This window comes from Aquarana catesbeiana, linkage group LG01 (assembly GCF_042186555.1).
Source record: "Aquarana catesbeiana isolate 2022-GZ linkage group LG01, ASM4218655v1, whole genome shotgun sequence".
Classification (NCBI taxonomy): Eukaryota; Metazoa; Chordata; class Amphibia; order Anura; family Ranidae; genus Aquarana; species Aquarana catesbeiana.
This window is the reverse complement of record NC_133324.1, coordinates 989513081-989585169: the sequence shown is the minus strand read 5'-3', so window position 1 is coordinate 989585169 and position 72089 is coordinate 989513081. Positions and strand designations below refer to the sequence as shown.

The 72089-nt window shown below is 46.0% G+C and overlaps 1 protein-coding gene across 1 annotated transcript; it reads left to right on the top strand.

The window, feature by feature from the left end:
- The first annotated feature begins 38063 nt into the window (after positions 1-38063).
- LOC141129269 (uncharacterized) lies at positions 38064-67836 on the top strand. The gene is given in 5 exon segments (XM_073617198.1): positions 38064-39920; positions 61626-61846; positions 65549-66321; positions 66324-67475; positions 67478-67836. Coding segments are annotated over 5 exon segments (4035 nt in total). The 5' UTR covers positions 38064-38087; the 3' UTR covers positions 67534-67836.
- The last annotated feature ends 4253 nt before the right edge of the window (positions 67837-72089 follow it).

The following is a 72089-nucleotide window of genomic DNA, read 5'->3' as shown; positions in this document are numbered from 1 at the left end:
TCAATGCAAAAAAAAGTTTTAAAAACGGCCGTTTTTTCAGGAGCAGTGATTTTAATAATGCTTAAAGTCAAACAATAAAAGTGTAATATCCCTTTAAATTTCGTAGCTGGGGGGTGTCTATAGTATGCCTGTAAAGGGGCGCATGTTTCCTGTGTTTAGAACAGTCTGACAGCAAAATGACATTTCAAAGGAAAAATTCCATTTAACCACTTGACAACTGGGCACTTAAACCCCCTTCCTAACCAGACCAATTTTCAGCTTTTGGTGCTCTCACATTTTGAATGACAATTACTCAGTCATGCAACACTGTATCTTTATGAAATTTTTGTCCTTTTTTTCACACAAATAGAGCTTTCTTTTGGTGGTATTTAATCACTGCTGGTTTCTTTATTTTTTGCGCCGTAAAAGAAAAAAGACCGAAAAATCTGTAAAAAAATACATTTTTCTTCATTTCTGTTATAATATTTTGCAAATTAGTAATTTTTCTTCATATATTTTGGCCAAAATTTATACCGCTACATATCTTTGGTAAAAATAACCCAAATCGGTGGATATTATTTGGTCTTTTTGAAAGTTATAGAGTCCAAAAGCTATGGTGCGAATATCTGAAAATTGATCACACCTGAAGTACTGACGGCCTATCTCATTTCTTGAGACCCTAACATTCCAGAAAAGTACAAATACCCCCCAAATGACCCCTTTTTGGAAAGAAGACATTCCAAGGTATTTAGAAAGATGCATGGTGAGTTTTTTGAAGTTGTCATTTTTTCCCACAATTCTTTGCAAAATCAAGGTTTTTTTTTTACTTTTTTTTTTTTCCACAAAATTGTCATATTAGCAGGGTATTTCTCACAGACCGCATATGCATACCACAAATTACACCCCAAAACACATTCTGCTATTACTCCCGAGTACGGTGATACCACATGTGTGAGACTTTTACACAGCGTGGCCACATACAGAGGCCCAACATGCAGGGGAGCACCTTCAGGCGTTCTGGAGCACCCAGGCCAATTCTGACATTTCTCTCCTACATGTAAAAATCATCATTTATTAGTTAGAAAATTACATAGAACCCCAAAACATTATATATGTTTTTTTAGCAAAGACCCTAGAGAATACAATGGCGGTCGTTGCAACTTTTTATTTCGCACAGTATTTGCGCAGCAATTTTTTTAACGCGTTTTTTTTGGAAAAAAAACTGTTTTGTGCTTTACAAAAACCAAAATAATAGTTAGCCCAATGTTTTTGCATAATGTGAAAGATGAAGTTATGCCGAGTAAATAGATACCCAACATGTCACCTTTCAAAATTGCACGCGCTTGTGGAATGGCGCCAAACTTTGCTACTCAAAAATCCCCATAGGCGACGCTTTAAAATTTTTTACTGGTTACATGTTTTGAGTTACAGAGGAGGTCTAGGGCCAAAATTATTGCTCTCGCTCTACCGATCGCAGCGATACCTCACATGTGTGGTTTGAACACCGTTTTCATATGTGGGCGGGACTTACGTATGCGTTCGCTTCTGCATGCGAGCACACAGGGACAGGGGCGCTTTAAAAATTTTTTTTTTTTTTTTATTGTTCATTTTACTTTATTTATTTTAGTTTGATGCTTTTTTCCAAAAAAAAAAAATTTTTGACCACTTTTATTTCTATTACAAGGAATATAAACATCCTTGTAATAGGAATATGGCATGACAGGTCCTCTTTACAGTGAGATATGGGGTCAATAAGACCTCACATCTCACCTCTAGGCTGGGAAGCCTGAAATTAAAAAAAAAAAAAAAAAAAGATCCTGGCTTCGATCGTAGCGGTGAGTCGTTAGAAGCACCGCAAGGCGGCGGGAAGGGGGGACATCCCCTCTCGCCTCCCGTAAGAACGATCAAGCAGTGGAACAGCTGCTATGATCATTCTTATGGTGTAGGGAATCGCCGGCTGAAAAAGCTGATATCTGAATGATGCCTGTAGCTGCAACCATCATTCAGATATCTCCGCACAAAGTCAAGGACGTTGTATGACGGCGGGCGGGCAGGAAGTGGTTAAAACGCTTTTTTTTTTTTTTAACACAAAGTTGTCCATTTATACAATATTTCTACCACATAACATGTACATACCAAAAATGACACTCCAAAATAGATTCTCCTGCTCCTCCTGAGTACGGCGATACCCCATGTGTGAGACTTCCACAGCCTGGCCACATACAGAGGGCGAGTACAGCTGAGCATGGCTCAGCATGGCAGGGTATGGTGGGGTATTGCGGAGTATGGCGGGGTATTGCGGAGTATGGCGGGGTATGGCGGAGTATGGCGGGGTATGGCGGGGTATGGCGGAGTATGGCGGGGTATGGCAGGGTATTGTGGAGTATGGCGGGGTATGGCGGAGTATGGCGGGGTATGGCGGGGTATGGCGGAGTATGGCGGGGGGCATGGCAGAGTATGGCGGGGGGCATGGCAGAGTATGGCGGGGGGCATGGCAGAGTATTGTGGGGGCATTGCAGAGTATTGCACAGCATTGCAGAGTATTGTGGGGGCATTGCAGAGTAGTGCACAGCATTGCAGAGTATTGTGGGGGCATTGCAGAGTATTGCACAGCATTGCAGAGTATTGTGGGGGCATTGCAGAGTATTGCAGAGTATTGTGGGGGTATTGCAGAGTATTGCAGAGTATTGTGGGGGTATTGCAGAGTATTGTGGGGGTAATGCAGAGTATTGCACAGCATTGCAGTAGTGGGGATGGCTGAGCATGGATGGATGGATGGATGGATGTCTCTGTGCAGCGCTGTGGGCACTACACATACAGCCCACAGCGCTGCAGACATCCATCCGTCCCCCTCCCCGCTCACAGTGTACCGATCGGTACACAGGAGGGGAGGAGAGGAACCGGCGTCATGAGATGACGCCGGTCTGTTTACATGTGATCCCGCCGTCATTTGACGGCTCGATCACATGGTAAACGGCCGCGATCAGCGGCCATTTACCGGGATCCGTGATGCGCCGGGTCCAGGATGTGTTCGGGTGCGCGCCCCAGGGGGCGCGCAAGAGGGGAATTCTGGGAGGACGTCATAGTACGTCCACCCAGAGTTATCCAACCGCCCTGCAGCCGTCATTCGGCTATGGGCCGGTTGGTAAGTGGTTAAAACTACCCGCGGCTATTGCAATGCCGACAATACACATAAAAGTTCATTGATAAAAACGGCATGGGAATTCCCCACAGGGAAACCCCGAACCAAAATTTTTTTTAAAAATGACGTGGGAGTCCCCCTAAATTCCATACCAGGCCCTTCAGGTCTGGTATGGATATTAAGGGGAACCCCGGCCAAAATTTTTTAAAAAAATGACGTGGGGTTCCCCCTAAATTCCATACCAGACCTTTCAGGTCTGGTATGGATTTTAAGGGGAACCCCGCGCCAAAAAAAAAAAAAAACGGCGTGGGGTCCCCCCAAAAATCCATACCAGACCCTTATCTGAGCACGCAACCTGGCAGGCCGCAGGAAAAGAGGGGGGGCGAGGGTGCGGCCCCCCTCCTGAACCGTACCAGGCCACATGCCCTCAACATTGGGAGGGTGCTTTGGGGTAGCCCCCCAAAACACCTTGTCCCCATGTTGATGAGGACAAGGGCCTCATCCCCACAACCCTGGCCGGTGGTTGTGGGGGTCTGCGGGTGGGGGGCTTATCGGAATCTGGAAGCCCCTTTAACAAGGGAACCCCCAGACCCTGGCCCCCCCCCGTGTGAAATAGTAAGGGGGTACTTACCCCTACCATTTCACTAAAAAACTGTCAAAAATGTCAAAAAATGACAAGAGACAGTTTTTGACAATTCCTTTATTTAAATGCTTCTTCTTTCTTCTATCTTCCTTCATCTTCTTCTTCTTCTTCTTCTGGCTCTTCTGGTTCTTCCTCCGGTGTTCTCGTCCAGCATCTCCTCCGCGGCGTCTTCTATCTTCTTCTCCTCGGGCCGCTCCGCACCCATGGCATGGGGGGGGGAGGCTCCCGCTCTTCTCTTCATCTTCTTCTTCATCCTCTTCTCTTCTTCCTTCTTCTCTTCTTCATTTTCTTCTCCGGGCCGCTCCGCATCCATGCTGGCATGGTGGGATGCTCCCGCTGTGTGACGGCGTCTCCTCGTCTGACGGTTCTTAAATAACGGGGGGCGGGGCCACCCGGTGACCCCGCCCCCTCTGATGCACGGGACATGACGGGACTTCCCTGTGGCATTCCCCGTGACGTCACAGGGAAGTCCCGTCAAGTCACCGTGCGTCAGAGGGGGGCAGAGATGAAGAGAAGAGCGGGAGCCTCCCCCCATGCCATGGGTGCCGAGTGGCCCGAGGAGAAGAAGATAGAAGACGCCGCGGAGGAGGTGCTGGACGAGAACGCCGGAGGAAGAACCAGAAGAGCCAGAAGAACCAGAAGATGAAGGAAGATAGAAGAAAGAAGAAGCATTTAAATAAAGGAATTGTCAAAAACTGTCTCTTGTCATTTTTAACATTTTTGACAGTTTTTTAGTGAAATGGTAGGGGTAAGTACCCCCTTACCATTACACACAGGGGGGGGCCGGGATCTGGGGGTCCCCTTGTTAAAGGGGGCTTCCAGATTCCAATAAGCCCCCCGCCCGCAGACCCCCACAACCCCCGGCCAGGGTTGTGGGGATGTGGCCCTTGTCCTCATCAACATGGGGACAAGGTGTTTTGGGGGGCTACCCCAAAGCACCCTCCCAATGTTGAGGGCATGTGGCCTGGTACGGTTCAGGAGGGGGGGCGCACTCTCACCCCCCCTCTTTTCTTGCGGCCTGCCAGGTTGCATGCTCGGATAAGGGTCTGGTATGGATTTTTGGGGGGACCCCACGCCGTTTTTTTTTTTTTTGCCGCGGGGTTCCCCTTAAAATCCATACCAGACCTGAAGGGCCTGGTATGGAATTTAGGGGGAACCCCACGTCATTTTTTTTTTAAATTTTGGCCGGGGTTCCCCTTAATATTCATACCAGACCTGAAGGGTCTGGTATGGAATTTAGGGGGACTCCCACGTCATTTTTTTTTTAAATTTTGGTTCGGGGTTCCCCTGTGGGGAATTCCCATGTCGTTTTTATCAATGAACTTCTATGTGTATTGTCCGCAATGCAATAGCCGCGAGTAGTTTTAAATGGAATTTTTCCTTCGAAAAGTCATTTTGCTGTCAGACTGTTCTAAACACAGGAAACATGCGCCCCTTTACAGGCATACTATAGACAACCCCCAGGTACGAAATTTAAAGGGATATTACACTTTTATTGTTTGACTTTAAGCATTATTAAAATCACTGCTCCTGAAAAAACGGCCATTTTTAAAACTTTTTTTTGGATTGATCCATGTCCCCTGGGGCAGGACCCGGGTCCCCAAACACTCCTCCGGGGCAGGACCCGGGTCCCCAAACACTTTTTATGACAATAACTTGCATATTAGCCTTTAAAATTAGCACTTTTGATTATTCATGTTCGTGTCCCATAGACTTTAACGGTGTTCGCGTGTTCGAACAAACTTTTTTCCTGTTCGCATGTTCTGGTGCGAACCGAACAGGGGGGTGTTCGGCTCATCCCTATTTACAAGTTAAAAACAGTTTTTTTTGCTAGAAAATTACTTAGAGCCCCCAAACATTATACTTTTTTTCTAACACCCTAAAGAATAAAATGGCGGTCCTTGCAATACTTTCTGTCACACCGTATTTGCGCAATGGTCTTACAAGCGCACTTTTTTTTAGAAAAAACAAACTTTTTTGAATTAAAAATAAGACAACAGTAAAGTAACCCCTTTTTTTATATTGTGAAAGATAATGTTACGCCGAGCAAATTGATACCCAACATGTCACGCTTCAAAATTGTGCCCTCTTGTGGAATGGCGACAAACTTTTACCCTTAAAAATCTCCCTAGTCGACATTTAAAAAATTCTACAGGTTGCATGTTTTAATTTACAGAGGAGATCTAGGGCTAGAATTATTGCTCTCGCTCTACCAATCACAGCGATACCTCATATGTGTGGTTTGAAGACCGTTTTCATATGCGGGCGCTACTCACATATGCGTTCACTTCTGCACGTGAGCTCGGCGGGAAGGGGGCGCGTTTTACTTTTTTTTTTTTTGTTTCTTATTTATTTTACCTTTTTTTATTTTTACACTGTTTTTAAAAAAAATTGTGTCACTTTTATTTCTATTAAACATCCCTTGTAATAGAAAAAAGCATGACAGGACCTCTTAACCACATGCCGACCAGCCGCCACAGTTGTACTGCGGCAGAATGGCATGGCTGGGCGAAATTATGTCATGTAACATCGCTTCGCCCTGTGGCCACTAGGGGGCGCGTGCGCACCCCGCTCGCCCTCCGAGCTGATGCAAGTGCCCGGCGTCTCGATCACCGCCGAGCTCCCGTGATCACTCAGGGCACACGGAGAACCAAGATCTGTGTGTGTAAACACACAGTTTCCAGTTCTCTGAGGGGAGAACTGACAGATCCTCTGTTCATACAGAGTATGAACAGCAATCTGTCATCTCCCCTACAGAGTCCCCTCCCCCCTTCAGTTAGAACACTCCCTAGGACACACATTAACCCCTTCACTGCCAGTGTCATTTTTACAGTAATTAATGCATTTTTAATCGCACTGATCGCTGTAAAAATGCCAATGGTCCCAAAAATGTGCCAAAATTGTCTGACCTGTCCACCATAATGTCGCAGACATGATAAAAATCGCAGATTGCCGCCATTACTAGTAAAAAAAAAATAATTAATAAAAATGCCATAAAACTATCTCCTACTTGTAGACGCTATAACTTTTGCGCAAACAAATCAATATACGCTTATTGTAATTTTTTTTTACCAAAAATATGTAGAAGAATACGTATCAGCCTAAACTGAGGAAAAAAAAAATTATATATTTTTGGGGATATTTATTATAGCAAAAAGTAAAAAATAATGCATTTTTTTCAAAATTGTCGCTCTTTTTTTGTTTATAGCGCAAAAAATAAAAACCGCAGAGGTGATCAAATACCTCCAAAAGAAAGCTCTATTTGTGGGGAAAAAAGGACAGCAATTTTGTTTGGGAACAGCGTCGCACAACCGCGCAATTGTCAGTTAAAGCGACGCAGTGCCGAATCGCAAAAAGTTCTCTGGTCTTTGGCCAGCCAAATGGTCCGGGGCTGAAGCGGTTAAATATGAGATCTGGGGACAAAAAGACCTCAGATCTCATATTTACACTTAAATGCAATAAAGAAAATAAAAATTGTCATTTAAAAAAATAATTTTAAAAAATGGCCCTTTAACCACTTCAGCCCCGGAAGGTTTTACCCCCTTCCTGACCAGAGCACTTTTTACAATTTGGCACTGCGTCGCTTTAACTGCTAATTGCGCGGTCATGCAATGCTGTACCCAAACGAAATTTGCGTCCTTTTCTTCCCACAAATAGAGCTTTCTTTTGATAGTATTTGATCACCTCTGCCGTTTTTATTTTTTGCGCTATACACGGAAAAAGACCGAAAATTTTGAAAAAAAATGATATTTTCTACTTTTTGTTCTAAAAAAAATCCAATAAACTCAATTTTAGTCATACATTTAGGCCAAAATGTATTCGGCCACATGTCTTTGGTTAAAAAAATGTCAATAAGTGTATATTTATTGGTTTGCGCAAAAGTTATAGCGTCTACAAACTAGGGTACATTTTCTGGAATTTACACAGCCTTTAATTTATGACTGCCTATGTCGTTTCTTGAGGTGCTAAAATGGCAGGGCAGTACAAAACCCCCACAAATGACCCCATTTTGGAAAGTAGACACCCCAAGGAAATTGCTGAGAGGCATGTTGAGCCCATTGAATATTCATTTTTTTTGTCCCAAGTGATTGAATAATGACAAAAAAAAAAAAAAATTACAAAAAGTTGTCACTAAATGATATATTGCTCACACAGGCCATGGGTATATGTGAAATTACACCCCAAAATACATTCTGTTGCTTCTCCTGAGTACGGGGATACCACATGTGTGGGACTTTTTGGGAGCCTAGCCGCATACGGGGCCCCGAAAACCAATCACTGCCTTCAGGATTTCTAAGGGCGTACATTTTTGATTTTACTCCTCACTACCTATCACAGTTTCGGAGGCCATGGAATGCCCAGGTGGCACAAACCCTCCCAAATGACCCCATTTTGGAAAGTAGACACCCCAAGCTATTTGCTGAGAGGCATGGTGAGTATTTTGCAGCTCTCATTTGTTTTTGAAAATAAAGAAAGACGAGAAAAAACTTTTTTTTTTTCTTTTTTCAATTTTCAAAACTTTGTGACAAAAAGTGAGGTCTGCAAAATACTCACTATACCACTCAGCAAATAGCTTGGGGTGTCTACTTTCCAAAATGGGGTCATTTGGGGGGGGTTTTGCCACCTGGGCATTCCATGGCCTCCGAAACTGTGATAGGCAGTGAAGAGTGAAATCAAAAATTTACACCCTTAGAAAGCCTGAAGGCGGTGCTTGGTTTTCGGGGTCCCGTACGCGGCTAGGCTCCCAAAAAGTCTCACACATGTGGTATCCCCATACTCAGGAGAAGCAACAGAATGTATTTTGGGGTGTAATTTCACATATTCCCATGGCATGTTTGAGCAATATATCATTTAGTGACAACTTTGCGCAAAAAAAAATAAAAAAAAATAAAAAATTGTCTCTTTCCCGCAACTTGTGTCACAATATAAAATATTCCATGGACTCGACATGCCTCTCAGCAAATAGCTTGGGGTGTCTACTTTCCAAAATGGGGTCATTTGGGGGGGTTTTGAACTGTCCTGGCATTTTATGCACAACATTTAGAAGCTTATGTCACACATCACCCACTCTTCTAACCACTTGAAGACAAAGCCCTTTCTGACACTTTTTGATTACATAAAAAAATAATTTTTTTTTGCAAGAAAATTACTTTGAACCCCCAAACATTATATATTTTTTTAAAGCAAATGCCCTACAGATTAAAATGGTGGGTGTTTCATTTTTTTTTTAACACAGTATTTGCGCAGCGATTTTTCAAACGCATTTTTTGGGGAAAAAACACACTTTTTAAAATTTGAATGCACTAAAACACACTATATTGCCCAAATGTTTGATGAAATAAAAAAGATGATCTTAGGCCGAGTACATGGATACCAAACATGACATGCTTTAAAATTGCGCACAAACGTGCAGTGGCGACAAACTAAATACATTTTTAAAAGCCCTTAAAAGCCTTTACAGGTTACCACTTTAGATTTACAGAGGAGGTCTACTGCTAAACTTACTGCCCTCGATCTGACGTTCGCGGTGATACCTCACATGCATGGTGTAATTGCTGTTTACATTTGACGCCAGACCGATGCTTGCGTTCGCCTTAGCGCGAGAGCAGGGGGGACAGGGGTGCTTTTTTTTTTTCTTTATTATTATTTTTTTTTATCTTATTTTTAAACTGTTCCTTTCATTTTTTTTTTTTTTTAAATCATTTTTATTGTTATCTCAGGGAATGTAAATATCCCCTATCATAGAAATAGGTAGTGACAGGTACTCTTTCTTTTAAAAATTGGGGTCTATTAGACCCTAGATCTCTCCTCTGCCCTCAAAGCATCTGACCACACCAAGATCGGTGTGATAAAATACTTTCCCAATTCCCAATGGTGCTGTTTACATCCGGCAAAATCTAAGTCATGAAATGCTCATAGCTTCCGGTTTCTTAGGCCATAGAGATGTTTGGAGCCACTCTGGTCTCTGATCAGCTCTATGGTCAGCTGGCTGAATCACCGGCTGCATTTTCAGGTTCCCTGTTGAGACAGGAGAGCCAGAGAAAAACACGGAAGACGTTGGGGGGGGGCATTCCCTCCCACTGCTTGTAAAAGCAGTCTAGAGGCTAATTAGCCGCTAGGATTGCTTTTACATGAATGCCGACCGCTGGCTGAAAAGAATGATACCAAGATGATACCTAAACCTGCAGGCATCATTCTGGTATAACCACTCAAAGTCGTGAATGGCGTACCTGAAGACAAAAAAATGGTTAACAATAAAGCACAGTAAACGGTAAAGTATAAAAAATTGCATACCTGAAAAACAAACATGATAAAACATAATAACAATAAAACATTGCAGAATAGAATACAGTAAAAAAGAGCAGAACAATAGAGAGAATAGAGAGAGAGAGAACAATAAAACGACAACTATTTTTTTTTATTTTATATATTTTTTTTTTTTTTTACACTTTTTTTGTAACTAACTTTTATAACTGTAACCGGTTCCAGGTTCGGGTCTCTCAGAATGCGATGGCATCTTGGGAGACCCTGTGAAAGTGTGCCTAGTCTGTGCAATGCTGTACCCTACGCTAATACTCAACTAGTGAATGGTAGCGTTCAAAACATTCACCAATGCAAAGACCAGGATTGTCAGGACAGGAGGGACAATAATAGCGGGTGTCACGCCTATATTCGCGCTTGCTGCAGACACGACATCTTTTTTGGGGGGGTTCGTTGGGTAGGGGTACTCGGGAGGACATAAAGAAAATGCCTCTCATGCAGCCGACTGCATTTGGTTGGGGATGTGAATGGGGAAGTACGGGCGCTGCAGAAGTGGTGGGTTCCCAATTAGGATTAGCGAATGCAGCAGGAAGGGCACTATGGGCACGACGGGCCTGTGTTTGTCTTTTTGGTGGCAGCGGGACACTACTTGTGCTTGCCACCTCACCAGCTTGAACTGCACTTATGGGACTCGCCACATCACCAAGTGTTACTGCAGTGCTGGTTTGACTACGACCGGGGTGTACTAGGCCGCTGGCGCTTGCCAGTTCACCAAAACGCTACCAAAAAAACTGTTAACGATCGCAGGGATCAGGCCTGACTCTGCGAACGCTGCAGTTATGCATTTAGTGTTTTGTAAGTGTCAGTGATCGATCGATACTGCACTTGGGTGGGCTGGGCTGGGCCGGGCGGAGGGGCAAAACGCAGGTGGTAGCAGGTATCTGGGCTGATCCCGCTAACACTGCGTTTGTGGGAACCCTAAACTGCTGGGCACACTAGTATAGATCTGATCGGATCAGATATTGATCTGTACAGATACTATACCACTAAGGGAGGTGTATGCTGCGTGCGTGGGTGTTAGCGGTACTGGCGCTAATCTGACGCTGCCTGGGGCGACGCATATCACCGCCAGGCGATCAGGGGGCTAAACCTTTATTCGGTAATAAACGGCGGGTGCCCTGACACTATAAAAAATAAACAAACTAACCATCGTCAACCGTAACAGTTATACGGTGATCAGTGGTGAAAGGGTTAACTAGGGGGCAATCAAGGGGTTAAAACATTTATTAGATAGTATATGGGGGTCCCTGACACTATAAAATGCTGACGGCGAACCTAAATATTTATCTCCCTAACTAGCGTCACCAGCGACACTAATACAGCGATCAAAAAAATGATCGCTTAGTGACACTGGTGACAGGGGGTGATCAAGGGGTTAAAACTTTATTAGGGGGGGTTAGGGGGGTACCCTAGACCTACAGGGGGGTAATACTAACTGCCCTAACACACTAACTGTCACAAACTGACACCAATCAGTAATCAAAAAAAAAAAAAAAAAATACTGTTTGGTGTCAGTTTGTGACAGGGGGGGGTGATTGGGGGGGGATCGGGGGGCGATCGGGGGGGGTCGGGGGTGTTTTATGTGCCTGGCATGTTCTACTGTGTGTGTTTGTGTTGTGTGCACTTACATGTCTTCTCTCCTCGGCGCTGGAACGGAAACTGCCGAGCCGAGGAGAGATGACATCACATCCTCTGCCTGTGTGAAACTACACACAGGCAGGGGAGGATTCCGATTCGCTGGGAGCGATCGCGAGAGGGGGCCACGATGGTCTCCCCCTCGCCTCCCAATGCTCCCAGTGAAATGCCGACCACTGCTGGCACCGGGGGGGTCCGATCGGACCCCCGCCTGCGGGAGGCAGATCATGTATGGGTACGTGATTCTGCCTGCCCGTGCCATTCTGCCGCAGTATATCTGCGTTAGGCGGTCGGCAAGTGGTTAAGAGCTGTGAGCAGAAGTGATGTTTTGACGTTGCTTCCGCCCTGCATCGTTATGGAGACGGGTGAGGGCCATCTTCCCCTCACTTGTCTCCATGCCCAGCAAGGGTGAAGATCCAATTGCCTCTGCCGTTGCCAACGGATCCGGTAAGCGGCGGAGGGCGCCGGCCCCCCTCCCACCGGTGATAAAATTGATCTTTCAGCGAATGCGCCACGGAGACCACTCTTATCAGAAACCGGACCGCCGGCCGAACACGAAGATACCGGGGTTATGACAGCTAGCTGCTGCCATAACAACGATATCCCCCGTCAAAGTTAGGACGTATATCGGCGTGCGGTTAGTGGTTAAGGATGTTTGTTTATGCCTCACCAAGGGACTGGCCACTTCATGGCGACCACATCTAAACTCCTAAGTAGGGATGGGCTGTCTGTGTGGGTCAAACATTGGCTGTTCGCCCGTTCGCCGAATAGCGAACAATTTGGGATGTTCGCAGCAAATTCGAAAGACACGGAACAACCTATGAAAGTCTATGGGAGAAATCAAAAGTGCTAATTTTAAAGGCTTATATGCAAGTTATTGTCATAAAAAGTGTTTGGGGACCCGGGTCCTGCCCCAGGGGACATGGATCAATGCAAAAAAAAAGTTTTAAAAACGGCCGTTTTTTCGGGAGCAGTGATTTTAATAATGCTTAAAGTGAAACAATAAAAGTGAAATATTCCTTTAAATTTCGTACCTGCCGTGCTGATTTTCCTTCCTATCGAGAGGAGATGACATCTGTCCAGACAAGCTACCTGGACCTGTTGGTCATCAAGCTTTTTTGACCTGTATGGCGTATGCCATTTCAGGCCATTAAACTCTGGTAAGCCTCCATACTCTCCTGGTGATGATCCTGGCACTGATTTCAACTTTTCGTGCACCTTCGGTTATTCCACGGTCCACTTACTTGCCAGATTGGGCTTAATCATCCCCCTGTGTGTTTGGGAGGCATTCGCCTATCATCGTTTATGCACTACCACCACAGACTTTTTTTGACTCTTTTCACCTATTTGATATGGACTATTATATCTTTTGAAATTGTTTGAGGTGTTATATGCACATAAGTGTTATTGCTTTTTATATATACCAGTCACTGTTATATTTGTTTATTTGGTGCACTACAGTCTCACTTAGCAGTTGTAATAACTGTATTAGGTTATTCATTTCTTACACCATTTTGATATACTGATTTACTGTACACATTTATTGAGCTTATAGCGCTATACTCTTAATCTTTTGTTGCTTTTTTCACCCTGAGTCTACGGGTGTGTTGGCTGCTGCTCTGGTGCTCTCCTTTCTTTAGCGCAGCGCTGTACTTATCCCTTCCATCAGCTTTTGTCCCCATCAACATGGGAACATCCTCCCCATGTTGAGGGTATGTGGCCTGGTACAGATCAGGAGGGGGTGCTCTCTCGTCCCCCCCTCTTTCCCTGCGGCCTGCCAGGTTGCATGCTCGGATAAGGGTCTGGTATGGAGTTTTAGGGGGATCCCCACGCCATTTTTTTTTAATTTTTGGCGTGGGGTTCCCCTTAATATTCATACCAGAAATGAAGGGTCTGGTATGGAATTTGGGGGGACACCCACGCATTTTTTTTTTATTTTGGTTCGGGGTTCCCCTTAATATTCATACCAGACCCAAAGGGCCCGGTAATGCACTGTGGGGGGAATCCCAGGCCATTTTTTTAATGGCTTTTATGTGTATTGCAGAGACCTGACAATTCATTAATAGCCGAGAGTACTTTTAAATGACTTTTTTCCTTTAGAAATGTCATTTTGCTCTCAGACTGTTCTAAACACGGGAAACATGCGCCCCTTTACAGGCATACTATAGACACCCCCCAGGTACGAAATTTAAAGGAATATTTCACTTTTATTGTTTCACTTTAAGCATTATTAAAATCACTGCTCCCGAAAAAACGGCCGTTTTTAAAACTTTTTTTTTGCATTGATCCATGTCCCCTGGGGCAGGACCCGGGTCCCCAAACACTTTTTAGGACAATAACTTGCATATAAGCCTTTAAAATGAGCACTTTTAATTATTTATGTTCGTGTCCTATAGACGCGTACGCGTGTTTGAACAAATTTTCTGCCTGTTCGCATGTTCTGCTGCGTACCAGGGGGGTGTTCGGCCCATCCCTACTCCTAAGTAAGCAGATCTGCATACATGGGAACAATAGCATAACCATACAAAATTATGGCCCACTGATCCATGATAGAGTACGGCTCGTGTCATTGGTAACAGTGGGAATGTGCACACGATCGTGTTCAGAGCCATGTAAGCCATGTAGCACAAGACGCTTGCCGCATGGCTCTGCTCATGACCATCCGCACATGTCACTACTGTATTTCTATTTGAATATATACGTGCATTGCATGTGATTGGTTCTTTTGAAAGAATACAAGTGTCTGATTGGCTGATTCTGGAGCCGCCACCTTCCTTTGTTTTTTCATGTTGACAGTAGGGATGAGCTTTGAGTTCGAGTCGAACTCATGTTCGACTCGAACAACGGCTGTTCGCCAGAACAGCGAACGATTTGGGGTGTTCGCGGCAAATTCGAAAGCCGCGGAACAACCTTTAAAAGTCTATGGGAGAAATCAAAAGTGCTAATTTTAAAAGCTTATATGCAAGTTATTGTCATAAAAAGTGTTTGGGGACCCGGGTCCTGCCCCAGGGGACATGGATCAATGCAAAAAGAAGTTTTAAAAACGGCCGTTTTTTCGGGAGCAGTGATTTTAATAATGCTTAAAGTCAAACAATAAAAGTGTAATATTCCTTTAAATTTTGTATCTGTGGGGTGTCTATAGTATGCCTGTAAAGGGGCGCATGTTTCCTGTGTTTAGAACAGTCTGACAGCAAAATGACATTTCAAAGGAAAAAAAGTCATTTAAAACTACCCGCGGCTATTAATGAATTGCGACAATACACATAAAAGTTCATTGATAAACACAGCATGGGAATTATCCACAGGGGAATCCCAAACCAAAATTAAAAAAAAACTGGCGTGAGGGTCCCCCTAAATTCCATACCAGGCCCTTCAGGTCTGGTATGGATATTAAGGGGAACCCTGCACCAAAATTAAATAAAAAATGACATAGGGGTCCCTCTCAAAATTCATACCAGACCTTTCAGGGGGTCCCTTTAACAAGGGGACCCCCAGATCCCGCCCCCCCTGTGTGAAATGGTAAGGGGGTACAAAAGTACCCCTACCATTTCACAAAAAAACTGTCAAAAATGTTAAAAATGACAAGAGACAGTTCTTGACAATTCCTTTATTTAAAGTCTTCTTTTTTCCATCTTCTTTCTTCTATCTTCCTTCGGTTTCTTCCTCCATCTTCTTCTTCCTCCGATCCTCTGCATCTTTTTCCGGTGTTCTCGTCCGGCATCTTCCTCCGCGGCATCTCCTTCTCTTCATCTTCTTTTCGGGCCGATCTGCATCCATGATTGGATTGGAGGTTCCCGCTGTGTGACTCTTCTCGTCTTCTGACGGTTCTTCCCTCCGACACACGGGAACTTGACGGGAAATTCCCTGTGGCATTCCCTGTGATGTCAGAGTATGGGCCACCCTGGACCAATCGTTAATTTGAGTGGGCAGGGGCTATCAGGCTTATATAAACTGGAGGTCACATGCTCCTGCGCGCTTCCTGGGGAGGGGGGCTCCCGTCCTTCTTGCTGGGGTTCTCCCAGGGAGAGAAAGTGGAGTGAAGCAGCAGAAATGTGACCCACAGGGGTCCAGGCTTGAAGGCCTGGGGGTGTAATGCTCTCAGCGCCGGATAGCAGAAATCCTGAACCGGAAGGTACTGAGGGTTCAGAGACCTCAGTGTTGGATGGTTCATCACCCAAAAGTCATTTAAAGAAACTCCAGGAGCAATGGGCCAGACATTACCGTATGGGATAGATCTGGACATTCGGAGCGGAATGTAGCTGCTAATAGGATGTAGGGTGACCACATTTCCAAACTGCCATTCAGGGACACCCCCCCCCTGCCACCTTCCCAAGAAAAGATGGGGGTTTGGGGGAATGTAGTCTCGGGGTTGACGGGGAATTCGGTGGCAGGGGTGATTTGTCGGGCGAATGGCTGGTGTTGTACTACATTGTAATATATAATGAAATTGTTCGACTCACCATGCAGAATCAGTGGGGACCCTGAGCTTGTCACTTACCACCAGATGCAGCGTGTCACTTGCCACCCATTGCCTGCCACCAGATGCAGCGTTTCACTTGCCACCGTTGCCCGATGCCAGATGCAGTGTGCCACTTTTCACCCATAGCCTGCCACCAGATGCAGTGTGCCACTTTCCACCCAGGTGCGGAGCAGGAAGTTAAATCTTCCCCGCTGTGAATGCTGGGGCTCTGCCTCTTTCCTCCTTATGATGTCACTGGTTGCTAGATGCGAGGCGGAGCGGCAGCTAGCAACCATTTGGGCACTGAGCCAACGGCTCATGTAAAAGGGGTCTCACCAGCCAGGGGTCCACCACAGGCTGTCAGTGAGTGACAGCAGCGATGTGAGGGATATTTTAGAGGGCATCAGATCGGGTCAGGGCCAGGGGGCAATTCCGGGACACTGTATTGTCCCGGAATGAGGGTGCCCGGGACCCGGGACAGACTTGTTAATTGCGGGATTGTCCCGGGCAATCCGGGACACGTGGGCACCCTAACAGGATGAAGTAGATCGGGATGCGTCCTGGACTTTTCCTGAACTAACTTGGGAGGACCGCAGGAGTTGGGATGGGCAGGTGAGACCTGGTGTGTCCAGCATCCAACACCAAAGTGTGTTTCAGGGGGGCACTGTCAGTTCATTAAGGGAAAAGGTTATAACTACCATTAAAGGAACCAAGATGTTAAGAGGCAGCTCCTACTTCCTGAAGACACAGACTGTAAATACTGCATATTCTTTTCTATCATGCTGCAAGAAGAGAAGAAAGTTTAATGTTCAAATGTTTCTGGACTGTCTGCTGATGTTATTCATGCAGGGGAGGAAGAACTCCAAAGACATGCTGATAGGTTAATTGGATCCTGTCTAAATTGTCCCTAGTATGTATGAATGTGAGTTAGGGGACTTTAGATTGTAAGCTCCTTGAGGGTAGGGACTGATGTGAATGTACAATGTATATGTAAAGCGCTGCGTAAATTGACGGCGCTATATAAGTACCTGAAATAAATAAAATAATAAATAAATAAGAACGGATCCACACTAAAAGAAAGGTATGAACTACACCCAGCAGCTCCTACAGGAGTAGTGCGCTACACATATTTACAACTCTTTACATATTTGTTTCTTGACAACTTAAACTGAACTAGTTTTGCACATCGCATTTTGTGGTTTACTAAATATATTGTGAGCTTCCGCTATCCAAGCGGTCCCCACTAAGTTTCACAATTACTATGGGCAGCTAACTTCCTCTTATCTGTCTGACAACCAGCTATTCATGACGTTTACAGGAAAAGAGGGGGGAGGGGATGATTTAGGTGTTATCTGAAGTTCTCTACTCCATGCAGAAAAACATTTAAACTGAAACAACCATTTTGTTACCTTCTCCATCACATTCAAGTTCAGCCATATCACTTAAACTGGGCTCCTATCACAATTCTAGGCAATGACTTGGTTTTGTGCTTATTTTATTATTGGCATTTCTTTTGAAATTTTATGTGTTTACATTTTAAGTGGCTGCTGTGATATTACCAATATACACGGATTACATTTACTGTCACAACTATGGAAGCTCTATATGTTTTATGAAATTTGATACATCTATAGCACTGAGAAAGTGGAAGGAGGCCTAGAATTCACTGTAGATTTTCAGATATAATGAATGCAGAGTCCTGGGAGACCAGATATAGTGACTGCAAGCTCCTGGGGAGAGCAGATATAGTGAGTGCAGGCTCCTGGGGAGATCAGATATAGTGAGTGCAGGCTCCTGGGGAGATCAGATATAGTGACTGCAGGCTCCTGGGGAGATCAGATATAGTGAATGCAGGCTCCTGGGGAGATCAGATATAGTGACTGCAGGCTCCTGGGGAGACCAGATATAGTGACTGCAGGCTCCTGGGGAGAGCAGATATAGTGACTGCAGGCTCCTGGGGAGACCAGATATAGTGACTGCAGGCTCCTGGGGAGAGCAGATATAGTGACTGCAGGCTCCTGGGGAGATCAGATATAGTGAGTGCAGGCTCCTGGGGAGATCAGATATAGTGAGTGCAGGCTCCTGGGGAGAGCAGATATAGAGACAGCAGGCTCCTGGGGAGACCAGATATAGTGACTGCAGGCTCCTGGAGAGATCAGATATAGTGACTGCAGGCTCCTGGAGAGATCAGATATAGTGAATGCAGGCTCCTGGAGAGATCAGATATAGTGAATACAGAGTCCTGGGGAGAGCAGATATAGTGACTGCAGGCTCCTGGGGAGATCAGATAAAGTGAATGCAGAGTCCTGGGGACATCAGATATAGTGACTGCAGAGTCCTAGGGACATCAGATATAGTGAATGCAGAGTCCTGGGGACATCAGATATAGTGACTGCAGGCTGCTGGGGACATCAGATATAGTGACTGCAGGCTCCTGGGGAGACCAGATATAGTGAGTGCAGGCTCCTGGAGAGATCAGATATAGTGACTGCAGGCTCCTGGAGAGATCAGATATAGTGAATACAGAGTCCTGGGGAAATCAGATATAGTGACTGCAGAGTCCTAGGGAGAGCAGATATAGTGAATGCAGGCTCCTGGGGAGATCAGATATAGTGAATACAGAGTCCTGGGGAAATCAGATATAGTGACTGCAGGCTCCTGGGGAGACCAGACATAGTGACTGCAGGCTCCTGGGGAGATCAGATATAGTGAATGCAGGCTCCTGGGGAGATCAGATAAAGTGAATGCAGAGTCCTGGGGACATCAGATATAGTGAGTGCAGGCTCCTGGGGAGATCAGATATAGTGACTTCAGGCTCCTGGAGAGAGCAGATATAGTGACTGCAGGCTCCTGGGGAGATCAGATATAGTGAATGCAGGGCAGGGTCTTGGGGAGAGCAGATATAGTGAATGCAGGCTCCTGGGGAGAGCAGATATAGTGACTGCAGGCTCCTGGGGAGATCAGATATAGTGAGTGCAGGCTCCTGGGGAGATCAGATATAGTGAGTGCAGGCTCCTGGGGAGATCAGATATACTGAGTGCAGGCTCCTGGGGAGAGCAGATATAGAGACAGCAGGCTCCTGGGGAGACCAGATATAGTGACTGCAGGCTCCTGGAGAGATCAGATATAGTGACTGCAGGCTCCTGGAGAGATCAGATATAGTGAATGCAGGCTCCTGGAGAGATCAGATATAGTGAATACAGAGTCCTGGGGAGAGCAGATATAGTGACTGCAGGCTCCTGGGGAGATCAGATAAAGTGAATGCAGAGTCCTGGGGACATCAGATATAGTGACTGCAGAGTCCTAGGGACATCAGATATAGTGAATGCAGAGTCCTGGGGACATCAGATATAGTGACTGCAGGCTGCTGGGGACATCAGATATAGTGACTGCAGGCTCCTGGGGAGACCAGATATAGTGAGTGCAGGCTCCTGGAGAGATCAGATATAGTGACTGCAGGCTCCTGGAGAGATCAGATATAGTGAATACAGAGTCCTGGGGAAATCAGATATAGTGACTGCAGGCTCCTGGGGAGACCAGACATAGTGACTGCAGGCTCCTGGGGAGATCAGATATAGTGAATACAGAGTCCTGGGGAAATCAGATATAGTGACTGCAGGCTCCTGGGGAGACCAGACATAGTGACTGCAGGCTCCTGGGGAGATCAGATATAGTGAATGCAGGCTCCTGGGGAGATCAGATAAAGTGAATGCAGAGTCCTGGGGACATCAGATATAGTGAGTGCAGGCTCCTGGGGAGATCAGATATAGTGACTTCAGGCTCCTGGAGAGAGCAGATATAGTGACTGCAGGCTCCTGGGGAGATCAGATATAGTGAATGCAGGGCAGGGTCTTGGGGAGAGCAGATATAGTGAATGCAGGCTCCTGGGGAGAGCAGATATAGTGACTGCAGGCTCCTGGGGAGATCAGATATAGTGAGTGCAGGCTCCTGGGGAGATCAGATATAGTGAGTGCAGGCTCCTGGGGAGAGCAGATATAGTGACAGCAGGCTCCTGGGGAGACCAGATATAGTGACTGCAGGCTCCTGGAGAGATCAGATATAGTGACTGCAGGCTCCTGGAGAGATCAGATATAGTGAATGCAGGCTCCTGGAGAGATCAGATATAGTGAATACAGAGTCCTGGGGAGAGCAGATATAGTGACTGCAGGCTCCTGGGGAGATCAGATAAAGTGAATGCAGAGTCCTGGGGACATCAGATATAGTGACTGCAGAGTCCTAGGGACATCAGATATAGTGACTGCAGAGTCCTGGGGACAGCAGATATAGTGAATGCAGGCTCCTGGGGAGACCAGATATAGTGACTGCAGGCTCCTGGGGAAAGCAGATATAGTGACTGCAGGCTCCCGAGGAGATCAGATAAAGTGAATGCAGAGTCCTGGGGACATCAGATATAGTGACTGCAGGCTGCTGGGGACATCAGATATAGTGACTGCAGGCTCCTGGGGAGACCAGATATAGTGAGTGCAGGCTCCTGGAGAGATCAGATATAGTGACTGCAGGCTCCTGGAGAGATCAGATATAGTGAATACAGAGTCCTGGGGAAATCAGATATAGTGACTGCAGAGTCCTGGGGAGAGCAGATATAGTGAATGCAGGCTCCTGGGGAGATCAGATATAGTGAATACAGAGTCCTGGGGAAATCAGATATAGTGACTGCAGGCTCCTGGGGAGACCAGACATAGTGACTGCAGGCTCCTGGGGAGATCAGATATAGTGAATGCAGGCTCCTGGGGAGATCAGATAAAGTGAATGCAGAGTCCTGGGGACATCAGATATAGTGAGTGCAGGCTCCTGGGGAGATCAGATATAGTGACTTCAGGCTCCTGGAGAGAGCAGATATAGTGACTGCAGGCTCCTGGGGAGATCAGATATAGTGAATGCAGGGCAGGGTCTTGGGGAGAGCAGATATAGTGAATGCAGGCTCCTGGGGAGAGCAGATATAGTGAATGCAGGCTCCTGGGGAGAGCAGATATAGTGAATGCAGGCTCCTGGGGAGAGCAGATATAGTGAATGCAGAGTCCTGGGGAGATCAGATATAGTGACTGTAGGCTCTTGGGGAGAACAGATATAGTGAGTGCATACTCCTGGGGAGAGTATATATAGTGACTGCAGGCTCCTGGGGAGATCAGATATAGTGACTGCAGGCTCCTGGGGATTGTATATATAGTGAATACAGGCTCCTGGGGAGACCAGATATTGTGACTGCAGGGTCCTGGGGAGATCAGATATAGTGACTGCAGGCTCCTGGGGAGACCAGATATAGTGACTGCAGGCTCCTGGGGAGACCAGATATAGTGAAGATCTGTAGAGAAGAGTGGACCAAAATCCCTCCTGAGATGTGTGCAAACCTGATCACCAACTACAAGAAACGTCTGACCTCTGTGATCACCAACAAGGGTTTCTCCACCAACTACTAAGTCATGTTCTGCTTGGGGATCAAATACTTATTTTAATCACTGAACTGCAACTCCATTTATAACATTTGTATATATAACACCTTATCAACCCCCCCATTCCCCCCCAAACCACACCCTCCCCCATACTCCCATGTTTTTCCTCCCTTCCTCTCAGTCCTCCCCCCCCCCCACCAACACCTTTACTTTTACGCACAATCCTTAATTCCCCCCTTGTATCCACAAATATCTTTGATCCATATTCACCTCAGCATGCGCCTATACATATTATGGTCACATCAAACAGATGCATATGTACGCGTATATATATACATATGTATCTCCATTCATTTTTTATTTTTATTTTTTTATTTTTTATTATTATTTCGATTTTAATAAATATTAAAAATATTTAATTTTATTCTTATTTTTATTTTCATTTTTATTCTTGCTCTTATTTCCATTATCTATTATTTTCTATTCAATTATCCCTTTTTCATCCCATCATCGATATATTTCATTTCCTCTCATGTCCTTCTCATCACATTGGTTCATCCCATCATTCTTCTTCTCATCCCATCCTTTGTTTTCATCCAATTGTTATCCGTTGTTCCTCGATATCACATATCCATGTGTTCCTTCCCCCTGCCGCTCTCTCTCCTGTACACACATCGTCACCTCCTTTCACTATCCCTTCTTGTCTCTTTTTTCTGTCTTGTCACATCACTCTTTATTGTGTCATCCACCTATATTACTATGGCCGATAGAGCCTCTCCAACACCCACCCAATCCCTCCCACACTTCACCGAATACGAGATAGGCGGGGCTATGACCCCATTGGCCGGCCCGCCCTTCTTAAACCATCTCTAAAATGAAGGACTGCTATGCCTGAGGAAGGAGCGCGCATGCTCCGAACCCGTGCACGCCCATAGCGTCATCACTCCGCGACCCGGGAGAAATCAAACGGACGATCCACGCTGTGCCTCCTCTACCCCAGCCTGGGACACTGGAATCCACCGGCACCACCAGACGGGACCAGACGAGAACCCCCCCAGCACATAGGATCGCCCCCTGTGGAGACCTGCTGCCCCCCCCACATTACCCACCCGGACCGATTTTATTGATGTGCCTGTATTTGTCATACTCAGAGTCAGTGCATTTCCACTGACATTAAAATGTGTGTGTTTTATTACTGCACTTAGGTTGGCGCTGCTTTTCTTCTTTTTTTTTTCTTCTTTATTATAACATTTGTATCATTTGTGATTTTTCTGGATTTTTGGTTGATATTCTGTCTCTATCATATAAAATACACCTATGATAAAAATTATAGACCCTTCATTTCTATGTAAGTGGGCAAAACTTACACAATCTGAAGGGGATCAAATACTTATCCCCCCCCCACTGTACATCAGGAATAATTTACGGGTGGGAGAGAGGAGTGACATTGTGAATAGGACATGGGGGGAGGTGGAATCCCTGTGGGTGGAACTTCAAAGGGAAGAAGCAAGTGGGAAATGAATAGTGGTGGTATGTTATCACCCCCCCTCCTCCCAACCTGAAGGAGGAGGAGGAGGGGCTAGACCTCCTATCACGGTTAGGAATGGCGGCAAAGCAGGGCGATGTCATCATAATGGAGGACTTCAACTATCCCAATATTGACTGGACAGAAGGGACAGCTCACTATTTATCCACTTCCCACCCAGGCCAATTCTGACACTTCTCCCCGACATGTAAAAATCATCATTTTATTGCTAGAAAATTACTCAGAACCCACAAACATTATATATATATTTTTAGTAGGGAATAAAATGACGATCATTGCAACTTTTTATGTCACACGGTATTTGTGCAGCAATTTTTTAAACACGTTTTTTTGTTGGAAAAAAAATTGTTTCATGAATTTAAAAAAAAAAAACAAAAGCGATAAAGTTAGTCCAATTTTATGTATAATGTGAAAGATGATGTTACACCGAATAAATAGATACCTAACATGTCACGCTTTAAAATTGCGCACACTCGTGGAATGGCGCCAAACTTCGGAACTCAAAAAATCTCCATAGGAGACGCTTTAAACATTTTTACAGGTTACCAGTTTAGAGTCACAGAGGAGGTCTAGTATGAGAATTATTGCTCTCACTCTAACGTTCGCAGTGATACCTCACATGCGTGGTTTGAACAGCATTTACATACGTGGACGCGACGTACGTGTGCCCTCGCTTCTGCTTGTGAGCACACGGGGGCTCTTTAATTATTTTTTTTGTATTGTTTATTTTATTCTATAAGACCCCACATCTCTCCTCTAGGATGGAAAGACTGAGATAAAAAAAAATACGACCTCCGAAGGTCATAGAGACTGCTGGGCATCATCTGGTCCTCGGTCAGCTCTATGGTAATCTTCCCCCGCCGGCTTCTCTGGCTCGCCGATCGTACGGGTGATCCGGTACAAGCACCGAAGGGTGGCAGGGGGGATGTCCCCTCCCCCAGCCTGTAAATAAAATCAAGCGGCTGAACAGACACTATTGTAGGGTGCAGGGAATGGCTGGCAGAAAAGAATGATATGTGAATGATGTCTGTAGCTGCACCCATCATTCATGTATCTCCACTGAAAGCCCAGGACGTCATATGAAGGTCCGCCTCTTCCTAAATGTTTTATAGGCCAACTTCATGTCCCGATTGGTGAATTCCCTGACTAGAAAGAATGCATTGATAGATCTATTAATTAGAAACCATTCAGATCTGATCACAGAAATACAGGACAACTTGGGATCCAGCGATCACATTCAGTATATTCATAGGGAAAAGAGGAACAAGGGGAGTACAAGAACACTAAACTTCAAATGAGAGCAAACTGCCCCATATTGTGGGTTCAAGGGCCTCTTCCCGATAACCCTGGCCAGTGGTTGTGGGGGTCCACGGGCCAAGGGGGCTTATCAGAGTCTGGAAGATATACTGTGGCAGGTTGGCTCGGCTGTGCCAGTCACCGTAGGTGTATGTTGGGCTCGTACACGGCGATCTGTGGGCACCGATAGGCCAGCGGGGGAGCCAATCAGTGGGTCCGGCAGACTCGATGTCCGCCATATGCCCGCGGTTGTTCCCTGCAGAGACAGAACGGGGATCTGCCAAACTAAACAAGGCAGATCTCGGTTGTGTCAGGGGATGACATACAGATCCTGTCCTTCTGCTATGAAGGAAGACGGATCTGTGTGTTGTCCCAGTCAGCCCATCCCCCATATGGGTAGAAACACCTCCCAGGGAACACATTTAACCCTTTGATCGCCCCTGATGTTAACCCCTTCCCTGCCAGTGCCATTCGTACAGTGACAGTGCATATTTTTGGCACTGAACACTGTAATAATGTCACTGGTTCCCAAAAAAGTGTCAGCTAGGTGTCTGATCTGTCCGCCGCAATATCGCAGTCCCGCTAAAAATCACAGATTGCTGCATTTACTAGCTATAAAAAATTAAATAAAAATGCCATAAATCTGTCCCCTATTTTGTAGACGCTATATATAACTTTTGCGCAAACCAATCAATTATTGTTTTGTTTTTTTACCAAAAATATGTAGCAGAATACATATTGGAATAAATTGATGAAGAAATTAGATTTTTTACATTTTTTATTGGATGTTTTATAACAGAAAGTAAAAAATATTGTTTTTTTTTTCAAAATCGTCGGTCTTCTTTTGTTTATAGCACAAAAAAAAAAAAAAAACCGCAGAAGTGATCAAATACCACCAAAAGAAAGCTCTATTTGTGGGGGAAGAAAAAGTCAATTTTATTTGTGTACAAGACTGCCCAATTGTCAGTTAAAGTAACGCAGTGGCAAATTGCAAAAAATGGCCTGGTCAGGAAGGGGGGTAAATCTTTCGGGGGTGAAGTGGTTAACAAGGGGGTCCCCAGATCATGCCCCCCATGTGAATGATTATGGGGTACATTGTACCCCTACTCATTCACCAAAAAAAGTATCAAAAATAAATAAAGACAGAAGGCGGTGTTTGACAATTCCTGTATTAATCACTTGAGCCCCGGACCATTATGCTGCCTAAGGACCAGAGGACTTTTTCCAATTTGGCACTGCGTTGGTTTAACTGCTAATTGCGCGGTCATGCAATGCTGTACCCAAACGAAATTTGCGTCCTTTTCTTCCCACAAATAGAGCTTTCTGTTGATGGTATTTGATCACCTCTGCCATTTTTATTTTTTGCGCTATAAACGGAAAAAGACCGAAAATTTTGAAAAAAAAGATATTTTCTACTTTTTGTTATAAAAAAAAATCCAATAAACTCAATTTAATCATACATTTAGGCCAAAATGTATTCAGTCACATGTCTTTGGTAAAAAAAATGGCAATAAGCGTATATTTATTGGTTTGCGCAAAGGTTATAGCGTCTACAAACTAGGGTACATTTTCTGGAATTTACACATCTTTTAGTTTATGACTGCCTATGTCAATTCTTGAGGTGCTAAAATGGCAGGGCAGTACAAACCCCCCCCCAAATGACCCCATTTTGGAAAGTAGACACCCCAAGGAAATTGCTGAGAGGCATGTTAAACCCATTGAATATTCATTTTTTTGTCCCAAGTGATTGAATAATGACAAAAAAAAAATATTTACAAAAAGTTGTCACTAAATGATATATTGCTCACACAGGCCATGGGCATATGTGGAATTATACCCCAAAATACATTTAGCTGCTTCTCCTGAGTACGGGGATACCACATGTGTGGGACTTTTTGGGAGCCTAGCCGCGTACGGGGCCCCGAAACCAAGCACCGCCTTCAGGATTTCTAAGGGCGTAAAGTTTTGATTTCACTCCTCCCTACCTATCACAGTTTTGAAGGCCATAAAATGCCCAGGTGGCACAAAACCCCCCCAAATGACCCCATTTTGGAAAGTAGACACCCCAAGCTATTTGCTGAGAGGCATGTTGAGTCCATGGAATATTTTATATTTTGACACAAGTTGCAGGAAAGTGACAATTTTTTTTTTTCTAGCACAAAGTTGTCACTAAATGATATATTGCTCACACAGGCCATGGGCATATGTGGAATTGCACCCCAAAATACATTTAGCTGCTTCTCCTGAGTACGGGGATACCACATGTGTGGGACTTTTTGGGAGCCTAGCCGTGTACGGGGCCCCGAGAACTAATCACCGCCTTCAGGATTTCTAAGGCCGTAAATTTTTGATTTCACTCTTCACTGCCTATCACAGTTTCGGAGGCCATGGAATGCCCAGGTGGCACAACCCCCCCCCCCAAATGACCCCATTTTGGAAAGTAGACACCCCAAGCTATTTGCTGAGAGGCATGGTGAGTATTTTGCAGCTCTCATTTGTTTTTGAAAATGAAGAAAGACAAGAAAAAACATTTTTTTTTTCTTTTTTCAATTTTCAAAACTTTGTGACAAAAAGTGAGGTCTGCAAAATACTCACTATACCTCTCAGCAAATAGCTTGGGGTGTCTACTTTCCAAAATGGGGTCATTTGGGGGGTTTGTGCCACCTGGGCATTCCATGGCCTCCGAGACTGTGATAGGCAGTGAAGAGTGAAATCAAAAATTTACGCCCTTAGAAAGCCTGAAGGCGGTGATTGGTTTTCGGGGTCCCGTACGCGGCTAGGCTCCCAAAAAGTCTCACACGTGTGGTATCTCCATACTCAGGAGAAGCAACAGAATGTATTTTGGGGTGTAATTTCACATATTCCCATGGCATGTTTGAGCAATATATCATTTAGTGACAACTTTGTGCAAAAAAAAAAAAAAGTTTGTCTCTTTCCTGCAACTTGTGTCACAATATAAAATATTCCATGGACTCAACATGCCTCTCAGCAAATAGCTTGGGGTGTCTACTTTCCAAAATGGGGTCATTTGGGGGGGTTTTGAACTGCCCTGGCATTTTATGCACAACATTTAGAAGTTTATGTCACACATCACCCACTCTTCTAACCACTTGAAGACAAAGCCCTTTCTGACACTCATTGTTTACATGAAAAAATTATTTTTTTTTTGCAAAAAAATTACTTTGAACCCCCAAACATTATATATTTTTTTAAAGCAAAGGCCCTACAGATTAAAATGGTGGGTGTTTCATTTTTTTTTCACACAGTATTTGCGCAGCGATTTTTCAAACGCATTTTTTGGGGAAAAAACACAATTTTAAATTTTAATGCACTAAAACACACTATATTGCCCAAATGTGAAATAAAAAAGATGATCTTAGGCCGAGTACATGGATACCAAACATGACATGCTTTAAAATTGCGCACAAACGTGCAGTGGCGACAAACTAAATACATTCTTAAAAGCCTTTAAAAGCCTTTACAGGTTACCACTTTAGATTAACAGAGGAGGTCTACTGCAAAAATTACTGCCCTCGATCTGACCTTCGCGGTGATACCTCACATGCATGGTGCAATTGCTGTTTACATTTGACACCAGACCGACGTTTGCGTTCGCCTTAGCGCGAGAGCAGGGGGGACAGGGGTGATTTTTTTTTTTTTTTCTTTATTATTTTTTTTCTTTTTTATCTTATTTTTAAACTGTTCCTTTCATTTTTTTTAATCATTTGTATTGTTATCTCAGGGAGTGTAAATATCCCCTATGATAGCAATAGGTAGTGACAGGTACTCTTTTTTGAAAAAATTGGGGTCTATTAGACCCTAGATCTCTCCTCTGCCCTCAAAGCATCTGATGACACCAAGATCGGTGTGATAAAATGCTTTCCCAATTTCCCAATGGCGCTGTTTACATCCGGCGAAATCTAAGTCATAAAATGCTCGTAGCTTCCGGTTTCTTAGGCCATAGAGATGTTTGGAGCCACTCTGGTCTCTGATCAGCTCTATGGTCAGCTGGCTGAATCACCGGCTGCATTCTCAGGTTCCCTGTTGAGACAGGAGAGCCAGAGAAAAACACGGAAGACGGTGGGGGGGGGGCATTCCCTCCCACGGCTTGTAAAATCAGTCTAGAGGCTAATTAGCCGCTAGGATTGCTTTTACATGAATGCCGACCGCTGGCTGAAAAAATGATACCAAGATGATACCTAAACCTGCAGGCATCATTCTGGTATAACCACTCAAAGTCGTGAATGGCGTACCTGAAGACAAAAAAATGGTTAACAATAAAGCACAGTAAACGGTAAAGTATAAAAAATTGCATACCTGAAAAGCAAACATGATAAAACATAATAACAATAAAACATTGCAGAATAGAATACAGTAAAAAAGAGCAGAACTAGAGAGAGAATAGAGAGAGAGAGAACAATAAAACGACAACTATTTTTTTTTTATTCTATATATTTTTTTTTTTACACTTTTTTTTGTAACTGTAACTTTTATAACTGTAACCGGTTCCAGGTTTGGGTCTCTCAAAATGCGATGACATCTTGGGAGACCCTGTGAAAGTGTGTCCTAGTCTGTGCAATGCTGTACCCTACGCTAATACTCAACTAGTGAATGGTAGCGTTCAAAACATTCACCAATGCAAAGACCAGGATTGTCAGGACAGGAGGGACAATAATAGCGGGTGTCACCCCTATATCCGCGCTTGCTGCAGACACAACATCTTTTTTGGGGGGGCTCGTTGGGTAGGGGTACTCGGGAGGACATAAAGAAAATGCCTCTCATGCAGCCAACTGCATTTGGTTGGGGATGTGAATGGGGGAAGTACGGGCGCTGCAGAAGTGGTGGGTTCCCAATTAGGATTGGCGAATGCAGCAGGAAGGGCACTATGGGCACGACGGGCCTGTGTTTGTCTTCTTCTTGGTGGCAGCGGGACACTACTTGTGCTTGCCACCTCACCAGCTTGAACTGCACTTATGGGACTCGCCACGTCACCAAGTGTTACTGCAGTGCTGGTTTGACTACGACCGGGGTGTACTAGGCCGCTGGTGCTTGCCAGTTCACCAAAACGCTACCAAAAAAACTGTTAGCGATCGCAGGGATCAGGCCTGACTCTGCGAATGCTGCAGTTATGTGTTTAGTGTTTTGTAAGTGACAGTGATCGATCGATACTGCACTTGGGTGGGCTGAGCTGGGCCGGGCGGAGGGGCAAAATGCAGGTGCTAGCAGGTATTGGGTGTTAGCGGTACTGGCGCTAATCTGATGCTACCTGGGGCGACGTATATCACCGCCGGGCGATCAGGGGGCTAAACCTTTATTCGGTAATAAACGGCGGGTGCCCTGACACTATAAAAAATAAAGGAACTAACCAGCGTCACCCATAACAGTTATACGGTGATCAGTGGTGAAAGGGTTAACTAGGGGGCAATCAAGGGGTTAAAACATTTATTAGATAGTATATGGGGGTCCCTGACGCTATAAAACGCTGACGGCGAACCTAAATATTTCTAACTAGCGTCACCACCGACACTAATACAGCGATCAGAAAAATGATCGCTTAGTGACACTGGTGACAGGGGGTGATCAAGGGGTTAAAACTTTATTAGGGGGGTTAGGGGGGTACCCTAGACCTAAAGGGGGCTAATACTAACTGCCCTAACACACTAACTGTCACAAACTGACACCAATGCAGTAATCAGAAAAAAAAAAAAAACTGCTTGGTGTCAGTGTGACGGTGGGGGAGGGGGGATTTGGGGGTGATCGGGGGGGATCAGGGGGTGTTTTGTGTGCCTGGCATGTTCTACTGTGTGTGTGTGTTTTACACTCACATTGATGTCTTCTCTCCTCGGCACCGGAACGGAAAATACAGAGCCGAGGAGAGATGACATAATTTCCTTTGCTGCTGTTTAGCATACAGCAGCAAAGGAATGATTTCATTGGCCAGCGGCGATCGCGAGGGGGGGCCACGAATGGATGGTCTCCCCCTCATCTCTGATCGCCGCTGGTCAGAAGCGGACCGCCTCGGGCACCGGGGAGGTCCGATCAGACCCCCCACCCGTGGAAGGCAGATCACATGTATTTACGTGATTCTGCCTGTCCGTGCCACCGTGCCGACGTAAATCGACGTGAGGCGGTCCTTAAGTGGTTAAAGAAACAAACAATGTCCCCTGATGTAGATTCACAGTCGATCACGATTCCCGCCGCACCCCCTGATCCAAAAAAAGAAAATAAAAAACGCTCCACCTGCAAGGAAGGCTGACCGCCGAATGCCGTTTGACATTTCCTGTATACTTTTAATAAAGGACTTATAGAAAACTGGCTCATGTTTTTTTTTACATTACCCTGTTTTTTTTTGGGTGAATGGGTGTGGGTACTATGTACCCCATACTCATTTACATGAGGGGGGCGGGATCTGGGGGTCCCCTTGTTAAAGATTCCAGATTCCGATAAGCCCCCTGCCCACAGATCCCCACAACCACCACCCAGAGTTGTAAGGAACAGGCCTTTGTCACCACCAACATGAGGATAAGGTGCTTTGGGGTGGGGTGGGGGCAGAGCCCCCATCCCAAAGCACCCCACCATGTTGGAGGGCATGTGGCCTGGTGTGGTTGAGGGGGGGCGATCGCTTGCCCCCATTTTCTGGCCTGCCAGGCTGCATGCTCAGCATAAGGTCTAGTATTAATTTTGGTGGGGATCCATGCAGTATTTCTTAAAATTTTGGCTGGGGTTCCCCCTAAAATTCATACCAGACGCCATTGATATATGTCCCCCAGGGCAGCCCCCGGGCCCCTATATCCTTTTTTATGGCCAATAACTTGCATATAAGCCTTCAAAATGGGGACATTAATAGAGTTTGTGGCTTGGGTCCGAACTTTTTCCCGTTTGGGAGTTCTGGTGCAAACTTAACCGGAGGGTGTTTGGCCCATCACTAGTAATATTGTAAGACAATCCTGACCATAGGAAGTCTTGTGTGTTCCAATAAAATAATGGATGTGTTCCATCGGGATTACAAAGTTCTTGTGGAATGTGATGAGGAAATAACAACCTCTCATCCCGGTGAAGGTTCTGGAAGTTTATTTAGAAGACAAGAGTTACAAAGTAAAAGTAAAGATTAGAAAGTAGAGAGATGAAGGTGTGCGGAGATCCTTAGACATGGCAGGTGGACCAAGGATCTGACCTCTTCATCAAACGGGAGGCTTTTACCCTCCAATCCTGGACAGTTGTCATGGAGGACCGTCCCAAACATCAACATTTTACAGATGGAATCATTCACTGAAGAATTTGTACAAGCAGCACATCATTCATTACAAGAGACATTCATTTCTGTTATCTCTGAACACCTTATCAGCTTGTCCCACCTCCAGACTCCCAAATCCCTCATTGTAGAAGAAGGAGACCAACTGTCTCTATGTTCCCCAACAAGACCTTCCAAGGATCCCGAGATCAACAATTTGTTCTAATAACATCTTTCTGTAAGGTCATTCTAGACAGAGAACCTGTTATTATATAAAGAACCTAACATTAGCATATAAGCACTTAGTCATGTCATTTCATCATTAGTAAATCATATGAGAATTAGGGATGGTCCTGATGGTCCAGATGTTCAAAGCAAACGTAAGTTCGACTCGAACATCGGTTGTTCGTGTGTTCGAAAACGAACCGAATATATGGGGCATTGGCGGCAAATTCGAGCACCACGGAGCACCCCATAATGCACTGCCTCGCAGTGCATTGATGGCTGCTGATTGGCCAAAGCATGCACCTGACCTACATGCTTTGACCAATTACGGCGCAATCTGCTGTGAAAGCCATGATTGGCCAAAGGCAGGGTGCTAAGTCCACACCCCACACTATATAGGGCTGCTTACACGGCGGCCGTATGTAGAGTGATACGTGGTGATAACTTGAGCTAGATTGGGCAGGTTAGTTAGTTATATATATATATAGTTAGTCAGGTTGAAAAAAGACACAAGTCCATCCAGTTCAACCTTAAAAACAATAAATAAATAAAATATAACATATCGTACAATCCAATATACCCAATTTTTTACCCTCAGTTGATCCAGAGGAAGGCAAAAAACCCCAGCAGAGCATGCTCCAATGTGCTACAGCAGGGGAAGAAATTCCTTCCTGATCCCCCAAGAGGCAATCGGATTTTCCCTGGATCAACTTTACCTATAAATGTCAGTACCCAGTTATATTCTGTACATTTAGGAAAGTATCCAGGCCTTTCTTAAAGCAATCTACTGATCTGGCCAGAACCACCTCTGGAGGGAGTCTATTCCACATTATCACAGCTCTTACTGTGAAGAAACCTTTCCGTATTTGGAGATGAAATCTCTTTTCCTCTAGACGTAAAGAGTGCCCCCTTGTCCTCTGTGTTGACCGTAAAGAGAATAACTCAACACCAAGTTCACTATATGGACCCCTTATGTATTTGAACATGTTGATCATATCCCCCTATATTCTCCTCTTCTCAAGAGTGAATAAACTCAGTTCCTCTAATCTTTCCTCATAGCTGAGGTCCTCCATGCCTCTTATCAGTTTGGTTGCCCTTCTCTGCACTTTCTCCAGTTCCCCGATATCCTTTTTGAGAACTGGAGCCCAAAACTGAACTTCATATTCCAGATGAGGTCTTACTAATGATTTGTACAGATGATGTCTCTCTCTCTGGAGTCCATACCTCTCTTATACAAGAAAGGACTTTGCTCGCTTTGGAAACCACAGCTTGGCATTGCATGCTATTGTTGAGCTTATGATCTACCAAAACCCCCAGATCCTTCTCCACTATGGACTCCCCCCAGATCCTTCTCCACCATGGACTCCCCCCAGATCCTTCTCCACTACGGATCCCCCCAGATCCTTTTCCACCATGGACTCCCCCTAGATCCTTCTCCACCATGGACTCCCCCCCAGATCCTTCTCCACTATGGATCCCCCCAGATCCTTTTCCACCATGGACTCCCCCTAGATCCTTCTCCACTACGGACTCCCCCCAGATCCTTCTCCACCATGGACTCCCCCCAGATCCTTCTCCACTACGGATCCCCCCAGATCCTTTTCCACCATGGACTCCCCCTAGATCCTTCTCCACCATGGACTCCCCCCCAGATCCTTCTCCACCATGGACTCCCCCCAGATCCTTCTCCACCACGGATTCCCCCAGTTGTACTCCCCCTAGTACGTATGATAAATATTCTTAGCCACCAAGTGCAGAACTTTACATTTCTCAGCATTAAACCTCATCTGCCACATAGTCGCCCAATTAGACAGAGCATTGAGGTCAGCTTGTAAATTGGAGACATCCTGTAAGGACGTTATTCCACCGCATAGCTTGGTGTCATCTGCAAAGACAGAAATGTTACTTTTGATCCCAGACCCAATATCATTTATAAAGATATTAAAAAGTAAGGGTCCCAGCACTGAACCTTGGGGTACACCACTGATAACCTTAGACCATTCAGAGTAAGAATCATTAACCACGACTCTCTGAATTCTGTCTTTTAGCCAGTTTTCTATCCATTTACAAACTGATATTTCCAACCCTGTAGACTTTACCTTACACATGAGCCGTGTGTGCGGAACTGCATCGAACACTTTTGCAAAATCCAAGTATACCACGTCCGCAGCCACCCCTCTGTCCAAGTATACCACGTCCGCAGCCACCTCTCTGTCCAAGTATACCACGTCCACAGCCACCCCTCTGTCCAAGTATACCACGTCCACAGCCACCCCTTTGTCCAAGTATACCACGTCCACAGCCACCCCCTCTGTCCAAGTATACCACGTCCACAGCCACCCCTATGTCCAAGTATGTCACATCCACAGCCACCCCTCTGTCTAAGTATGTCACATCCACAGCCACCCCTCTGTCCAAGTATACCACGTCCACAGCCACCCCTCTGTCCAAGTATGTCACATCCACAGCCCCCCCTCTGTCCAAGTATACCACGTCCACAGCCACCCCTCTGTCTAAGTATGTCACATCCACAGCCACCCCTCTGTCCAAGTATACCACGTCCACAGCCACCCCTCTGTCCAAGTATGTCACATCCACAGCCCCCCCTCTGTCCAAGTATACCACGTTCACAGCCCCCCCTCTGTCCAAGTATACCACGTCCACAGCCACCCCTCTGTCCAAGTATACCATGTCCACAGCCACCCCTCTGTCCAAGGTTTTACTTACCTCTTCATAAAAAGAAATCAGACATTGTCTCCGCCGGCTGCGGACCTATAGCGCAAAATTGTGAAAAGAAGAATTTGCCGGGTCATTTACCGGAAAATGCTAAAATCGTGAAAAAGGTCCAAATCCCGTGAATGTCCCGGGAAATTTGGGACAGTTGGTAAGTATGCCCCCATCAGCTGTTCCTCCTCCAGAAGAGAGGGGGGAGAAGTGCCTTCCACATCTCCAGCTCCACCGCCGTCAATCACTGCAGCGATCTCAGCTGTCTGTCAGGGGCGGGGAAGAGTCACATAGAGAACACTTGGCTGTGTACCGCACACCGCCCGCTGTGTACCGGCGGATCGGAAGCTCCACGTTTCGGGATCACTCGGGCACAGGCATCAGAGATGGCACCTGTCCACCCCACCAACATCTGCACCGTTCACCGCTCAGCTCCAGTGTGCAGCGTCTCCTCGTTCGGGTGGAAGGATATCTTGGGAGAAGGAGAGGGAATGGTGGCGCGCCTCACTCACTCACACCTACATCCTCATCCGGTCACGCCAAAACTGACTTATCCCTGAGTGTGCTATGTACCGTCTCCTCATTGGTTAGAGGGAGTCGTGCTTTAATCGGGTTACTTGCCATATATTTTTTGATGTTCAAACTCCTGACATACTTTTGTATTCCTATGTAGGTCTGGAATTTATCCACATTTTTTATATTTTAGACCTTTATCTAGAACCCCAATCTCTTCTTGTGTGAGTGGGGTGCCGCTTACATTGAAAATGCCTTCTCCTTTCACTCTCTTTTTGGCTTGTTCTCTCTTGCCTGATCTTCATCTTCTCTTCTTCCAGGGCTTTTTCTCCTTCCTCTCTGTTCATTCGTCCGTCTCGGTGGGTAGTTCTCCATTCCTCTCCCTAAAAAAGCCTTGTTCTGTTGTTGATCCTGATAGTATGTCTGATGATATCTATGGTCTCTATCATCTTCTGGATAGTCTCTTAGGGGGCGTAGTAATTATATGTGGGTATGGGGTAATGCTCATATGGGTGATTATGTCCCTGAGGGGGGCCCCAGTTATCTCTATAGTTGTTCTCATTATTGGACATAGGGTTTCTACCTCGGGGGCCATGTGTAGCATATGGTGGTCCCCTTTGATCGCGTTGTTCATACGGAGGTCTGTTCCAATTATTTCCATGATATGTTTTCTTGTTGTTCTTCCAGTGTGGTATTTCCACCCATTATGTGGGGTCTGGTTATGTTGGTGTTTTCTTTCTGAGATTTTGGGGGGTCAGATGTTTATGGTCGCCATATCCATCATTCGGTCGTGTATGTCTTGGAGAGTCCCTTGTATTCCTGTTTGTTTGTTCAGTAGGTTGGGGTAATCTATAGGTTACATTACGATCAGGTTGGGCATTCCCATGTGGTGTATTGGGTGTGATTGTTTTCTCTGGTGTAGAGTAAGTGGAGATCGGATCTCAATGTCCCAACTGACTGACTGAAAACCTGATCATTTTTATTATCATTGAAATCTCTGGTGTAGTTTTTGTTTTTTCTATTTTGAACCTCTTTATCTTTTTTAATTAAATCTTTATTAAGCTGGGCAGTGATTGTGATAAATTCAGTCGATTCTTTATGTATTTCTAGTTCCTCCTTAATATCTCCTATAACTTCATCTATCTTCCTTATTTTTCTCTCTTTTCTTTTCAATAAAAATACAAATAATTCCTGACGTCCTGACCGCGAGCTCGCTGATCGTCTTTACATTGTACATATTTTATTACTAAATGTGAGTACCGGATTATTTTGTGATTTATTATAAACGCCCTTCTTGAGCATACTACACTATAGAGGCTCCTTGTTTTCTCCCAATTTCCCCGCATATCTCCGCTTTTCATGCCTTTGATCGGTTCTTTACTACTAATCTAATCCTGAGTGAAAGGAACTTAGAGGAAGTACCTACTAGGCTCTGCACATACTGGGACCCCTTGGAAGGAACACGCAGGAGACCCCCCTCCTTTGGGTGATCATCCACCTCCTTTTCTCTGAATACTGCCCCCCTTACAGCACTAAGGTAAGAAGTTAGTACACCTACGGGTGTCATTTACACCGGAGATCCACACCACTGAAGTCACAGTGCCACCTATTGATGCTTCACACCACTGAAGTCACAGCGCCACCTATTGATGATACACACCACTGAAGTCACAGCGCCACCTATTGATGATACACACCACTGAAGTCACAGCGCCACCTATTGATGATACACACTACTGAAGTCACAGCACCACCTATTGATGCTACACACCACTGAAGTCACAGCGCCACCTATTGACGCTACACACCACTGAAGTCACAGTGCCACCTATTGACGCTACACACCACTGAAGTCACAGCGCCACCTATTGATCCTACACACCACTTTTCAGTTTACACTCTGCACTTTTGGTGTTTGGAAGAAATTTGTTCTTCCAGACTGTGATTCATCTGCACTCTTTGCACTTTTATTTAATTATATGGATTACTATTGTATTACTTATAGATTGTGAGCTTTTACACATTAATTCCTGAAGGTTATACATTTTATTCACTACAGTTACTTTATTTTGCACATAAAACCATTATTGTGTTTTTTATCTATCGATGGATTGTGTACTTTTATACACGAGTACCTGAAAGTCTCATATTATGTGTATCACTTTGGATACATTGTTGTATTTTATTCATTTATTTGGAGCGCAGCGCCATCTATTGATTTTTACAGATTTTCTCCTGTGGGTAGTGTTTGACCATCACCGTGTCTTCTGCACCTTAGATTCATTTTTATTAGTTTTCCTTAGTAGTGCGGGAATACTCATCATTCCAAAAGTATCAGTTAGTGTCCGATTTGTCCGCCGCAGTATCACAGTCCCGCTATAAGTCGCTGATTGCCGCCATTACTAGTAAATTATAAAATAAAAATATCCCATAGTTTGTAGACGTGACGCGCAAATCAATCAATATTCACTCATTGGGATCTTTTTTTACCAAAAACATGGAACAGAATATAGATTGGAATAAACTGATGAAGAAATTTAGATTTTTTTTTTAGATTTTTTTTTATTGGATGTTTTATAGCAGAAAGTAAAATTTTTTTAATTATTATTATTATTATACAGGATTTATATGGCGCCAACAGTTTGCACAGCGCTTTACAACATGAGGGCAACTGCCAGTCCCTCGGCACCTGCCTGGGTCACCTTGTGGGTAATCCGGCTCTATCCGTATGACTTGTGTTATTGCAGCCAAATACATCAACTTTGTGTTCCTTTGTCTGTGAAATGTTCTAATGATATGAAGGAGAATTCCTGACACAACGTTCCCTCATCTTATTACATGTCCTTTATGTTCCCCAGATAGGGAGATTATTGTCAGGAATCCTCCCATGTATTATCTGTGTTCTTCTGTATAAGGAATCCTATGACTACGTGTCTCAGTCTCAGCCCCTCCCTGTGTAGGAATGTACAGAACTGGTTACTTTCATTTCTCTCTTCTGCTCTCAGCGATGGCGTCTGCTGGTCTGAGGAAGGAGCTGGAATGTTCCGTCTGTCTGGACTTTTATACAGATCCTGTAACCCTGACATGTGGACACAACTACTGCCAGGACTGTATTGGTCGTGCGTTGGATACACAGAAGGGGTCTGGAGGTTATTCCTGTCCTGAATGTAAACAACGCTTCAAGAAACGTCCCGTCCTTCAGAGGAATCTGAAACTACGTAACATAGTGGAGAATTTCCAGTCCACCCATCCAGATCAGGAGGAGTCCGGGGTCTTCTGTACTTACTGTATTCACACTCCTGTACCTGCTGTGATATCCTGTCTGATGTGTGAAGCTTCTCTGTGTGACAATCACCTGAGAGTCCACAGCAAGAAACCAGAACATGTCTTATGTGACCCCACCACTTCCCTGGAGAACAGGAAATGCCCCGTCCATAAGAAGATCCTGGAGTATTACTGCACTGAGGACTCCACCTGTATCTGTATGACTTGTTGTCTGATTGGAGATCACATCGGCCATAAGAAGGAATCTCTGGATGAGGCCTCTGAGATGAAGAAGAAGAAACTGAGGAATGTTCTGCAGAAACTGATGACAGAGAGAGAGGAGATGGAGAAAAGAGTCCAGAGTCTGCAGGAACACAGGAGGAAAGTACAAGGAGAAGCAGATGATGAAACAGAGAGAGTCACTGTCCTGTTCAGAGACCTCAGGAGACGTCTGGAAGACCTGGAGAAGAGAGTCCTGAGGGAAATCTCCGGGCAGGAAGAGCGGATCTCCGTGATAATCAATGATCTGGTCCAGGATCTGGAAATAAAGAAGGAGGAGCTGTCCAGGAAGATGGGGGACATTGAGGAGCTGTGTAACATGACGGATCCACTGACTGTCCTACAGGAATCAGACACAGGTGACTTGTGTGATACTGAGGATGGAGATGATGAGGACAGAGAGAGACATGATAAACTTCTCCATGATGGGGGGGATCTGGATGTGGGGGGGATCTCACACACATTACACACAGGTTTATCTGATATCATGTCTGGGGTAAATGTAGAGAAATGTCCAGGCACACATGTCTATCCATATTCTACTACAAAGGGCAAAGGTCACATCGATGCTGAACCATTCAGGAGACCTCCCCAACCCTCCTCCACCATACAACCATCCAGGAGATGTCCTCAACCCTCCCCCACCATACAACACTCACACCTCCAGGCTGGGGGACCAAATATTGGGGCTGTACAGGAAACATCGGGGGTGTCGGGGGTTACAGACATATTACTGGATGTGTGGACAGCCGGTAATAATCTACATATATCAGATGACAGGAAAATTGTATGCCGGACATATGAGAGCCAGAATCGCCCAGAAACACCAGAGAGGTTTGAGGATTATCAGGTGATGAGCAGTCAGAGGTTCTCCTCAGGGAGACATTACTGGGAAGTGGATGTCGGGGGGTCATTGATATGGAGAGTCGGGATGTGTTACCCCAGTATAGACAGGAGAGGATATCAGTCACTGATTGGATATAATAAGAAGTCCTGGTGTTTGGAGGGGATGAGTGATCAGTACTCAGTGATGCATGACAGGAATAGGATCCCATTACCCGGCGATGTCTCCAGTGGAAGAGTCAGGATAGATCTGGATTATGAGGCCGGGCGGATCTCCTTTTATGATCTGTGTGACCCGATCCGACATCTCCACACCTTCACCACCACCTTCACTGAGCCCCTCCATGCTGGAGTATATGTAGGGGGAGGGGGATGGGGAGGGAATGGTTATATAAAGATATGTGGGGGGAATCAGAAGTGAGAGATCTGCCCAGAGACATCACAAGGTGGATGATCTGATTGGTGATTGGTGGAATACTCATCCAATAGGAGGAAGCAGAGGACAGGAAACATGAGTGATTTATTTATAAAGCTGCAGGTTCCGGGGCCGTCATCTTCATCCTAAACCTCACTTCACTACCTAGTGTGTCACTGACCAGGAACAAGCATGCAGGAGGTCAGATTGTTCAGCCTTCACTGGCTGCATGCTTGTTCTGGGTCAGTGACACACTACATAGTGTAGCCAGGATCAGGATGACGGCCCTGGGGTCTCCACCATCACTGTCTATCTATAGAAGAAAGGGGTATTTTATCAGATTTAGATGGAGTGGGGAGGATTAGAACCTCTGTCAGATTTTTTTCTGCTATCTGGGGCTCCATTAGAGAGATTTCCCCTCACTTCCTGTCTCAGTGACAACATTTCCCCAGACAGGAAGTGAGGGGAACTCTCCAACAGCAACACAGACAGATATAGAAATCCTTTTCTTTAGTAGAGTAGGGGAAGGATTAGAACCCCTGTCAGATCTTTATTTCTGTCTGTGTCCCTGTTGTAGATTTCCCATCATTTCCTGTCTGATAAAACGTTGTCACCAGGACAGGAAGTGAGGGGAAATCTCTCTAATGGAGCCCCAGATAGCAGTAAAAACCTGACAGGGGTTCTAATCCTCCCCCACTCCATCCAAATCTAGAACAATAGGATTTGTCTAGACACACACTTTAATATCCACAATGAGAATTCCGACATTTCTGTCCTCACAGGTTCCTTTACATGACCAATCCATGGATCTGTGATTGCTCCTCCCCCTCACTGTGATTGGCTGTGATGATTATCACTATGAATACAGCCAGTGCTAGTCTTGTTCCTATTGGTTATGATGTAGAGCATTGGTGGGCCAGATCAGGGTAATGAGCCAATCAGTGAAGGAGAAAAATTACCTGTTTGCTAAATTGTATAACAAACTATGAAAAATGTTTTTTTCTTCAAAATATTCATTTTTTTTTATTTGTTTAACAGAAAATAAACCCCCCCAGAGGTGATTAAATACCAAAAGAAATCTCTATTTGTGTGATAACAATGATAAAAATGTCCTCTGTGTACAGTGTTACATGACCGCGTAATTGTCATTCAAAGTGTAGTAATTGTAGTGTAGTAGTACTGCTGTATAATTAGTGTAGTAGTAGTAGTATTAGTAGTGCAGTAGTATAATAGTAGTAGTAGTAGTAATGTAGTAGTATAATAGTAGTAGTAGTGTAGTAGTATAATAGTAGTAGTAGTAGTAGTAGTAGTAGTGTAGTAGTATAATAATAGTAGTAGTAGTGTAGTAGTATAATAGCAGTAGTAGTAGTAGTAGTAGTAGTAGTAGTAGTATTAGTAGTATAATAGTAGTAGTGTAGTTGTAGTAGTAGTGTAGTAGTAGTAGTAGTAGTAGTGTAGTAGTAGTATAATAGTAGTAGTAGTAGTGTAGTATAATAGTAGTAGTGTAGTAGTAGTAGTATAGTAGTAGTTTAGTAGTAGTAGTAGTGTAGTACTATAATAGTAGTATAGTAGTAGTTTAGTAGTAGTGTAGTAGTAGTAGTAGTATAGTAGTAGTGCAGTAGTAGTATAGTAATAGTGTAGTAGTAGTAGTGTAGTAGTATAATAGTAGTAGTGTAGTAGTAGTAGTAATAGTGTAGTAGTAGCAGTTTAGTAGTAGGTTAGTTGTAGTGTAGTAGTAATGCTGTATTATTAGTGTAGTAGTAGTAGTAGTGTAGTAGTATAGTAGTAGTAGTAGTAGTAGTAGTAGTAGTAGTAGTAGTAGTAGTAGTGTAGTAGTATAATAGTAGTAGTAGTAGTTTAGTAGTAGTGTAGTAGTAGTAGTGTAGCAGTAGTAGTAGTATAATAGTAGTACTGTAGTAGTAGTAATAAGTGAAGTTTGTGGTGATAAGTAAAGTACAGAAATGAATCAATAAGTATATAAATAGTAAATAGAAGGGATCACACACCTGACAAGTAAGTGTGGAGTACAGAATAGACAAATAACAAATCTTCTCTACTCTTCTCTCGATCTCTGGTAAAGTCCAAACATCGATCTACAATCACATCCGGTGTGTATAGAAGGGGCATCAAGTGAAAAGATAAATGACAATCCGAGTCTAATGATAAAATGACATAAAAAAAGAAATGTGAACAATAAAAATCTGGGAATAAATCTCTTGTTCTCCTGGAGTGTAAAAGGTGAAATTGTAAAGTCCAACAAGTGATAAACACTAATATGAATAAGTTCACATCTATAAGTTCATGAATTAAATCCGTGTGTAAAAAAACAACAACTTTCGATGGATGTGAAATTCCTCCAATCACATATATAATATCCGTGGTGCTCCACACGATTCCCCCACCTCTCACCTCAGATGGAGACCCCTACGGGTCCACTCAAGTCTTCAGTATGGAAAACAGCAGATCCCAGCACAACCATCGATTTCCAACGATTGTCCCAACAATAGAGGATTTTTGGGGGTGACTCCAGGCTTATCCGATGCGGTGAGGACATGAAATAAAAGAGGGGGGCTCCATCGTGTAATATTTCCCAAAATGATTTTTATTAAACCAAAGAGTAACTTACAGTTTAAAATCAGATAATCCAGCAAACAGCAGAGTACTTCTGATCTCGGCTGCGTCCAGGAGTGACGACACCTGGCTCCTCCCTGACGCGTATCGTCACTGAAGACGTGACTTTATCAAAGGGTAATGGAGTCAGGTGACAAAGGTGTCTATTTATATAGTGGATCCTGCTGTCACATGACAAACAGCTGAGTAGTAAATACATCCTGTAGCTTGTAAGATAACAAACATTCATCTATCATAGTACAAGACTAATATTACAAATAGTAAAATGTAATCCACTAAGGGAACCTAAATACAGAAATATATAAACACAAAGTAGAATGACCTCTGACCCGTCCTAAACAATGTCAGCAGGAAATGATGTATGTAAAAAGGTGTATTAGCAGGCCCAGGGATACACCACTCAGCGCCAGGGACCCTAGCAGTACCAAAGCAGTGATGAATGAATGAAAAAGGAGAACAGATAAATAAATAAAAATGACATCGATTTGTTAATTACCAAATAGTGTCAAAAAAGTCTCAAATAAGACCAAACAGAGAAGCAGCCGTTTAAAATTGCAGAAAAATCGTCATAAATAGTGGCATCACATAATCAAGATGAAGATCATTATAACACACTAAAAAACAGCGCTAATGTTGAGCTAAACGGATAATGTGGCCAACTTCACATGCAAACAGAGTCCTTAAAGAGAGAAGAGCAGTGAGCACAATGGTTCAGAAAGTGTTCATAGGTGATCAGAGTATAAAGTTCAGCGTGCACCTTCCACCGATCCATCCGCTTCCACCCTGTGAGAACACACTCCCCTCAGGGGGTTAAACTCACCAAAGCCTAATAATCATAAGCATCCAAGAAAGGAGAAATCCAAGCCATCAGCCACTGTCAGCAACCCTCCGGAGGGATCCAAGATGGTCAGAGCTCATAAATCACCAGAAGGACGAGAGTCCATCTGCTGCATGGAGATCCGTGAAATCCGGCCTCATCTGGAAGGAATTTCCTGCATAACCCAACATCCGTATTTTCCGTACTTATGTGAAAATAAAGACTTTGCCCAAATTCAGGCTAATCGCACTGACGTGCCTATACTATGCCGTACATCATGTTCTGGTGAATTTGGGCAAAGTCTTTATTTTCACATAAGTACGGAAAATACGGATGTTGGGTTATGCAGGAAATTCCTTCCAGATGAGGCCGGATTTCACGGATCTCCATGCAGCAGATGGACTCTCGTCCTTCTGGTGATTTATGAGCTCTGACCATCTTGGATCCCTCCGGAGGGTTGCTGACAGTGGCTGATGGCTTGGATTTCTCCTTTCTTGGATGCTTATGATTATTAGGCTTTGGTGAGTTTAACCCCCTGAGGGGAGTGTGTTCTCACAGGGTGGAAGCGGATGGATCGGTGGAAGGTGCACGCTGAACTTTATACTCTGATCACCTATGAACACTATCTGAACCATTGTGCTCACTGCTCTTCTCTCTTTAAGGACTCTGTTTGCATGTGAAGTTGGCCACATTATCCGTTTAGCTCAACATTAGCGCTGTTTTTTAGTGTGTTATAATGATCTTCATCTTGATTATGTGATGCCACTATTTATGAGGAAATGATGTATACAGGTCTCTGCAGACCATGAGAAATTACTAGTGACATCTAGTGGTGAAAATATAAAAGGCGATTCATCAGGACACAATTCATAGAACATCCTCAATAATAATAGGATGAAATGATCCCAATATCAGCGGAAATTCTATCAACGGCTATAACAATATTAATCAGCATAGAAAACCACCCGAGGGTTAACGCTGCGCTAAAAAAAGGAATGAATGAATAATGAAGCATAAAGAAGCCGCCAGCACAAAAAAAGTCCAATACTAAACTCCAATAACTGAAATAAAATAAAAAAGTGCAGCACTAAAACAATAATATGAAAGAAAAATGATATTAAACAAAATTCTCAGAAAAACAATTATTAAATATGTAAAGGAGCTAGAAAATCGGAAGTGACTAAGGGTGATAGCCCATCAAACATTAACAAAAATAAAAATGAAAAATAAAAAATGAAGAAATGAATAATAAAGGTAGTGGTGAAAACAAGTCTCACATAGAAAACTAAGGCAGATATCTCAAAAAGTGAAAAAACACAAAAAAAAACACAAAATTATTGAACAATATAATATTATAACAATATTAATCAGCATGATCAATTAAAAACATGTTATAAATAACACATAATACCTCAATAAATACAGAAAAATATAAAAGTTCTACAATTAAAAACGGATCCTATAATGACCACTTAGAGAGAGAAAGAAAAGGGGGAGCGGGGGAGGAGAAAAATCACAGAACTAATAATTAGAAATAAAACAAATCAAATTCTATAGTTATAAATAAAGTTACACTAAGTTGAATAATCTGAGACCAAGTGGAAGTGAAACAAACAAAATAAATCAAGCAAATAATACAAAGATATGCAGTAAATAAATTGAATATTGAAAGTAAATGTCCATATGTATCAATAGTGCAGGAAATTGTGTCCTTTACAATGTGTAGACAATTGATCAATATGTGGAGGAATGGGGACATTTGGGAAATGAGGACCACAACAGGTAGGAATTCCGGGTGATCGCCTTCCCCTTTAATCCCACAACTGACAAAAAAGGGGTCTCAACCTGGAAGTGAAGCTCTATATATGAGAACCCTTTCCAGAGCTGGTGGACCCCCCAAAGAGCTGGTGGACCCCCCAAAGAGCAGGGTCATAAAATCAGACAGATTAATCCCTCTGATTGAAGGATCGGAGACATTGGAGGATCTACGTGTCCCTGCAGAGGGCTTAATCTGTCTGATTTTATGTTAGGCCTTAGGCACTAGTGCTGGTGCCACAACACTGCAACCCCTCACAGATACTCTAGTTGTAACGCAGAAACGAGCCCTGCTGCAAAGTATTGCATCAAAAATTGTAATTACACGCTCCTGTTAAACAGGGGCTGAAAAATTGTGCCTTAGGCACTGGTGGTGGCGCCCAGAACCAAAAATGTTCTTACAAGCTATCAGCGTGATCATTGAGGAGGAAGAGGATAATTACTCAGGATAGTCACTCAGCATCAGCATAGGCAGTCTTTGAAGGGATCTGAGATTTCAAAAAAAAATATTCGGTTACATCAGCATCAGGTGCTTGGTAGCTGGAGGTGATCCAAGACTGATTCATTTTTATGAAGGTCAGTCGATCGGCCGAGTCGGTGGACAGATGCACCCTGTGATCGGTTACAAAGCCTCCAGCAGCACTGAATGTGCGTTCCGAAAGAACGCTGGATGCAGGACAGGCCAGTAGCTCAATTGCATACTGTGCAAGCTCTGGCCAGTGATCCATCCTCAAGACCCAGTAACCCAGAGGATTTTCGGTGGAAAGGTGTCCAAGTCAGATCTTGCCCCTAGGTATTCCTGCACCATGCGGTGCAGGAATACTGCGGAATGCTGCGGACCAAAAAATTGTCTGAACGCATCAGTCAGACGGCCACCTTCTCCACTGCTCCTTCTTTGACTGACCGAAGCCTCAGCGACACGTTGTCCAGAAACAGGAGTTTGTAACCTCCCAGTCTCTGGGAACGCGTTGCACAGACCTTTCTGCAAGGCCTCCCGAAGATGTTTCATCCTCTGCTCCCTCTGCGATGGCAAGATAAGGTCCGCAACCTTACCCTTGTAACGTGGATCAAGGAGGGTTGCCAGCCAGTATTGGTCCTTCTCCTTGATACCACGAATACGAGGATCCTTACGCAGGCTTTCTAGGATTAGGGAGGCCTTGCAGCGTAGGTTTGCTGAGGCATTCGGTCCGGAGTCCTCTGGGTCACTAAGGACGACATGGCCCACAGCCACCTCCTCCCAGCCACGTACAAGTCCATGTGTTTCTTGGGACTGATCCCTTAAAGACTGCTTCTGATGCTGAATGCCAGGCTCCACCTCCATACTGACCCAATCCTCCTCCTCCTCTTCCTGTGTGATCGGCGGGCACGCAGGAACACTGTCTGGATAAAGGGGGCCTTGAGAGCTAAGGAAGTCCTCCTCTTCCTGCCTCTGTTCTGCCTCAAGTGCCCTGTCCATTATTCCACGCAGCGTGTGCTCCAACAGGTGGACAAGGGGGACAGTGTCACTGATGCATGCACTGTCACTGCTCACCATCCTCGTGGCCTCCTCAAATGGTGACAGGACAGTGCATACATCCCTGATCATGGCCCACTGGCGTGGGGAAAAAAAAACAAGCTCCCCTGACTCTGTCCTGGTGCAATAGTCGCACAGGTACTCATTGATGGCCCTCTGCTGCGTGTGCAGCCGCTGCAGCATGGCCAACATTGAGTTCCACCTGGTGGGCATGTCACAGATTAGGCGGTTCTTGGGCAGGTTAAACTCCTTTTTGGAGGTCCGTCAGCCAAGCACTGGCATTATATGACCGGCGGAAATGCACACAGACTTTCCTGGCCTGCCTCAGGACATCCTGTAAGCCCCGGTACCTGCCCAAGAACCGCTGCACCACCAAGTTAAGGACGTGAGCCAAACAGGGCACTGGGTCATTTGTCTCTGTCGGAGGGCAGAGAGGAGGTTGGTGCCATTGTCGCAAACCACCATTCCTGCCTTAAGTTGGCGTGGCATCAACCACCTCTGAACCTGCCCCTGCAGAGCTGACAGAACCTCTGCCCCAGTGTGACTCCTGTCCCCCAAGCACACCAGCTCAAGCACCGAATGGCATCTTTTGGCCTGCGTACTTGCGTAGCCCCTTGAACGGCTACGGAGCACCGCTGGTTCCGAGGACAAAGCACAGGAAGAGGCCATGGAGGAAGAAGAAGAGGAGGGGGTGGAGGAGAGAGGTGTGTCACAATCAGTAGTGGCATTTTGGAGGCGTGGTGGCGGAACAACCTCAAACACTACTGCACCTTGTCCTGCATCCTTCCCAGCTGCCAGCAGAGTCACCCAATGCACCGTGAAACTTAGGTAACGTCCCTGTCCATGCCTGCTGGACCATGAGTCAGCGGTAATATGCACCTTACCGCTGACCGCCCTGTCCAGCGAGGCATGGACATTGCCTTCCACATGCCGGTAGAGAGCCGGAATCGCCTTCCGTGAGAAAAAGTGGCGTTTGGGTACCTGCCACTGAGGAACCGCACATTCCACAAACTCACGGAAGGGGGCAGAGTCTACCAACTGAAAAGGCAGCAGTTGAAGTGCTAGCAATTTTGCCAAGCTAGCATTCAACCGCTGCGCATGTGGATGGCTGGGAGCAAACTTCTTTCGGCAGTGCAGCAGCTGGGGCAGGGAAATTTGCCTGGTACAATCTGACGTCGGTGTACCAGAAGCAGATTGCCCACAAGTACTTGGCTGTGACACACCTAATTCTACACCTTCATTCCTCTCAGTGCAGGTCTCAGAGAGGACTGAAGGTATAGTGGGGTTGGAGATCACAGCTGATGAGGAGCAAGGAGAGGTCCTCTTTGTTCTTTGGTGTGGGTCTTTTAGATACGCTTGCCAATGAACTGCATGGCAGGTCAACATATGTCTGGTCAAGCATGTGGTACCCAAGCGGGAGATGTTTTGGCCACGCGAGATACGCTTGAGACATATGTTGCAAATAGCAGCGGTGCGATCTGATGCACTCGTCTCAAAAAAGGCCCACACCAAAGAACTTTTTGAATAACGCGCAGAGACTGCAGCGCCCTGCACATGTGGAGCTTTGGAGTGTGATGCAGTCAATGTGCTGCCCTTAGGCTGGCCCCTGGAGGGCATCCTGCCTCGTTGGTGATGTGCCGCCTCCTCCTCCTCCTCTCTCCTATCAGGCACCCACGTTGAGTCTGTGACCTCATCATCTCCTCCCTCCTCATCACTGGAGCAAACCTGGCAGTATGCTACAGCAGGGGGAGCATGACTGCCAGATTGCTGTCCTTCTTGGGCACCCCCTCTGTCCGTGCTCATGTTACTGCCTTCAACGAGCTCAGTATCATCATCAGAGCCTTCTAAATGCTGGGCATCCTCCTGGAGCATGTACCCAACACTGTGGTCAAACAGTTCGAGGGACTCCTCAGGAGGACATGGTGGGGCTAGGGAAGGAGTCACTGATGACATTGAGCCGAGGGAAGAGGCCGCTGCTTTGCCAGACAAAGTACCCTGGGCATGGGTGAGAGAGGATGAGGAGGATGAGGACGGCTTGGTCATCCACTCGACCAAGTCTTCCGCATGTTGCAGCTCAACACGGCCAGCTGCCGAAAAAAAGGCCAAACGTGTCCCACGGCCACGTGCTGATGAGGATGTACCGTCTCCACGACCAGCACTAGACACAGAGCCTGCTTGCCCTCTCTTATTGGCTTGTGACTGTCTGCCTCTCCTTCTTGGCCTTCCAGACATACTAATGGCCTGTAGCTGCACTAAGCTGGGATATATATATATATATATATATATATATATGTACTGATACTGCAGCTAGCAAAATCAACTGCCTGCCTGTAGTATGAGAACACCACCAACCTTCTACAGGTAGCTTTAGCTGAACACTGTGAGCAGGACGCACCCCACTAACTTGTAGATTTAGCTGAACACTGTGAGCAGGACGCACCCCTCTAACTTGTAGATTTAGCTGAACACTGTGAGGTGGACGCACCACACTAACTTGTAGGTTTAGCTGAACACTGTGAGCAGGACGCACCGCACTAACTTGTAGGTTTAGCTGAACACTGTGAGCAGGACGCACCGCACTAACTTGTAGGTTTAGCTGAACACTGTGAGCAGGACGCACCGCACTAACTTGTAGGTTTAGCTGAACACTGTGAGCAGGACGCACCGCACTAACTTGTAGGTTTAGCTGAACACTGTGAGGTGGACGCACCCCACTAACTTGTAGGTTTAGCTGAACACTGTGAGCAGGACGCACCGCACTAACTTGTAGGTCTAGCTGAACACTGTGAGCAGGACGCACTGCACTAACTGTAAATAGTCTAGCTGCCTGACTGTGGTACTAATAGGATCAAAAGAACACCAGTAATTTTCTTCAGGTAGCTGTAAATACTGTAACAAGACAAGCCTGCCTGTCAGTAGGAAGATAACAGGAACGGAGCTAGCTAAACTGAATACAGTGTATATATATATATACAACACCTGGGATGCATATATATATACACAATACACTGTAAGTGCAGCTAAACTGACTGACTGTTCTGCCTAATCTATCTAACTCAAATCAAATGTCACTGTCTGTCTCTCTCTCTCTAAGCACACCGGAACACACACTACACAGGGCCGCCGTGTAGGCGGCCTTATATAGTGTGGGGAGTGTACTAAACCCCCTGAGCCATAATTGGCCCAAGCCACCCTGGACAGACGGCGCTGTGATTGGCCAAGCATGCGGGTCACAGTGCATGCTTGGCCAATCATCAGCCAGCAATGCACTGCGATGTCGCAATGAATTATGGGCTGTGACGCGCCGCGCGAATTTGGTGCAAACGGCCCATATCGTGGGTTCGACTCGAACACGAAGCTTATCCCTACTCTTCACTTTCACTCCACTTTCTAGTCCATGACAAAGTGTTTGATAACAGTTCAGAGATCCGATTGGATGGAATATCCTAATCGGAGATAGCGGAGCACTCTTCGGCCGGGAGTAGGTTGCGCTTGGAACTAATAGCAACTGGTGCAACAACCTTGTTTCCCCCACTGACCACAGATCTTTCACCAATTTCAGGCTTACCCAACTCCAGTGTCTTTTTTCCAGTGGTTCCTCCATCAAGGAACACAGGTGGGCCCTGACCATGGCCTCAAGGGATAACTGGAGCATTGGGTCCTGGAGCAGCCACAGAGATGAGAGGAGCAGCTTCTCGCACAAGCCGGGTGATAGCAGGGGGACTCTCCATGCCATTCCCAGCCAGGATGGTGGCATTCTTGTTCCAATCCACTTGCAGTGTCCGCAGAGGTTGGCTGGTAAGACTACCTCAAGCAGGGATTCCCCACAGCATCCACAGATGATCCAACGCCACAGGTGTGTGGCCAAGCCAGAACATTTCCTGCATATCAGACTCAAGGCTTCATAGTCTCCAGCCGTATACAGGGCAAGAATAGCCTTAGGTGTCAGGGAGAGCTGACATTCGTCTTTGTAGAGTGGGTTACAAGGCATGGTGGGTGTAATGCAGATGGAGTGATGGACCCCAGACACTTTTTGAATGCAAAATAGATTTATTGTCTCTTAAAAGAACTGTGGGAGAGGGGATTAGGGCCAGGACACCCTTAAGTAGATGCAATGATAATTAGCAGACTCCGAGACTTCTATAGGTAGACAGCTATACAGTGGAAGGCCTCCAGCCGGATACCACTTCTGTATAGGTAGGACCACATTCTCCTATGGCAAGAAATTGTAACAGTCACTAACGGTAGTTATACTTAACTATTGGAAACACAGAATAGTTCTTCTCTTACACTACAGTCTCCCATTGTAGTTTTCACTCACTGAGCTCCCAGTGTCTCATTAAACGTCCAGATCCAATCGCCACTGAATCTCCTGAGCTTTTCCACAGCTAACAAGCTGTATACTCCTCAAACATCACCCCCGCTGTCCTGCTGGGTCCCTGGCTTGGCACCTGCTGAAGCTTTCCCACTTCTTCACCGTTCCCGGCTGGTGAGAAGACTGCTCTGGTACTTGCTCCTGTGTACTCACTGTAGTCTCCGGTAACAAGGTGGATGGTCCCTTTGTGGCGACAACTTCCCCTCTACCTCCGACCACAACTGGTTCCCCATCCGACGGAATCTTTATTCTCGGTTAGACACCAATCCTGCAGTCCCAACCCTTCGCTGCCTCTCTTGTTCCTGGATGGGCCTCAGGCAGCCTAGCAGCCAGGTGTCCCCGGGCCACATACACACGTCCACCCAGACCAGGTGGCACAGAACCCCGATCACCTGACTCAACCAAATAAATAGTCTCTCCCAGCAGGTCAAGGGACCAAAGAAACCCCCACTAATTGGCTGAGACACCCCAACCAACCATAGTCTGACCTTGCTACACCCTTGTCAATCTAATGTCACCAGCAAGCGCCACCTAGTGACAGGAGAGAAAAGATACAGCAATCCAGAGTTATAGAGGAATCAGTGGATCTTCTAACAATCAGACAGAATGATTAATACCTGACAAACTAAATTTATTAGAAACCCAACCTATACACCAGGGTGCTACATCCTCCCCCTGCCTATACACCAGGGTTCTACATCCTCCCCCCGCCTATACACCAGGGTGCTACATCCTCCCCCCGCCTATACACCAGGGTGCTACATCCTCCCCCCGCCTATACACCAGGGTGCTACATCCTCCCCCGCCTATACACCAGGGTGCTACATCCTCCCCCCGCCTATACACCAGGGTTCTACATCCTCCCCCCGCCTATACACCAGGGTGCTACATCCTCCCCCCGCCTATACACCAGGGTTCTACATCCTCCCCCCGCCTATACACCAGGGTGCTACATCCTCCCCCCGCCTATACACCAGGGTGTTACATCCTCCCCACGCCTATACACCAGGGTTCTACATCCTCCCCCCGCCTATACACCAGGGTGCTACATCCTCCCCCGCCTATACACCAGGGTGCTACATCCTCCCCCGCCTATACACCAGGGTTCTACATCCTCCCCCCGCCTATACACCAGGGTGCTACATCCTCCCCCGCCTATACACCAGGGTGCTACATCCTCCCCCCGCCTATACACCAGGGTTCTACATCCTCCCCCCGCCTATACACCAGGGTGCTACATCCTCCCCCCGCCTATACACCAGGGTTCTACATCCTCCCCCCGCCTATACACCAGGGTGCTACATCCTCCCCCCGCCTATACACCAGGGTGCTACATCCTCCCCCCGCCTATACACCAGGGTTCTACATCCTCCCCCCGCCTATACACCAGGGTGCTACATCCTCCCCCCGCCTATACACCAGGGTGCTACATCCTCCCCCCGCCTATACACCAGGGTTCTACATCCTCCCCCCGCCTATACACCAGGGTGTTACATCCTCCCCCCGCCTATACACCAGGGTGCTACATCCTCCCCCCGCCTATACACCAGGGTGCTACATCCTCCCCCGCCTATACACCAGGGTGCTACATCCTCCCCCGCCTATACACCAGGGTGCTACATCCTCCCCCCGCCTATACACCAGGGTGCTACATCCTCCCCCCGCCTATACACCAGGGTTCTACATCCTCCCCCCGCCTATACACCAGGGTGCTACATCCTCCCCCCGCCTATACACCAGGGTTCTACATCCTCCCCCGCCTATACACCAGGGTTCTACATCCTCCCCCCGCCTATACACCAGGGTGTTACATCCTCCCCCCGCCTATACACCAGGGTGCTACATCCTCCCCCGCCTATACACCAGGGTGCTACATCCTCCCCCGCCTATACACCAGGGTGCTACATCCTCCCCCGCCTATACACCAGGGTGCTACATCCTCCCCCCGCCTATACACCAGGGTGCTACATCCTCCCCCCACCTATACACCAGGGTGCTACATCCTCCCCCCGCCTATACACCAGGGTGCTACATCCTCCCCCGCCTATACACCAGGGTTCTACATCCTCCCCCCACCTATACACCAGGGTGTTACATCCTCCCCGCACCTATACACCAGGGTGCTACATCCTCCCCCGCCTATACACCAGGGTGCTACATCCTCCCCCGCCTATACACCAGGGTGCTACATCCTCCCCCCGCCTATACACCAGGGTGCTACATCCTCCCCCCACCTATACACCAGGGTGCTACATCCTCCCCCCGCCTATACACCAGGGTGCTACATCCTCCCCCGCCTATACACCAGGGTTCTACATCCTCCCCCCACCTATACACCAGGGTGTTACATCCTCCCCGCACCTATACACCAGGGTGTTACATCCTCCCCGCACCTATACACCAGGGTGCTACATCCTCCCCCCGCCTATACACCAGGGTTCTACATCCTCCCCCTGCCTATACACCAGGGTGCTACATCTTCCCCCCGCCTATACACCAGGGTGCTACATCCTCCCCCCGCCTATACACCAGGGTGCTACATCTTCCCCCCGCCTATACACCAGGGTGCTACATCCTCCCCCCGCCTATACACCAGGGTGCTACATCCTCCCCCCGCCTATACACCAGGGTGTTACATCCTCCCCCGCCTATACACCAGGGTGCTACATCCTCCCCCCGCCTATACACCAGGGTGCTACATCCTCCCCCCGCCTATACACCAGGGTGCTACATCCTCCCCCCACCTATACACCAGGGTGCTACATCTTCCCCCCGCCTATACACCAGGGTGTTACATCCTCCCCCCGTCTATACACCAGGGTGCTACATCTTCCCGCCGCCTATACACCAGGGTGCTAGATCCTCCCCCGCCTATACACCAGGGTTCCACATCCTCCCCCCGCCTATACACCAGGGTGCTACATCCTCCCCCCGTCTATACACCAGGGTGCTACATCCTCCCCCCGCCTATACACCAGGGTGCTACATCCTCCCCCTGCCTATACACCAGTGTGCTACATCCTCCCCCCGCCTATACACGAGGGTGTTACATCCTCCCCCCGCCTATACACCAGGGTGCTACATCCTCCCCCCGCCTATACACCAGGGTGCTACATCCTCCCCCCGCCTATACACCAGGGTGCTACATCCTCCCCCTGCCTATACACCAGTGTGCTACATCCTCCCCCCGCCTATACACGAGGGTGTTACATCCTCCCCGCCTATACACCAGGGTGCTACATCCTCCCCCCGCCTATACACCAGTGTGCTACATCCTCCCCCCGCCTATACACCAGGGTGTTACATCCTCCCACCGCCTATACACCAGGGTGCTACATCCTCCCCCTGCCTATACACCAGGGTGTTACATCCTCCCCCGCCTATACACCAGGGTGCTACATCCTCCCCCCACCTATACACCAGGGTGCTACATCCTCCCCCCACCTATACACCAGGGTGCTACATCCTCCCCCCACCTATACACCAGGGTGCTACATCCTCCCCCCGCCTATACACCAGGGTGTTACATCCTCCCCCCGCCTATACACCAGGGTGCTACATCCTCCCCCCGCCTATACACCAGGGTGTTACATCCTCCCCCCGCCTATACACCAGGGTTCCACATCCTCCCCCCGCCTATACACCAGGGTGCTACATCCTCCCCCCGCCTATACACCAGTGTGCTACATCCTCCCCCCGCCTATACACCAGGGTGTTACATCCTCCCACCGCCTATACACCAGGGTGCTACATCCTCCCCCTGCCTATACACCAGGGTGTTACATCCTCCCACCGCCTATACACCAGGGTGCTACATCCTCCCCCTGCCTATACACCAGGGTGCTACATCCTCCCCCCGCCTATACACCAGGGTGTTACATCCTCCCCCCGCCTATACACCAGGGTGCTACATCCTCCCCCCACCTATACACCAGGGTGCTACATCCTCCCCCCACCTATACACCAGGGTGCTACATCCTCCCCCCACCTATACACCAGGGTGCTACATCCTCCCCCCGCCTATACACCAGTGTGCTACATCCTCCCCCCCGCCTATACACCAGGGTGCTACATCCTCCCCCCGCCTATACACCAGTGTGCTACATCCTCCCCCCGCCTATACACCAGGGTGCTACATCCTCCCCCCGCCTATACACCAGGGTGTTACATCCTCCCCCCGCCTATACACCAGGGTGCTACATCCTCCCCCCGCCTATACACCAGGGTGTTACATCCTCCCCCCGCCTATACACCAGGGTGCTACATCCTCCCCCCGCCTATACACCAGGGTGTTACATCCTCCCCCCGCCTATACACCAGGGTTCCACATCCTCCCCCCGCCTATACACCAGGGTTCCACATCCTCCCCCCGCCTATACACCAGGGTGCTACATCCTCCCCCCGCCTATACACCAGGGTGTTACATCCTCCCCCCGCCTATACACCAGGGTTCCACATCCTCCCCCCGCCTATACACCAGGGTTCCACATCCTCCCCCCGCCTATACACCAGGGTGCTACATCCTCCCCCCGCCTATACACCAGGGTGTTACATCCTCCCCCCGCCTATACACCAGGGTGCTACATCCTCCCCCCGCCTATACACCAGTGTGCTACATCCTCCCCCGCCTATACACCAGGGTGTTACATCCTCCCCCCGCCTATACACCAGGGTGCTACATAAGTAATTATCACTTTAAGCATTTCATAAGCAGTTATGACTTTAAGGTTATCACTTTACACACAGAGCCCTGCGGGAGCAATGCAGATCCAAGTCAATCACAGACACAGGATAATGGATCACTCCTCTTTATTTCTGGGTTCAGTATCTTAAATCCAATCCATTATCAGGATATGACCGAGCGATGTTTACAACATTCCACCAATAGAAAGTGTCCTCCCATAGCCTATCACCATAGAAAGACCAACCCACTTTCATGGAATTGTTTATGGACATATGTTTGTCACCCTTAGTAACACCTACTAGTAATACACGTCTCTTAAAAGTATATCTGAAGATTATTCTACAATCTTAAAGTTAATGAATTCTTTACACACTACCAAGATTTGTGATTACATTCTGTAAACATATTCTGGGCGTATTGCCAGACTGTTATTCTAATGCCCCGTACACACGGTCGGATTTTCCGATGGAAAATGTCCGATCGGAGCGTGTTGTCGGAAATTCCGACCGTGTGTGGGCTCCATCGGACATTTTCCATCGGATTTTCCGACACACAAAGTTGGAGAGCAGGAGATAAAATTTTCGGACAACAAAATCCGTTGTCGGAATTTCCGATCGTGTGTACACAAATCCGACGGACAAAGTGCCACGCATGCTCAGAATAAATAAAGAGATGAAAGCTATTGGCCACTGCCCCGTTTATAGTCCCGACGTACATGTTTTATGTCACCGCGTTCAGAACGATCGGATTTTCCGACAACTTTGTGTGACCGTGTGTATGCAAGACAAGTTTGAGCCAACATCTGTCGGAAAAAATCCTAGGATTTTGTTGTCGTAATGTCCGAACAAAGTCCGACCGTGTGTACGGGGCATTATTCTCACATACATGTAAGGAAACGTCTTCTTTTGTGCACAGGCTAAAACATGTTCCTTTTTATGCTCACAAGAATTGCTCACTGGCTAATAAATATGCGCATGCACAAACTCGTGCGCTCACAAGCCATCGCGTATTCTCGTGCACAGAAGCACACACGTCCTCCTGTGACAGATGTTGGCTCCAAACAGGCTATTTAATCTCCCCCAGTGCTCAGGATCAGTGCTGCTTTGTCTTTCAGCCTTCCCTGCATCCTGTGTTCCTGTTATCTTCTATCCTGATTCCAGTTGCTGACCCGACTTGTCTGACCTCTCTCTGAACTCTGTTTGCACCGACCCCGGCTTGTCCTTGACCTCCGCTTCTGCCTGCTCCTTTGGCTTCTATTGCACTGATTGGCTCCTGACCCGGCTTGTACCCAGACACGCTTCTCTGTACCTGTCAGAAACCACGAATCAGACCGAGACAGAAGTACAATTAAATCACACTTGTTTATTAATAAAAATAAAAAGGTAAATAAAGTAAACATAGTCAAAGCATAGCCAGAGATCAGTAACCAGATCGGGTAATCAGCCAAGCCAAAAGTCCAGTAACCAATTCGGGTAATCAGCCAGTCCAGAAGTCAGGGATCCAAGTGGGAACAGCAAGCAAGCAAAGGAGCCAGAAGAGATGTCAGCAAGCCGGTCTTCAAACAGGAACACAGGAGATGGTTTCTTGTGATGTGATCAAGGCGAAGGCAGGGAAGGAATAAGCTGGACGTCTTTAAGTAGGCATGACTGACGAGCAGATCCACAACAGCTGGTTACCTGTGGAGAGAGAGGAGAGCTGGCAATTAGCTGACAACTGAGCGGCCAGCTCAGAGAAGGAAGGGCTGAGCCCAGCCCTGACAGTACCCCCTCCTCAACGACCCCTCCCCCTCAGAGGACCACCAGGCTTGAGGGGAAAACGTCTATGGAAATCACGGAGGAGGACAGGGGCATGTACGTCCGAGGATGAGACCCAAGAGCGTTCCTCCGGACCGTACCCCTTCCAATGCACCAGGTACTGTATGCGCCCACGGAACCTACAGGAGTGAACAATGGATTGTACTTCATACTCCTCATGGTTCTCAACCTGTACAGGGTGAGGACGTGGCACCGAGGTGGTAAAGCGATTGCAGACCAAAGGTTTTAATAAGGAGACATGGAATACATTAGTGATAAGCATATTAGAAGGAAGGTCCAATGCGTAAGCCACTGAGTTAATCTTGCAAAGAATATGGAAAGGCCCAATAAATTGAGGTTACAAAATTTAGTGAAGGAACACGAAGTCGGAGGTTGCGAGATGACAGCCAAACCCTGTCTCCAACCTGGTAGGAAGGTGCAGGCAGGCGTCTGCGATCAGCATGGAGTCTGTACCTATCATTAGCATGTCGCAAAGCCTCCTGGACTTGTGCCCAAGTGGAACGAAGACCACAGAGATGCTCCTCTAATGCAGGAATATTCTGCGGAACAAACGAGTCAGGCAGGATGGAAGGTTGGAAACCATAATTCGCCATAAACGGAGACAATCAGGAAGCAGAATTCAAGGCACTGTTGTGAGCAAACTCCGCCCACAGTAATAGGTCTGACCAGTTGTTGTGATGGTCAGAATTATAGCAACGTAGGAATTGCTCCAAGGACTGATTGGGTCGTTCTGTGGCCCCATTAGACTGCGGGTGATACGCAGAGGAGAAAGCAAGCTGAATTCCCAGCTGTGCACAAAAGGCTCGCCAGAACCGGGACACAAACTGACTACCCCTGTCCGAGACAATCACCTTGAGTATCCCATGTAAGTGAAAGATCTCCCGAGCAAAAATGGAAGCCAGTTCCTTAGAAGTAGGCAACCTTTTAAGTGGAATACAATGACACATCTTCGAGAACCGGTCAACCACCATAAGGATAACCGTGTTGCCTTGGGAGTTGGGTATTTCTACAATGAAATCCATAGACAGGTGGGTCCAGGGCCTCTCTCCATTGGATATGGGTTGTAGGAGACCCACTGGAAGGTGTCATGGAGTCTTACTCTGAGCACACACGGAACAGGCAGCTATGAAGGCAGTTACATCAGCACGTAGACTAGGCCACCAGAATGGTTGGGAAATGGCCCAAATGAGTTGATTCTTCCCAGGGTGGCCAGCTGCCTTGGGAGAATGGTAGGTCAGGAGCATGGCAGTACGGAGACTCTCTGGGACAAAGCAGCGGTCACAATGTTTCTCAGGAGGAGCATGGACCTGAGCAGCAAGAATTTTGTCACCCAAAGGAGAAGTGAGACTGGTGCAAACCGTAGCCAGAATACAATCAGGAGGAATCATAGGAACCGGAGAGATTGTTCTCTTTTAATTTCTGAAGCACACGACAGACATCTGTGTGGTGGCTCTCCAGGGACTTGGAAAATATGAGAATATCATCGAGATACACCACCACACATAACTGCAACAAATCTCGGAGGACATTGTTAATAAATTCTTGGAAAACTGCCGGGGCGTTACAAAGGCCAAAAGGCATTACAAGGTACTCATAATGGCCTGTTCTGGTATTAAACACAGTTTTCCACTCATCGTCCTCCTTAATCCTCACAAGATTGTAAGCCCCTCTCAGATCAAGCTTAGTAAAAACTGTTGCTCCCTTGAGGCGGTCAAATAACTCTGTAATCAACGGGATCGGGTAGGCATTCTTAATCGTGAAACGATTAAGACCCCTATAATCGATACAAGGTCTCAGTTCACCACTCTTCTTCTTCACAAAGAAAAAAACAGCACCAGCAGCAGACGAGGATTTGCGGATGAAACCTCGAGAAAGTGCATCTGCAACATACTCCTCCATGGCTTTATCCTCCAAGACCGACAAAGGGTAAACCCGACCACAAGGGGGAGTGGTACCAGGTTGAAGGTCAATTGCGCAATCATACAGCCGGTGTGGAGGCAAACTACCGGCTTGATCTGTGTCAAAGACATCGCTAAAATCACGGTACTCCTCTGGCAGGGAGGAGGGTGAAGAGGTACACAGAACCTTGGCTACCTTACGAAAGCATGTTTCACTGCATAGTGGTGACCAGGAGAGAACCTTAGCACGGAGCCAATCAAAAGAGGGGTTGTGCCTCTGTAACCAAGGATAACCAATAACCAGCGGAAACTTAGGAGAGGAAATCACTTGGAATTGGATTATCTCATGGTGAAGAGCCCCTACGACCATGGACAATGGAACCGTCTCATGAGTCACATGGGCAGGCTGTAGAGGTCTCCCATCAAGAGCCTCAATGGCAAGTGGAGTGTCATGCAGCTGCGGTGGAATCGAGTGCTTTGATACAAAGGCAGCATCAATGAACAGACCAGCAGCCCCAGAGTTGATTAGAGCCTGTATCTCGATAGACGACTCAGCCCAAGAAGAGTGACCGAAACCAGGGGCTTATCCTTCTGGATAACTGGGGACAACACCACCTAAGGTCTGTCCATGACAGGACCTCAAGGTTCGGGTGTTCCCAGGACGGGTAGAATAAGACTTCAAAAAGTAGCCTGCCTGGCCACAATAAAGGCACAATCTCTCCCTCCTCCTAAAGGCTCTCTCATCCACAGAGACGCGTGAATCCCAAGTGCATGGGTTCATCTTCACTGACCGACTCAGTACCAGGAGGCATGGGAGGTGAGGGAGGCACAGGTGGGACTGCAAAGCTCGAAGGCAAACGTACAGGAGGCTTCCGCAAGCTCTCCTTAAAAGAGTCTTTCTCTGAGTCTGGAGTCAATGAGGATGGCAAACGAGATCAAGCTCTCCAGCTCAGTAGGTATACCTCGGGCTGCTATCTCATCCTTGATGGAATCTGAGAGACCATGAAAAAAGCAGCCACAAGGGCCTCATTGTTCCAAGCAACCTCTGCTGCCAGAGTACGGGATTCAATGGTGTAGTCGGCAACAGTTCTCGTACTCTGTTTGATGGATATGAGGCACTTGGCAGCAGAAGCAGTGAGTGCGGGAACGTCAAATACCCTTTTAAGGGAGGCCACAAACTCAGGGTAATTCAAGACAACAGGTTTTTGGGTCTCCCATAGAGGGTTATCCAAGGCCAAGGCTCTCTCAGAAAGCAAAGACATCATGAAACCTACTTTGCTTCTGTCTGTGGGAAACGCCTGGGGCAGCATCTCAAAGTATATCTCAACCTGATTGAGAAACCCTCTGCATTGAACTGGATCACCCCCAAATCACTGGAGAAGCGGAGCGGAACCAGACATACCTCTTATAGAGGTAATACTCGAGGCGAGTGCCTGCACAGAGACTGGCGCAGCAGCAGGGACGGCCTGTGACTCAGGTTGTACCGGAACAGCCACAGTGAGGGATTCCAGGTGAGCCGTGCGACTCAGGAGCGTTTGTAATGCCATAGCAAACTGATCCATGCGGTGATCCTGGTCATCCAATCTGGAAAAAATATTACCAACACATGGATTGACTGTATCTTCTGAATTCATGGCCTTCGCCTACTGTCAGAAACCATGAATCAGATCGAGAAAGAAGTACAATTAAATCACACTTGTTTATTAATAAAAATAAAAAGGTAAATAGAGTAAACGTAGTCAAAGCATAGCCAGAGATCAGTAACCAGATCAGGTAATCAGCCAGTCCAGAAGTCAGGGATCCAAGTGGGAACAGCAAGCAAGCAAAGGAGCCAGAAGAGATGTCAGCAAGCCGATCTTCAAACAGGAACACAGAAGAATGGTTTCTTGTGATGTGATCAAGGCGAAGGCAGGGAAGGACGGAGCTGGATGTCTTTAAGTAGGTATGACTGATGAGCAGATCCACAACAGCTGGTTACCTGTGGAGAGAGAGGAGAGCTGGCAATCAGCCGACAGCTGAGCGGCCAGCTCAGAGAAGGAAAGGCTGAGCCAGCCCTGACAGTACCTGATCTGTCCTACCAGCGTATGAAACGGCTTGCCTGACCCTGCTTCCTGTCTCATCCTGCTGTGCCTGCTGTTCTACTGTCTACCAGCGCATGCTTCACCTGCCTGCTGTCACCAGTACCAGCCCATCTGCTGCACTGAAGTCTACTGATGACCTCACCTGCCTGGTGTGGATACCCGCTCTGCTACTGGCAAGACCTACAGGCACTCATGCCACTCTGCACTTCTGTACCTTCTGTTCACAATACCAGGGGCCCCGAGTCAGAGGTGTAAGAGAGGCCTTCCTCATCATTTCAGACTCTGCTACCAGGTTTGTGATAGTACAATATCATCTTTTCTATGAGAACAGTGTTGCCACATATGAGACTGTTCAGCTAAAACCAAATGTTAAAGAATCCCTCTAAGTTAAGTCACAGTAGAGCACAAAGTACATGATTAATTATTTGGACCTCTTTGGAGGAGATGGGGCAGACAACCAAGGAGAGAGACAACTATTGGTCAGGATCTCCAAGCCAGCACTGCAGATCTATTGATTGAGTTGAAGTCATCTGCTGCAATCCCTGACTGGGGTATGAAATGTTTTACACTCGTATTATCTGAGAGTGATAGTGAAGGGGAAATGAGGAAGATATAGACGTCCCCTGGAAAGCTGCCAGTCCCTCGGCACCTGCCTGGGACACCTTGTGGGTAATCCGGCTCTATCCGTATGACTTGTGTTATGGCAGCCAAATACATCAACTTTGTGTTCCTTTGTCTGTGAAATGTTCTAATGATATGAAGGAGAATTCCTGACACAACGTTCCCTCATCTTATTACATGTCCTTTATGTTCCCCAGATAGGGAGATTGTGACAGACCTAGCTGGGACAGAGTCTTTTGGAGGGGACTGAATGCAAGGCTCTTTCCCACAGATCACGGGCCCTGGCATTTGGGGGAATGGTGCTCTCTGTGAGCTGTATGCCTGGGGATCTGGAGGTGGTGTTACTTTGGATTCGGATCCATATCCCCCCAAGACATACAGACTCCGGGAACCCTTTAAATGCCATATTAGAATAGTGACTGATTCATACTGTTGGGACTCCTACTGTTAGATGTTAATGTCATTAATTCCAGCTACCTGTCTGTTATCTGCTATAATGTGTTTATTGTAAATAAGTCTAGTGTGGGCTCTAAGAGTCTTTTCACCCATTGTTTGTGTTAATTAACTCTGCTACTGTGTGAAGCTTGGTGACCACAAGTCTGTCCTAAAGGTCATGTCTCTTAGTCACCTAGGCTGGATAAAGGATTAGATAATTAGCTCATGTTAATTAGGTTAGGTTTTAGTCATTCTGCTGTATATATTTGTGTGAGATCTCAAATAAAAGATTTTTCCTGATGTACTCCAAGACTGGTGTTGTATAGTTCTTGGGGGTTCTGATATCCAGATCCATTGGACTCATGTTCCAGGACTTAGGAAGCGGTATACTGACGGAAGCACTCAAGCGGAGTGTGGGACGTTCCGTCACAATTGGTGGCAAGCAGTGGGATGCTTCCTGCAGCCTGGGACATCCAAACCTCCACCTGGATCCAAGATCAGGATAGCAGACTTCGGTCACCCCAGCGGAGATTTGGACCTGGCATCAGAGTTCCTGGGGCTGCGGATTGTCCTTTCAGCATACATAAAGGACTGTGTCTGAGGATGAATACCTGGAGCTCAGGCAGCAGATTCGGGTGGAGCTCTGGACTGGAGCCCTCCAGCTCGCTGGTATAAAACAGGGCAAGTGCTTTCCAACCCAAGAGCAATGGGCCAGTGACCAACGGGCATTGCGGATGGCATTCCTGGGAGAGCAGCCCCAGGAGCAATGGGTGACTGAGTTGGACAGGCTGGTCCAGCAGGAGATAGAGCTGGACAATCATTATCAGGCTCTGCAATGGCACACAGAGGAGGGATATTTAGGGGAGACAACAGAATGCTCTCCAGAGGGATATGACTTTGGAGGCCCTGGATTGCTGTGGGAGAGCCTTACAGATTGTTTTGTGTTTGGCGATGAAGGGGAGCCTGACCTTGAGGACCTGCAAGAATATAGAGAGGCCATGCTCTGTCTTGCAGGGGTCTCAGAGCTTAAACCTGATCTGGACCATTTGCTAAGGAAGGAACAGCATCTGGAAAGGGCATACAGGAAACTGCTAGAACACGTTCAGCAGCATGCCAGAGAATCGGCAGTGGAAACTCCAGAGATTGCCATCCCCAAACCTGAAATGCTGACAACAGGGCAAAGCTCTGCTAACCTCTGCCCAGCACCAACAGTGGCTTCGGCCTTCTTGAGAGAAGAGGCAGTCAGCCTTTCTCCCACAACACTGACGGGGACATGTGATTTTCTGCCAGCGGCATCTATGGAGTTACAGCAAACTTCTCCAGCTGAAGATCTGGTAACTGAACAGAGGGTGCAAGACCTCTGTCCCACACTTTTAGAAATCCCAGAGACTGGGGATTTAATAGACGTTTCTGTAGAGGAGGAACCACCTAGCAAACCTCCAGCAGAAGTGCTGGCAACCGGACAGAGGGTCCAAGACCTCTGCCCCATACCTGCAGCAATTCTGGAGGCCCAGGGTGAGGAGGTGGCAGTCTATCACGAGCTGCAGATCAGGATCCAAGGAGAGAATGCAGTCGTCACCTCACAACTGCAGCTTGATCTGGTGTCGGTGGATGGGCCTGTGGTCTTTACTAACAGAAAACCAGCAGAAGTGCTGGCAACCGGGCAGAGTGCTACCAACCTCTGCCCAGCACCGGCAACAACTGCGGAGTTCCAGGGAGGTGGGGCAGTCGGCCTCCCTCCCCAACAGTTAGCTGGAGCAGATTATGTAGGGAAGCTCCTACGCTCAGCTGAACTGCTGGCAATGAAACAGAGCGCTGCTGGCCCCTGCCCTCCACTAACAAATGATGGATTTCCTGTAAAAGTGGATGGGACTTCAGTCTCCACCTGTCTACCCCAGGGATGCTGGGCAGTCGGCCCAGATCCCCAACAGCATGACGGAGTGAGCCCAGACACCCTGTCTTCTCTCCAGCGGCTGAAAGGACTCCAGGGAGAAGATCCAGTCCAGGCCTGTCCCCAGTGGCGGGCATTTTACGTTGAGAGAGGCAGAGGTTGGCTGGGTGATTAATGCATTGTTTGGAACAATTTGTTTGCGGTACTGTGTGGGTACAGGCAGTAGAGGACTGGAACTATGGACTAACTTCAGAGTCAACCCGTCTGGGGTCTCCTTCTGTGTTAGTCTTCTGCCGAAAGAGGAGAGATGTGACAGACCTAGCCGGGACAGAGGCTTTTGGAGGGGACTGAATGCAAGCCTCTTGCCCACCAATCATGGGAATTGGCATTTGGGGGAATAGTGCTCTCTGTGAGCTGTATGCCTGGGGACCCTGGAGGTGGTGTTACTTTGGATTCGGGTCCATATCCCCCCAAGACACACAGACTCCGGGAACACTTTATATGCCATATTAGAATAGTGACTGATTCATACTGTTGGGACTACTACAGTTAGATGCTAATGTCATCAATTCCAGCTACCTGTCTGTTATCTGCTATAATGTGTTTATTGTAAATAAGTCTAGTGTGGGCTCTAAGAGTCTTTTCACCCATTGTTTGTGTTAATTAACTCTGCTACTCTGTGAAGCTTGGTGACCACAAGTCTGTCCTAAAGGTCATGTCTCTTAGTCACCTAGGCTGGATAAAGGATTAGATAATTAGCTCATGTTAATTAGGTTAGGTTTTAGTCATCCTGCTGTATATATTTGTGTGAGATCTCAAATAAAAGATTTTTCCTGATGTACTCCAAGACTGGTGTTGTTTAGTTCTTGGGGGTTCCTATAGCCAGATCCATTGGACTCGTGTTCCAGGACTTAGGAAGCGGTATACTGACGGAAGCACTCAAGCGGAGTGTGGGACGTTCTGTCACAGAGATTATTGTCAGGAATCCTCCCATGTATTATCTGTGTTCTTCCATATAAGAATAAATCTCAGCCTCGCCCTGTGAAGAAATGTACCAAATTGGTCACATTGGTTAATGAGTGTCAGGGACTTTCACCATTGTACTCGTCATTTCTCTCTTCTGCTCTCAGCGATGGCGTCTGCTGATCTGAGGAAGGAGCTGGAATGTTCCGTCTGTCTGGACTTTTATACAGATCCTGTAACCCTGACATGTGGACACAACTTCTGCCGGGACTGTATTGGTCGTGTGTTGGATACACAGGAGCGGTCTGGAGGTTATTCCTGTCCTGAATGTAAACAAAGCTTCCAGAAACGTCCCGTCCTTCAGAGGAATCTGAAACTACGTAACATAGTGGAGAATTTCCAGTCCACCCATCCAGATCAGGAGGAGTCCGGGGTCTTCTGTACTTACGGTATTCACACTCCTGTACCTGCTGTGAAATCCTGTCTGCATTGTGAAGCTTTTCTGTGTGACAATCACCTGAGACTCCACAACAAGGCACCAGAACACGTCTTATGTGACCTCACCACTTCCCTGGAGAACAGGAAATGCTCCGTCCATAAGGAACTACTGAGGTATTACTGCACTGATGACTCCACCTGTATCTGTATGTCCTGCAGGCTGGATGGAGAACATCGGGGACATCAGGTGGAGACTCTGGATGAGGCCTCTGAGATGAAGAAGAAGAAACTGAGGAATGTTCTGAAGAAACTGATAACAGAGAGAGAGAAGATGGAGAAAAGAGTCCAGAGTCTGCAGGAACATAGGAGGAAAGTACAAGGAGAAGCAGATGATGAAACAAAGAGAGTCACTGTCCTGTTCAGAGGCGTCTGGAAGATCTGGAGAAGAGAGTCCTGAGGGAAATCTCCGGGCAGGCAGAGCGGATCTCCGGGATAATCAATGATCTGGTCCAGGATCTGGAAATAAAGAAGGAGAAGCTGTCCAGGAAGATGGGGGACATTGAGGAGCTGTGTAACATGACGGATCCACTGACTGTCCTACAGGAATCAGACACAGGTGACTTGTGTGATACTGAGGATGGAGATGATGAGGACAGAGAGAGACATGATAAACTCCTCCATGATGGGGGGGATCTGGATGTGGGGGGAATCTCACACACATTACACACAGGTTTATCTGATATCATGTCTGGGGTAAATGTAGAGAAATGTCCAGGCACACATGTCTATCCACATTCTACTACAAAGGGCAAAGGTCACATCAATGCTGAACCATCCAGGCCACGCCCCCAACCCTCCCCCACCTTACAACCATCCAGGAGATCTCCCCAACCCTCCCCCACCTTACAACCATCCAGGAGACCTCCCCAACCCTCCCCCACCTTACAACCATCCAGGAGACCTCCCCAACCCTCCTCCACCATACAACACTCACACCTCCAGGCTGGGGGACCAAATATTGGGGCTGTACAGCAAACATCGGGGGTGTCGGGGGTTACAGACATATTACTGGATGTGAGGACAGCTGGTAATAATCTACATATATCAGATGACAGGAAAACTGTATGCCGGACATATGAGAGCCACAATCACCCAGAAACACCAGAGAGGTTTGAGTGTTATCAGGTGATGAGCAGTCAGAGGTTCTCCTCAGGGAGACATTACTGGGAAGTGGATGTCGGGGGGTCTGGGTACTGGAGAGTCGGGATGTGTTACCCCAGTATAGACAGGAGAGGAGATCAGTCAGTGATTGGAAATAATAAGAAGTCCTGGAGTTTGGAGAGGTGGTGGAGGGATGATCAGTACTCAGTAATACATGACAGTAATAAGACCCCATTACCCGGCGATGTCTCCAGTGGGAGAGTCAGGATAGATCTGGATTATGAGGCCGGGCGGATCTCCTTTTATGATCTGTGTGACCCGATCCGACATCTCCACACCTTCACCACCACCTTCACTGAGCCCCTCCATGCTGGGGTATATGTAGGGGGAGGGGGAGGTTGTATACAGATATGTAGGGGGAATCAGAAGTGAGAGATCTGCCCAGAGACATCACAAGGTGGATTATCTGATTGGTGATTGGTGGAATACTCATCCAATAGGAGGAAGCAGAGGACAGGAAACATGAGTGATTTATTTATAAAGCTGCAGGTTCCGGGGCCGTCATCTTCATCCTAAACCTCACTTCACTACCTAGTGTGTCACTGACCAGGAACAAGCATGCAGGAGGTCAGATTGTTCAGCCTTCACTGGCTGCATGCTTGTTCTGGGTCAGTGACACACTACATAGTGTAGCCAGGATCAGGATGACGGCCCTGGGGTCTCCACCATCACTGTCTATCTATAGAAGAAAGGGGTATTTTCATCTTTGGATGGGGTGGGGGAGGATTAGAACCTCTGTCAGATCTTTATTTCTGTCTGTGTCCCTGTTGTAGATTTCCCTTCATTTCCTGTCTGATAAAACGTTGTCACCAGGACAGGAAGTGAGGGGAAATCTCTCTAATGGAGCCCCGGATAGCAGTAAAAACCTGACAGGGGTTCTAATCCTCCCCCACTCCATCCAAATCTAGAACAATAGGATTTGTCTAGACACACACTTTAATATCCACAATGAGAATTCCGACATTTCTGTCCTCACAGGTTCCTTTACATGACCAATCCATGGATCTGTGATTGCTCCTCCCCCTCACTGTGATTGGCTGTGATGATTGTCACTATGAATACAGACAGTGCTAGTCTTGTTCCTATTGGTTATGATGTAGAGCACTGGTGGGCCAGATCAGGGTAATGAGCCAATCAGTGAAGGAGAAAAATTACCTATTTGCAAAATTTTATAACAAACTATGAAAAATGTTTTTTTTTTCTTCAAAATATTCATTTTTTTATTTGTTTAACAGAAAATAAACCCCCCCAGAGGTGATTAAATACCAAAAGAAATCTCTATTTGTGTGATAACAATGATAAAAATGTCCTATGTGTACAGTGTTACATGACCGCGTAATTGTCATTCAAAGTGTAGTAATTGTAGTGTAGTAGTATTATTAGCAGTAGTGTAGTAGTAATGCTGTATTATTAGTGTAGTAGAAGTAGTATTAGTAGTGCAGTAGTATAACAGTAGTAGTAGTGTAATAGTATAATAATAGTAGTAGTAGTAGTAGTGTAGTTGTAGAAGTAGTGTTGTAGTATAATAGTAGTAGTAGTAGTGTTGTAGTAGTAGTAGTAGTAGTAGTATTAGTAGTATAATAGTAGTAGTGTAGTTGTAGTAGTAGTGTAGTAGTAGTGTAGTAGTATAGTGTAGTATAATAGTAGTAGTGTAGTAGTAGTATTGTAGTAGTAGTAGTAGTAGTGTAGTACTATAATAGTAGTATAGTAGTAGTTTAGTAGTAATGCAGTAGTAGTATAGTAATAGTGTAGTAGTAGTAGTAATAGTAGTAGTTTAGTAGTAGTTTAGTTGTAGTGTAGTAGTAATGCTGTATTATTAGTGTAGTAGTAGTAGTAGTGTAGTAGTATAATAGTAGTAGTAGTAGTAGTAGTAGTTTGGTAGTAGTGTAGCAGTAGTAATAGTATAATAGTAGTTGTGTAGTAGTATAATAGTAGTAGTAGTAGTAGTAGTTTGGTAGTAGTGTAGCAGTAGTAATAGTATAATAGTAGTAGTGTAGTAGTACTGTAGTAGTAGTAGTTTAGTAGTAGTGTAGTAGTAGTACTGTAGTAGTAATAAGTGAAGTATGTGGTGATAAGTAAAGTCTAGAAATGAATCAATAAGTATATAAATAGTAAATAGAAGGGATCACACACCTGACAAGTAAGTGTGGAGTACAGAATAGACAAATAACAAATCTTCTCTACTCGTCTCTCGATCTCTGGTAAAGTCCAAACATCGATCTACAATCACATCCGGTGTGTATAGAAGGGGCATCAAGTGAAAAGATAAATGACAATCCGAGTCTAATGATAAAATGACATAAAAAAGAAATGTGAACAATAAAAATCTAGGAATAAATCTCTTGTTCTCCTGGAGTGTAAAAGGTGAGCTAAGCTATGAGTAAGCGCTCTATGGGAGCGTGAAACGCGTTAGCGGTTATGCTGCATTATCCCAACAAAGCCATGTACGGATTTTAATCATGTTATTATTTTTTCAATAAAGAGGATTTTATTTTTCACTTTTCCAGTCCGGAGTGCGGCTGTCCAGATTTTTCCAAAACACTAATATGAATAAGTTCACATCTATAAGTTCATGAATTAAATCCGTGTGCAAAAAAACAACAACTTTCGATGGATGTGAAATTCCTCCAATCACATATATAATATCCGTGGTGCTCCACACGATTCCCCCACCTCTCACCTCAGATGGAGACCCCTACGGGTCCAGTCAAGTCTTCAGTATGGAAAACAGCAGATCCCAGCACAACCATCGATTTCCAACGATTGTCCCAACAACAGGGGATTTTTGGGGGTGACTCCAGGCTTATCCGATGCGGTGAGGACATGAAATAAAAGAGGGGGGCTCCATCGTGTAATATTTCCCAAAATGGTTTTTATTAAAACAAAGAGTAACTTACAGTTTAAAATCAGATAATCCAGCAAACAGCAGAGAACTTCTGATCTCGGCCGTGTCCGGAAGTGACGACACCTGGCTCCTCCCTGACGCGTATCGTCACTGAAGACGTGACTTTATCAAAGGGTAATGGAGTCAGGTGACAAAGGTGTCTATTTGTATAGTGGATCCCGCTGTCACATGACAAACAGCTGAGTAGTAAATACATCCTGTAGCTTGTAAGATAACAAACATTCATCTATCATAGTACAAGACTAATATTACAAATAGTAAAATGTAATCCACTAAGGGAACCTAAATACAGAAATATATATAAACACAAAGTAGAATGACCTCTGACCCGTCCTAAACAATGTCAGCAGGAAATGATGTATACAGGTCTCTGCAGACCATGAGAAATTACTAGTGACATCTAGTGGTGAAAATATAAAAGGCGATTCATCAGGACACAATTCATAGAACATCCTCAATAATAATAGGATGAAATGATCCCAATATCAGCGGAAATTCTATCCACGGCTATAACAATATTAATCAGCATAGAAAAACCCCCGAGGGTTAACGCTGCGCTAAAAAAAAGGAATGAATGAATAATGAAGCATAAAGAAGCCGCCAGCACAAAAAAGTCCAATACTAAACTCCAATAACTGAAATAAAATAAAAAAGTGCAGCACTAAAATAATAATATGAAAGAAAAATGATATTAAACAAAATTCTCAGAAAAACAATTATTAAATATGTAAAGGAGCTAGAAAATCGGAAGTGACTAAGGGTGATAGTCCATCAAACATTAACAAAAATAAAAATGAAAAATAAAAAATGAAGAAATTAATAATAAAGGTAGTGGTGAAAACAAGTCTCACATAGAAAACTAAGGCAGATATCTCAAAAAGTGAAAAAACACAAAAAAAAAATACAAAATTAATAAAAATAAAAAATATATGTGGAAATGCAGCGAAATATTAAACATAAGAGGGAAAATGAAATCCCAATTACAAATTGTACAAATAAAGTCCCGGTAGCAAATAGTGCAAGGAATTCCAAGCTAAACAATTCATATACAATGAGAATAAAACTCCAAAATAAATGTGGTGAAAGACAAGTCCAGCACTTTATTTTCACAATTTGTAATTGGGATTTCATTTTCCCTCTTGTGTTTGATATTTCGCTGTATTTCCACATATAATTTTTATTTTCTCATTTCAATAATTTGGTATTTTTTTTGTTTTTTTTTTCACTTTTTGAGATATCTGCCTTAGTTTTCTATGTGAGACTTGTTTTCACCACTATCTTTATTATTCATTTCTTCATTTTTTATTTTTCATTTTTATTTTTATTAATGTTTGATGGACTATCACCCTTAGTCTCTTCCGATTTTCTAGCTCCTTTACATATTTAATAATTGTTTTTCTGAGAATTTTGTTTAATATCATTTTTCTTTCATATTATTATTTTAGCGCTGCACATTTTTTATTTTATAACAATATTAATCAGCATGATCAATTAAAAACATATTATAAATAACACATAATACCGCAATAAATACAGAAAAATATAAAAGTTCTACAATTAAAAACGGATCCTATAATGACCAGAGAGAAAGAAAAGGGGGAGCGGGGGAGGAGAAAAATCACAGAACTAATAATTAGAAATAAAACAAATCAAATTCTATAGTTATAAATAGTATAGAATAGAAAGTTGAATAATCTGAGACCAAGTGGAAGTGAAACAAACAAAATAAATCAAGCAAATAATACAAAGATATGCAGTAAATAAATTGAATATTGAAAGTAAATGTCCATATGTATCAATAGTGCAGGAAATTGTGTCCTTTAAAATGTGTAGAGAATTGATCAATATGTGGAGGAATGGGGACATTTGGGCAATGAGGACCACAACAGGTAGGAATTCCGGGTGATCGCCTTCCCCTTTAATCCCACAACTGGCAAAAAAGGGGTCTCAACCTGGAAGTGAAGCTCTATATATGAGAACCCTTTCCAGAGCTGGTGGACCCCCTAAAGAGCAGGGTCATAAAATCAGACAGATTAATCCCTCTGCAGGGACACGTAGATC